We start from the raw sequence: 72089 nt of genomic DNA, 5'->3' as shown, positions 1-72089 counted from the left end.
TTTCTTGATTTTTTAACCAGCTAATGATAAAACAGATTTTCCTCAGTGTCAGCCCACCTATCATGAAGGTCTGCCCAAGGCAAATTCAGTGTGCAAGGCTTTCTCTGCCTTTCTGGGCCTCTGCCTCATCCTGGGCTTTTGCTTGTTATGTTTTTTTGAGTACCCCGTTTAAAGGAATTTTGGCTTACAGGAAGATTTCCCTCTACTGGATGTTTGAACCTGGGTTTTTGTCCTAGAATGTCTTCCTCTATATTTCTTACACTTTCGTCGTCTCAAGCCACTTTTGCATGGAGGGAAAATTTTGGGAGGAGGAGCATGCCAGAGAGAACTTTCCCAAGTCAATTTTTTTCCAGCCAAAATGTACCAGAAACCCAGAAAGGGATGTAGACAGGCTCCAAAGTACTGTGGGGAGAGGATCATGAAGGGTGCCAAGAGCTTCTCGATCACTCCCCAAAGCTGAAGCTTCCTGGCCCACTTCATAAAGGCAGCCCTTCTTCTAACTGCCCCCTACAGTGCTTAGGAATCACTGTGTCCTTAAGTCTCCACTGGTGCTTCCATTATTTAGGGCAGGTTGAAACAATAGCTTCTGTCTGTGGCAGGTTGAAAGAATGTCTGCACTAAGAGCTGTGCTCATAGTGATTCTAATTCACTAATCAAAAGCAGCCCTGATCCATGACTGGCTGTGCCCACACCTGGTCTTGGGGAAGAAGAATTTTATGTCCCTTCCTGTCTCCAGTGACCTAGCCAAGAGTTAGAACCCACAGTGACCTACCATGAGAGAGGAGGATGGGCACTGGGAACCACAATACGGTGGAGGGAGCAATTTACTGTCTTTATCGTAATTTCTTAGTCTCTTCCTCCCATTCTTCCCTGGGTGCTGTATAGCTTTCTTCTGCTCTCCAGAGTTTCAAAATAGTTTTTTCAGACAGTTTACTACCTATTTAATAGTTGTTTTGGTGGAACGACTGAGTCCTGTAACTCCCTACTCCGCAATATTCCCTAATAAAATGTTTTTGAGTAGAATTCTGTTTCTTATGAGATACGTAAATGTATATGAGTCCTATTTAAACAGCAATTCAGTACATATTTATGTCATTTTGGTGCTACACAATCAACATTTTCCAACAATGACCCATTATTTTGAGCAACCATGACCCATTATTTTAAGCAACAATACTCACAAGAAGATAAATTAGTTTTTGCAATCTTCAATTCCCTCTAGTTTTGAATACTAGATCACAAGTATCATTTTATAATGAGAATGGTGCTGAACCCTAAAGTTTATGGTCATTGCACTGCATTTAAGACTAAATAAATAATTCAAATTTCAAAGTAAATAGCATAAATTATCAAGTATTTATTGCAACACAGAATAGAACATATATTCTGGACATTATACAGTACTATTTTTATTTTTCATAAGTCAAAAAGATCAGTGTTGTTTACATATAACAATATACTATCATACTGTAATGCTAACAGAAATGATTAAATAAAAAATGTAAATGCAATCAGGTTCGGAGTCATCTGAAATCTCATCATCTAGGATATAAATTATATGCTTTCCATGGGTGCTAAAACTTAAAAGCCTTTATATTCAGAATACATATGATGGTGAAAGTGTTTTATTTTCCATGATTTCATGAGAATTCAAATCAGAATGTTTCTGAAAGGAAAGAACTGCTTCACACTAGGTCAACCATGATAAAAACCAGTTCCTGCAACTATCTAAAATGCTCATCCATTGCAACTTATTTAAATTGGTCCCACATACCTTTTAAACAGAATGTAATTTGACTGCTTCAGTCTATAAATGGATTAGGTCCTTCATACATAGATGCTTATGTACATATTACATAAAATGTAAAATATCTTGTACATGTTATTTTCAAGAGCCCTTATTGCAATGTTGGAAATGAGTGGGCAATCAGCATGCATCACAAAGTTCATTCCTTAACTTTTTAAACTTCCTCTTGAGAGAATATAGATTTCCATTCCTTTGGTTTTTTGTGTATATAAGCCTCTAATCTGGTGTTATTGATAGTACTGTAACCTGCTGCTCTTTTCCTCTGTGACTATCAGAAATCATAAATATGAAGTAGTTTAAAAGATGGGGCCCATTGATTCTTACGCTCAGTTCATGAAGCTAATATTTCTCACTGCTTTTGAAACACTTGAAAAGATGTTTCAAAAATATTAGCAGGAAAAGTGAGAGAACGATAAATGTGATTCATACAACCTTAAACTTTGAGAAAAATTTAATTTATTTGAATTCTTACTGAGTTTAGCTTATTATAGAAAAATATAAAGGGAGGTAGAGCTTAAGTTTCAAATTTTTAACTCTCTATGAACATATTTGCATCAGCCAAATCCTAGATTCTCAGCATCATTTTATAATGAATGGGAGATATCAATTAAATGAGGAATATGGCTTAGGCACTAATACTAAAAGTAAAATTAATTCTATTTTTCTACCAATCTAATGAAAATGTATTTAAAAGTATGCATGTGTGTGTGTGTGTGTGTGTGTGTGTGTGTGTGTGTGTAAAATAGAAAGAAAGGGAATTCTCATGTGCAGTCTAGCATATATTCACATATCATGCACACAGGTGCACAAATACACACTTCATCCTCTTGTCTTGATCTCTCCCTCCATTCTCCCTGGATATACTTTTTGTAGTAAAGTTAGCTAACATTCATTTTAAGTACCATGTTTCCAGGTTACTTGGCACAATATATCAAGTACAATGTGTATATGTTTTTATGAACATGTGTACTTATATATCTAGAAATGTTATCATATGTAAAACCATATAGTACTTACCATTGAATTTAGTATGAATGCCAAAATTCATATCAAACCTATACTGCCTAATACAAGTTGACCCTTGTCTACACCACCAACCTTACCTTTAAATAACCATCACCCACCCTCTCAACATTCTGGTTAAAATGTCTTGTAATTCTGCAAACATGTTGCATCCTGTTCTCTTCAGGATCATTGCATGTGATACTCCTTCTGTCTGAGACTATTCCTGTGGTCTGTGCTGGAATGATGCCTACTACTCAAGATTTTCTTTTATATGGCTTCATAAAAACCTGTTTCTCCTCTGTGACTGTTATGGCAATTGCTCCAGTCTGCTTTTCTCACTAGCAGCATGGCAGATACCTGAGAGCAGTGACTTGTCACCTCTGTCTTTCATGCATTCCCCAGGGCTATTACAGTGGCCAATGTGTAACTTAAACATGTTAATTGCCTGAATGGTAAAGCACATATGCTTTCAGGTGAAGTGTCCCATGTTTAACTTCTTTACCTCTCATTCATTAGCACTTTAGTATAAATGGAATATTGACTGTTGTTAAACTGTCATGGTATCCATGGTTACAAATAAATATATAATCTCCAATGCCTGTTGGTCCTCTTATTTCTTATTAAACTGTTTTAATGTTCCTGCCATCTAATTGTATATAAATTTTAATATTGTCTCCTAAGGGACTAAATGGGTAGTCTCTAAAAATGGTTTAAGCACATGGACTACAATACCTGTTCATTCAAATTCCTTTTATTAGCCTAGGTGTGTTCAATATCTACATGAATAAAGTGACACCACATGCTCTTGTCTTTGCTTTTCTCTTTGACCAGTTTGGATTCCATGATCCAGAATTATCTTCACCCTTAGGCAACTTCCTAAGGTAAATTTGCTGTCATTGTATTGAATTGAATGTTCAGTTTCACTTGTCCATGTCAGTACATTTCTCTTATTTAATTTGCTCCTTCACTATTTAATATGATATTTATAGCACTTTTTCTTATGGATTGTCTCTGCACCATACTACTATAACCTTGTCTCATCTTCCACTGACCAAATTTTTCCCATCTGATGGTAACACCCTCATCTTCTTGCCACCATCTGTGTCCAGCATATCCATCCATACCAATTATGTGTGGAATAATAACAATAAATGTGTTATTCCCCTCTTTCCTGTATACTTACCTTTCTCTTCACTACTAGTCATTTTATTCAACATTCAATATCAATCATGTGTTGATTTCTCCCATCTTTACGGAAGACAGGAATACCAAAAGCATGATGATTGCAAAATATTGGTAAATTTCCTTCTTTAAAATTGAAAACTTCTGCTCTGCAAAAAACACTTTTTTATACAGTTTTATTGAGATATATTCACATGAGCTACAATCATCCACAGCATACAATCAATTGTTCACAGTACCATCATATAGTTGTGCATTAATCACCACAATCAGTTTTTGAACATTTTCTTTACTCCAAAAAAATAAAAATAAAAGTAAAAATGAAAACCTGAAGAATTTCATTCCCCCATTCTATCCTATTTTTTGTTTAGTTTTTGTCCCCATTTTTCTACTCATCTGTCAATAAACTGGATAAAGGGAGTGTGAGCCACAAAGTTTTCACAATCACACAGTCACATACTATAAGCTATATACACTTTTTAAAATATTTTTATTGAGACTGTTCACGTATCATACAATTATCCAGTGATCCAAAGTGTATAATCAATTGTACCCAGTACCCTTATACAGCTGTGCCTCCATCACCACAATTAATTTTTGTTCAATTTTTAGAACATTTTCATCACTCCAGATAAGAAATAAAGACAAAGAAGAGAAAAAAAAAAAAAAAAGGAAAGGAAACTTAAATCCTCCCATATCCCTAACCACCACCCCCATTGTTGACTTGTAGTATTGGTATAGTACATTTGTTACTGTTTATGAGAGAACATTGAAATACTACTAACTGTAGTATATAGTTTGCAATAGGTTTATTTTTTCCCTATATGCTCCTCTATAATTAACTTCTAGTTGTTTGTCATACATTTGTTCTGGTTCATGGAAGAGATTTCTAATATTTGTACAGTTAATCATGGACATTGCCCACCACAGGATTCGGTTTTATATTTTCCCATCTTTTGACATCCAACTTTCCTTTTGGTGACAAGTCAAAGAAGGGAGAGAGGCAAAAGAAAAAGAAAAAAGAAAGAAGAAAAAACAAAAAACAAAAAATAAAAATAAACAAACAAACAAACAAAAATGACAGCTAGGAAGCAGCAAAAGGAAAGATAAATTTAAATCAAAGTAGAATAAAGAGTCAGACAACACCACCAATGCCAAGTGTCTCACATCCCTCCCCTATCCCCCCATCTGCATTTATCTTGGTATATTGCCTTTGTTACATTAAAGGAAGCATAATACAATGATTCTGTTAATTATAGTCTCTAGTTTATGTTGATTTTATTTTTCCCCCAATGCCTCCCTATTTTTTAACACCCGGCAAGGTTGGCATTTGTTTTGTTCTCCCTTGTGAAAAAACATATTTGTACATTTTATCACAATTGTTGAACACTCTAGGTTTCACTGAGTTACACAGTCCCAGTCTTTATCTTTCCTCTTTTTTTCTAGTGTACCACATGCTCCTAACCTTCCTCTTTCAACCATATTCATAGTCATCTTTGTTCAGTGTACTTACATTGCTGTGCTACCATCTCCCAAAATTGTGTTCCAAACCTCTCACTTCCTCCTTCTCCTATCAGTCTGAAGTGCTCCCTTTAGTATTTCCTGTAGGGCTGGTGTCTTGTTCAGAAAGTATCTCTTTGTCTGTTTGTCAGAGAATATTTTGAACTCTCCCTCATATTTGAAGGACAGTTTGCTGGATATAGGATTCTTGGCTGGTGGTTTTTCTCTCTCAGTATCTTAAATATATCACAACATTTCCTTCTTGCCTCCATGGTTTCTGCTGAGAGACCCACACATAGTCTTATTAAGCTTCCTTCGTACGTGATGGATTGCTTTTCTCTTGCTACTTTCAGAATTCTCTCTTTGTCTTTGATGTTTGATAATCTGACTATCAAGTGTTGTGGCATAGGCCTATTCAGGTCTATTCTGTTTGGGTACACACTGCAATTCTTGGATCTGTAATTTTATGCCTTTCATAAGAGATGGGAAATTTTCATTGATTATTTCCTCTATTATTGCTTCTGCCCCTTTTCCCTTCTCTTCCTCTGAGACACCAATGATACATACATTCTTGTATTTCATTTTGTCCTCAAGTTCCCAGAGATGTTGCTCATATTTTTCCATTCTTCTCTCTATCTGTTCTTTTGTGTGTAGGTTTTTGGGTGCCTTGTTCTCCAGTTCCTAGTTGTTTTTATCTGCCTCTTGAGATCTGCTGTTGTACGTTTCCATTGTGTCTTTCATCTCTTGTGTTGGTCTTTCATTTCCATAAATTCTGCCAGTTGTTTTTTTGAACTTTCAATTTCTGCCTTATGTATGTCCAGTGTTTTCTTTATAACCTTTATCTCATTTGCCATATCTTCTGCAAACTTTTTGAATTGATTTAGCATTAGTTGTTTAAATTCCTTTATCTCAGTTGAAGTGTAAGTTTGTTGCTCCAAATGGGCCATAACCTCTTTTTTCTTAGTGTAGGTTGTAGTTTTCTGTTGTACAGGCATCAGACCTCCTAGGCCACCCCAATCAGGTTTTCTCAGATGAGAACAAGCTCAGGTCACAGAAGGAGGAAATATTTAGTATCAGGTTTCTCTGATGGTGTGTCTTAGAGGATTGACACACCCTGTGCTTTTTTGCCCAGCAGGTGTTGCCTGTCAGCCTGTCACTCCAGACTGGTGTAAGGGGGTGTGGCCCATGGTTCTCCTCCCCCAGGCTCTGGGGCTTGGCTTTGAATGTAAGGCAGGTAGTAGAGCTGGGCTGCTCTTCTTTCCTTTTGGGAAGCTATGCCCCCTATAGAGAGATCATTTGCATATAAATAGATTCTTTGTTTCTCTGACTCTGCTATCTCCACCCTTGTCTGGGTCAGAGTGCTGCAATTTTAAAATGGCTGAGGCTTTCTCTACTGCAAAGCACTGTGAGCTGAAAATGGTTGTGACTTTCTCTACTGAGCCACTCAGGTTGAGAGAGAGAGAAAGGGACAGAAAGCCCCCAGATTCACCCATTGACCATAGATAGCTCCCAATCCTTTGGGCTTCCAATCCTGAGATAGATACATCCCCTGATTCTCCCAAGGTCAGTCATCACCAAAAGCCTCTTTCTGCTTGTTGGGGATTCACTGTCTGTATTGAGCAGTTAACATTAAAACTCCAGTTGGAGCTGGGCTGAGGTATATTCACTTGTTCAGACAGTGCTCCTCTCTAGCATTGTGAGGCTTCTGTGAGGGAGGGGCTCTCGGCTCTCAGCATGGGTCCTCAGTTTTTACTTACAGATTCTAAGCTGTGATCTCAGGCATTCTTCCCAAGTCAGGTTGGTGTATGATGAGTGGACAGTCACGTTTGTCTCCCTGCAGTTATTCCAGGTTATTTACTAATTTTTCTGAAGTTTATGAATTATTCTAGGGGGACTAACTGGCTTCCACTCGTCTCTATGCAGCTATCTTAGCTCTCCTACATATGCTTTTAAGGACTGAAAAGACAAGCCTGAAACTGGGAGAAAATATTTCCAGAATGCATATCTGACAAAGGACTTGTTTGTAAAATATACAAGTATGCATGAAACTTAACAGTAAGAAACCAAACCACCCTATTTAAACTTGGGCAAAAGATCTGAACAGATACCTCACCACAGATGATATGCAGATCATAAATAAGTATATGAAATAATGGTCAACATCATATATTTTTAGGAAATCACATATTAAAACATCTGTGAGATAAAACACAAAGCACTGATAATGCCAAATGCTGGTGAGGAGATAGAGCAGCAAGAACTCATTCATTGATGGTGAGGATCTAAAATGGTCTAGCTACTTTGGAAGACTGGCAGATTATTACAAATCTAAAAACATATTGAAACAGTAATTGCACTCCTAGGCATTTACCCAAATTAGTCGAACACTTATGTCTATAAAAAATCTTTCACAAATACATATATATATATATATATATATATATATATATATAGAGAGAGAGAGAGAGAGAGAGAGAGAGAGCTTTATTCATAATTGCAAAAAAAATTGGAAGCAACCAAGATGTCCTTTGATAGGTGAATGGATAAAAATTAAAATGGTGGTACATCCAGACAATCAATGATTAAAAGAAATGAGCTATCAAGCCACAAAAAGACACAGAACTTTAAATTAATATTGCTAAGTGAAAGAAATTAGTCCAAATGGCTACATACTACGTCTTAATTTCCTAGGACTACCATAACAAAATATCACAAATTGGATGGCTTAAAACAACAAAAATGTATTGTCTCGGAATTCTGGAGAATAGAAGTCCTGAATCATTGGGGTTGGAAGGTCCACACTCACCCTGATATCTGTAAGGAGAAATATGTTCTTTTCTTCTCTCCTGGTTTCTCGTGATGATTGGCAATCCCCGGCATTCCAATCTCTGCTTGTGTCTTCACATGACTGTTTTCTCTCCATGCCTCTCTGTGTATCCTTTCTTCTTCTTACAAGGCCACTAAGCATATTGGAATAGGGCTCAACTTAATCCAGGTTGTCCTCATCTTCAAAGACCCTATTTCTAATGACGATCACATTCACGGAACCAGGGATTGGCATTTGCGGGGACATACATCAACACATAAGCTTGTATGATTCCATCTCTGAATTTTTGGAAAAGCCAAAACACTAGATACAGTATGTCAGTGGTTGCCAGGACTTCAAGAGGAGGGATAAAGGATGAAAACATATCACAGGACATTTTTTAGGGCAGTGAAAGTATTTTGTATGATATTATAATGGTGGATATATGACATTATGCATTTGTCACAACCTATAGAACTATACCACACAAAGAATGAAACAATGTAAATTGCAGACTTTAGTTAACAATAATGTATCAAAATTGGTTTATCAATTGTAACAAATGTGCCTCACTAAAAGATGCCAATAAAAGGTAAAACTAGGGGAGAGGGAAACAAGGGAATTCTCAGTGTTTTCTGTATAATTTTTTTCTGTAAAACTAAGAATGCAGTAAAAATAAAGTCTATTTAAAAAAAAATGAAAAGAAGATTCATTAGGCAGTATATCCTCTTCCACCTCTTTCCCACTGATAACCAAGCTTCAAGTAGAAATTGACTATACCCATAATTTCTATTTCTTCATCTCCTATTCCTCAACCTCTACTTAAAGCTCCATTTAAGCCATTTTTGCAAAGGTTCAAGTGACCTTCATACTTTTAAAATTTAATGGATGTCTTCAGTCCTCAGTTTACATGATCTTTCATCAGCTTTCGAAATATTCACTACTCTTTCCATTTGTTAAATATTCTCCTCTCTGTTGTTCCTCATACCTTTTTTATCCTCTCTTTATCAGCATCCTATTGAAGTCCTTTACATTCTAATGTGTCATTTTACCCAAAGCCTTCACTTATCACTCTATATGGCTTGTCTAGATATTTCTATCTCCTCAGAAGTTGTCAAAAATATTCAATTATGTTTTTTAATATTCATTTTATTGAGATATGTTCACTTATCATGCAGTCATACAAAACAAATCATACATTTGATTGTTCACAGTACCATTACATAGTTGTGCATTCATCACCAAAATTAATCCCTGATACCATCATTACCACACACACAAAAATAACCAGAGTAATAATTAAAGTGAAAAAGAGCAATTCAAGTTAAAAGAACACTGGGCCCCCTTGTCTGTCTGTCTGTTTGTTTGTTTCCTTCCCCCACCTTTCCACTCATCCATCCATAAACTAGACAAAGGGGAGTGTGATCCCCATGGCCTCCCCAATCCCACTGTTCCCCCTCATAAGCCACATTTTTATACAATTGTCTTCAAGAATCATGGGTTCTGGGTTGTAGTTTGATAGTTTCAGGTGTCTACCACCAGCTAACCCAATTCATTAGAACCTAAAAAGGATTGTCTATATTGTGCATAAGAGTGCCCACCAGAGTGACCTCTCGGCTCCTTTTGGAATCTCTCTGCCACTAAAGCTTATTTCATTTCCTTTCACATCCCCCTTTTGGTCAAGATGTTCTCCATCCCATGATGCCGGGTCTACATTCCTCCCCAGGAGTCATATTCCACATTGCCAGGGAGATTCACTACCCTGGGTTTCTGATCCCATGTAGGGGGGAGGGCAGTGATTTCACCCTTCAAGTTGGCTTAGCTAGAGAGAGAGGGCCACATCTGAGCAACAAAGAGGCACTCGGGAAGAGGCTCTTAGGCACAACCATAGGGAGGCCTAGCCTCTCTTTTGCAACAACAGTCTTCCCAAGGGCAAATCCCGTGGTAGAGGGCTCAATCCATCAAACCACCAGTCCACTATGTCTGTGGGCATGTTAGCAACCATCGAGGTAGGGCAGGCCAATACCCCTGCTCCTCAAAGGGGCTCTGCATATTTTTTTCCTTGTTTATTTTTTATTTTTTTTAATTTTTTTTACTAAATCAACTGTATTAAAAATAAAAAATTTAAAACAAAAATTTTAAAAAATGCAATAAAAGAACATTTCAAAGAGACCATAACAAGGGAGTAAGAAAAAGACACCTAACCTAAGATAACTACTTTACTTCCAACATGTTCCTACTCTACCCCAAGAAAGTAACCTAATATAGAAACATTTCTGTGAACTTATTCCTACTATACTCATCAGAAATTAATAGACCATAATCATTCCTGGGCATTCCTAGAACATTAAATTTACCCACGATAGATAATCTGTTCTTCTTGGATTGTTGTTCCCCCTTCCTTATTGCTCTCTATCGCTAGTTCCCCTACATTCTACATTATAAACCATTTTTTTTACATTTCTCAAAGTTCACATTAGTGGTAGCATATAATATTTCTCTTTTTGTGCCTGGCTTATTTCGCTCAGCATTACGTCTTCAAGGTTCATCCATGTCGTCATATGTTTCACAAGATCGTTCCTTCTTACTGCCGTGTAGTATTCCATCGTGTGTATATACCACATTTTATTTATCCACTCATCTGTTGAAGGACATTTGGGTTGTTTCCATCTCTTAGCAATTGTGAATAATGCTGCTATGAACATTGGCGTGCAGATAACTATTCGTGTCACTGCTTTCCGATCTTCCGGGTATATACCGAGAAGTGCGATCGCTGGATCAAAGGGTATCCCTATATCTAGTTTTCTAAGGAACTGCCAGACTGACTTCCAGAGTGGCTGAACCATTATCCAGTCCCACCAACAATGAATAAGAGTTTCAATTTCTCCACACTCCCTCCAGCATTTGTAGTTTCCTGTTTGTTTCATGGCAGCCATTTTAATTGGTGTTAGATGGTATCTCATTGTGGTCTTAATTTGCATCTCTCTAATAGCTAGTGAAGCTGAACATTTTTTCATGTGTTTCTTGGCCATTTGTATTTCCTCTTCAGAGAACTGTCTTTTCATATCTTTTGCCCATTTTATAATTGGGCTGTCTGTACTATTGTCACTGAGTTGTAGGATTTCTTTATATATGCAAGATATCAGTCTTTTGTCAGATACATGGTTTCCAAAATTTTTTCCCATTGGGTTGGCTGCCTCTTTACCTATTTGAGAAATTCCTTTGAGGTACAGAAACTTCTAAGCTTGAGGAGTTCCTATTTATCTATTTTTTCTTTTGTTGCTTGTGTTTTGGTGTAAAGTCTAGGAAGTGTCCACTTAATACAAGGTCTTGAAGATGTTTTCCTACATTATCTTCTAGGAGTTTTATGGTATTTTCTTTTATATTGAGATCTTTGGTCCATTTTGAGTTAATTTTTGTGTAGGGTGTGAGGTAGGGGTCCTCTTTCATTCTTTTGGATATGTATATCCAACTCTCCCAGCCCCATTTGTTGAAAAGACCATTATAACCCAGTTCAGTGACCTTGGAGGCCTTGTCAAAGATCAGTCAGCCATAGATCTGGGGGTCTATCTCTGAATTCTCAATTTGATTCCATTGATCTATATGTCTATCTTTGTGTCAGTACCATGCTGTTTTGACTACTGTGGCTTTATAATAAGCTTCAAAGTCAGGGAGTGTAAGTCCTCCCACTTCGTTTTTCTTTTTTAAAGTGTCTTTAGCAATTTGAGGCATCTTCCCTTTCCAAATAAATTTGATAACTAGCTTTTCCAAGTCTGCAAAGTAGGTTGTTGGAATTTTGATTGGGATTGCATTGAATCTGTAGATGAGTTTGGGTAGAATTGACATCTTAATGACATTTAGCCTTCCTAGCCATGAACATGGAATATTTTTCCATCTTTTAAGGTCCCCTTCTATTTCTTTTAATAGAGTTATGTAGTTTTCTTTGTATAGGTCTTTTACATCTTTGGTTAAGTTTATTCCTCAGTACTTGAGTTTTTTAGTTGCTATTAAAAATGGTATCTTTTTCTTGAGTGTCTCTTCAGTTTGTTCATTTCTAGCATATAGAAACATTACTGACTTATGTGCATTAATCTTGTATCCCACTACTTTGCTAAATTTGTTTATTAGCTCTAGTAGCTGTGTTGTCAATTTCTCGGGGTTTTCCAGATATAAGATCATATCATCTGCAAACATTGACAGTTTTACTTCTTCCTTTCCAATTTGGATGCCTTTTATTTCTTTGTCTTGCTGGATTGCCCTGGCTATCACTTCCAGCACAATGTTGAATAACAGTGGTGATAGCAGGCATCCTTGTCTTGTTCCTGATCTTAGAGGGAAGGCTTTCAGTCTCTCACCATTGAGTACTATGCTGGCTGTGGATTTTCCTTATATGCTCTTTATCATATTGAGGAAGTTTCCTTCAATTCCTATCTTTTAAAGTGTTTTTATCAAAAAGGGATGTCGAATTTTGTCAAAAGCTTTTTCAGCATCTATTGAGATGATCATTTGATTTTTCCCTTTCGAATTGTTAATGTGTTGCAATACATTGATTGACTTTCTTATGTTGAACCATCCTTGCATGCCTGGAATGAACCCCACTTGGTCATAGAGTATGATTTTTTTAATGTGTCTTTGGATTCTATTTGCAAGTATTTTGTTGAGAATTTTTGTGTCTATTTTCATGAGGGAGACTGGTCTGCAGTTTTCCTTTCCTGTAACATCTTTACCTAGTTTTGGTATTAGAGTGATGTTAGCTTCATAAAGTGAGTTAAGTAGTGTTCCATTTTTCAATTTTTTGAAAGAGTTTAAGTATGATAGGTGTCAGTTCTTTTTGGAAAGTTTGGTAGAATTCCCCTGTGAAGCCATCTGGCCCTGGGCATTTATTTGTGGGAAGCTTTTTGATGACTGACTGGATCTCTTTGCTTGTGATTGGTTGGTTGAAGTCTTCTGTTTCTTCTCTGGTCAGTCTAGGTTGTTCATATGTTTCCAGGAAATTGTTCATTTCCTCTACATTATCCAGTTTGTTGCCATACAGTTGTTCATAGTATCCTCTTATAATTTTTTAAATTTCCTCAGGATCTGCAGTAATGTCACCTTTCTCATTCATTATTTTGTTTATATGGGTCTTCTCTCTTTTTGATTTTGTCAGTCTAGCTATGGGCTTGTCAATCTTGTTGATCTTCTCTAAGAACCAACTTTGGTGTTATTTATACTCTCTATTGTTTTTTTGTTCTTTATGTCATTTATTTCTGCTTTAATCCTTGTTATTTCTTTTCTTCTACTTGGTTTAGGATTGGTTTCCTGTTCATTTTCTAGGTTCTCCAGTTGATCCATTAGTTCTTTGATTTTGGCTCTTTCTTTCTTTTTAACATATGCATTTAATTCTTTAAATTTCCCCCTGAGTACCGCTTTTGCTGCATCCCATAGGTTTTGGTATGTTGTGTTCTCATTTTCATTCATCTGTATATATTTAGCAATTTCTCTTGCTATTTCTTCTTTAACCCACTGATTGTTTAGGAGCTTGTTGTTTAACCTCCAGTTATTTGTGAATTTTCTAAGTCTCTGATGGTTATTGACTTCTAATTGTATTCCATTGTGGTCAGAGAATGTGCTTTGAATAATTACAATATTTTTAAATTTATTGAGCCTTGTTTTATGTCCCAGCATATGATTTATTCTGGCGAAAGTTCCATGAGCAGTAGAGAAGTATGTGTATCCTGGTGATTTGGGATGTAATGTCCTGTATATGTCTGTTAAATCTAATTCATTTATCAGATTGTTTAGGTTTTCAATTTCCTTATTGGTCTTCTGTCTGGTTGATCTATCTATAGGAGAGAGTGATGCGTTGAAGTCTCCCACAATTATTGTGGAAACATCAATTGCTTCCTTTTGTTTTGTCAGTGTTTCTCTCATGTAGTTTGTGGCACCTTAATTGGGTGCATAAACATTTATGATTGTTATTTCTTCTTGTTGAATTGCCCCTTTTATTAGTATGTAGTGACCTTCTTTGTCTCTCAAAACATCCCTGCATTTAAAGTCTATTTTATCTGAGATTAATATTGCTACACCTGCTTTCTTTTGGCTGTAGCTTGCATGAAATATTTTTTTCCATCCTTTCACTTTCAGTTTCTTTGTGTCCCTGTGTCTAAGATGAGTCTCTTGTATGCAGCATATTGATGGTTCAGTTTTCTTGATCCATTCTGCGAATCTATATCTTTTAATTGGTGAGTTTAATCCATTTACGTTCAACGTTATAACCATGAAGGCATTTCTTGAATCAGCCATCTTATCCTTTGGTTTATGTTTGTCATATGTATTTTTCCATCTCTCTATTAATATCCTTTAATGTACCCATACCGAATCTCTTTAGCACTGAACCTTTCTCCAAGTCTCTCCCTCCTTTCTTTGTTTCTCTGTCTGTAGGGCTCCCTTGAGTATCTCCAGTAGGGCAGGTCTCTTGTTAGCAAATTCTCTCAGCATTTGTTTGTCTGTGAAAAATTTAAGATCTCCCTCAAATTTCAAGGAGAGCTTTGCTGGATAAAGTATTCTTGGTTGGAAATTTTTATCACTCAGAATTTTAAATATGTCATGCCACCACCTTCTTGCCTCCATGGTGGCTGCTGAATAGTCACTACTTAGCCTTATGCTGTTTCCTTTGTATGTGGTGAATTGCTTTTCTCTTGCTGCTTTCAGAACTTGCTCCTTCTCTTCCATATTTGACAGTCAATTATGTTTTATTGACTCTAAACTGCATATTGCTTTCATGTTTAACATACAAAAAATGATTCATATGGTAATCATTGGCATGTCATAGTCTCATTGAAAATTTTTATTTTCTTTCTGAGGGGTACAAACAATAATAATGAGTATTAGAATATATGGTATCTTAAGTATTAACAGAGAGAGCACTGGTATATGACAGCACATATGGACTCTTCAACTTAATTCCAAACCTGCCTTAAAGCAATAGACACTACATGCAATTTCTTTTCAACATATCTACTTAGCTTTTTCTCAAGCATCTTGCATTAATCATATACAAACAAAGGCTTGGGACACATGTACCAACTCCAGTCTTTGCCTCAATTTTCAGAAACCTGGAAGTCATTTAAATAGCATTTTCCTTAAATCCACATTTGGTCCTTTAGTAAATTCTACCTCCAAATAATTATTAATATAAGTAACATTTATTTAGTGACTAATGTACTAATACTTTGGATTCTTTGAATATATTACCATAATTTAATTAGGGAAAGACAAAGTAAAACTATGAGTTAACATTGGTATTTGAATCATGTCCTCCATAAAGACATATTCAAGTCTTAATTCATGTTCCCATGGGTGTGAACCTATTTGTAAATAAGATCTTTGACCAAGTTATTTTTTAAGGTGTGGAGTCATTTGTGAATAGGAACTTTGAAGGTTCCAAATCAAATAAGGTCGGCCTGGATCCATATGACTGGAGTCCTTATAACAAGGCCATTTGGGCACAGTCAGTCAGAAGAAGCCAGAAGTTAGAAAAAGCCACAGGAGAGACCAAGGAGACAGAATGCTGTATGGTGGAGGCAGAAATACAAGTCAAGTAACCCAAGGATTGCGGCATGCCAGCACCAGAATGATACCGACTCCAGGAGAAAGCATGGCCCATGGAGACCTTGATTTTGGACTTTTAGCCTCCATGACTCTGAGACAATAAATTCCTATTCTTCAAGCCAAACTATTTTGTGGTATTTGCCATAGAAGTCTTGGAAAACTAAGACAGTTAGGGACCACTATCATTCTCCATTTCTCTATGAGTGCACTACTGAAGAGAAAAATTTCCAAGATCACAAGTTAGGCAAGTGTTGAATTAAACACTTTAATCTAGGGTCTGTGTTCTGTTTGTTTTTCTTTTTCTCACATTTTTCTTGCAATTCATCAGCAAACACATTTTAACCATTTTAATTAATTCTATACACTGTATAGAAAGTGATATTTTAAAAAGATAAATTGAATTCTTGATTTATCTTCTATAAATTCTATAATTTGTTTCTATTTAAGATCAAGCCTGGAATCCTTTCTTGATATACAAAGCTCTTCCTTACATGGTCTGTCTCCCTGTTAAGTTAATTACATAGAAACACCGTTTGGTAGGCAGAAAAATGAGTCTTCCAAGATGTCTACTTCCTAATTCCCAAAATCTGTGAATATGTTAGATTACCTGTCAAAGGGAGAATTAAGTTTACAGATGGAATTAGGGTTGTTAATCAGCTGATCTTAAAATGGGGAGATTATCCTGAATTTTCTTGGTGGGCCCAATGTAATCATAAGGATCCTTAAAAATGGGAGAGGGATTTGAAAGAGTGAACCACAGAGATGGCAGTGTGAGAAAGTCTCACCACGGTATTTTTGGTTTTGAAGATGGAGAAATGAGGCCATGAAAGGAGGAAAGTAGGTGGCTCTAGAAGGTGAAAAAGACAGAGAAACGGATTTTCCTATAGTGACTCCACAGAAAACACGGCTGTACAGACACATTGATTTTAGCCCAGTGTGACCCATTTTGGATTTCTGACCTCCATAAATGTAAGATAATACATGTGTGTTAAGCTTGTGGTAATTTCTTACAGCAGCAATGGGAAACTAATATACATGACAATACCTCTTTCAAGCATTCGTTCATTCATTCAACACATGTTCATTTTGCAGTTGCTTTAATTGCAAAGTATATATTAAAGAGACATTATTATCTAAGAAGTACATATTTTTAAGAAAAACATTGCATTTACTTTCAATAGATAATATGAAGTAAAAGGCACTGGTATGCCTATTATAGTAATGATTCTGGCACTTGGGTTAACATTTAAAAATGCATGAGTTGTTATAATTATTTACTCCCTCTTGACTTGTCTCCATGACAAATTTTCTCTTCTGCTAAAAAGCCCCAAGGAAAAAATGAAGCACAGTAGCTTCTGTGTTCTCTGGGAATGTAGAAAGAAGAAAGGAAACGAGTGCTGACAGGATGAGAAATTTAATGATATATGTGTCCATTTGTTTAAAAGAAATAGCATTGTATAACAATGGGTAGTTAAAGTCCTTTAGTTTAGGACTAATAAGTACCTATAGAGTTATCTATATGTTCCTAAATTTTATAAATAAATTCCTTTTATAATTGTTGATTGTTATCTTGAGAGGACAGCATGTTTCATTATTATATAAACTAGAATGGATTCATTTACCTTGGTAATTGAATTAAGCAATTGAAATGGCAAAACTGAAATCTTGCATTTCCTTTTCTTTCTTATTTTCCTTTTAGAATATAATCAGTAGCTAGCACAAAAAATAATTTAATTAAATTGTTTCATATTAAATGATAGCAGCATGAGTATCTTGAGATGGGAAAAAATAAAGTCATTATCTCTAATTTTGTTTCAGACTATAACTTGCAATGTGTAAAACAATTCCATTTCTGCAACAGATAAAATTGAATAAAAACAGTACTAAAATGAATAAAATAAAACTGAGTAATAATAAAAATTATACAATGATTCTCTGATATCTCTGATAAGGAAACTAGGCAGCTATTCCCTATTTTTATAATAGAATATTACATTAATGATGCTATCTATGCTATGCTATGCTAAAGGAAAATAAATGAACTCTACAATATTTTAGATATATAACAAAGAACACTAACTTTAAGGTTAACATATTTTTTACTTCTGCAGTGAGTCAGTCACATTGATATTCAGTAGGAATATTGATAATTTGAATCAAACCGATGATATCACGTAAGTTAAAATGATGAAAACATCATTATAAAGCACCTGTTCTTACCAAACCCAATTCTTACAACTATATATAATATTTTTTTACTTGAAAAATTGTTCTTCATCCTGCATTACAGTTCTTTCACCTACATTTCATAATTATTCTACAACTTAACTATTCTAATTTGTCTAATATTGAGATTAGAATTCCTATTTTATCTTCCCCAGACTAGTCTCTGCCGTCCACACTTCAGGTGCTGGCATAGTAGGAGCACAATAAGTAGTTGTGGTAGTAGTAATAGAAGGGGTTGGAGTATTGAGCACTTTTGATACTTGCCATAATTATTTTTATAATCTACTTTATGCTAATCAATGAGGTTATACATTAATAGCATATACTATGGTACTTATATTACTCACTCTAAATTGCTAAAATTATGAAGAAATGACCACATAGTATGAATAATAGATAAGAGCTATAGTTTGTAGTTAAATAAAATTCTAATGCCTCCTGATATTTCTACTACATGCATACTTGTGCTAAATGCAAAAGCAAACTGAAGTATTTTAGGCAACTGATCTGATTATCATCAAGCCAAATATCTCAGGAATCAGTAAGAAGAGAAATTGAGAACTAAGACCATCATCCATCTGCTTGAAGACCCTTCTGAAGATCCTTATTTCATTACTTAAAAGAATTAGGTGCCTGAGACTCTCCCTCCTCAGCACAGGCTATCTTCTATCTCGTTTATCCTAGAAGAGAAAATTGAAGTTCTCATTTCTCTTGCTCCGAAAGTGGAATATTTTAGGGATAAATTTAAGTTTCTTCTCTAAGACCTGGGATATTAGCCTGATATTAGGATCTCAACATAGGAAGTAGGGGAGATACTATTGCAACATTAGGGGATTTCTTTAAAGAAAATACCGCAATTTAGTTGATGTTATGTCTATGACATCTAAAACTGAGTATGGAATTGTTTTCAGTAAATGTTTACTGAATGACTAAATACATTGGTGCCTACTGTTTCCAGGAGGGATTCTAGGTGATAATGGCATCTCTTTGTTAATAACCCCTTAAACACACTGACACATGTATAAACTCTGGATTATTAATGTATGTCATGATACATTATTGGCTTAAGAAATCAATTTAGTGGGTTCCAGGCCTCATTAAACAAAACAAAACAAAACAAAAAAAGTGGGGTAAAAAAAATTGACAGAAGGCATCCATCCCATGTTTACCTGTTTCCTATAAATTTATTTTAGTTATTCATACTTATGTTTCCTGGGTCATGATATTCCAAGGTAAAAAAAGAAAAATCAAACAGAAATAATAATGACAGAAACAGTACATTCCTGTTTGGGGAAGACACTCATTAATTTCCTCAAATAGTTCCTTCCAATATAAAACGTGATTTAGCATAATATATATTAGCCACCACACACAATACACACTGTCACATATTTCTTGAGTTACAAATATGTGTATGTGCAGATGTGTGGAAAGTATCAATATAAGAAGTAATATTGTACTTGTTTTAATACAACTAGTTTTCTGGTGTTTTATCTAAGGCAAATAACATTTTGATATATATATTTTCCCTTAAGTTTTCCACTTATGCAATTCTATTTTATAAGATTACAAAATAACCAAATGTGACTAGTCTCTGCCGTCACTAAGTTTATGTTCATCCATGAGATGGGTCTTCGAGAGGAATGCTGCTTCATAAATGAAACATCTAATGGCTAGAAGCAAAAGGACCATTACACAGGAAATGATCTAAATAGGGTAGACACTTAAATTGAAGCGGGCTTCAATTATCCTCATTTCATCTATCATAGAGTTTAGCGATTTCATGATTGATGATGCTTTTCATGCTGTAGAATAATTCACAATGACTTTTGTTTCTTTTGAGGTGATCTGGGGAGTTTTCTGTTATTTTATCTCTTTATAACATTTAAAAGGAACTAATAGTTAGTGATTACTAAGCATTTCTGCTTAGTCAAGCACTGCTCTAAGTGAATTAGCTCATTTAATCATCACCTAACCCAATGAGAGTAATTCTGATGTTATAACTCAATTTTCCCATGAAGCAATGAAGTTTAGGTCACATACTTATAAAAATGCAGAGCCTAGGTTTGAACTCAGGTATCTTCAACCACACAGTCCAAAGTTTTCACTACTATTTACTATTGTTTCTATTAGATTAGATCCCCTTATTTGGTAAGTGGTTTTGATGTACATTATACCATTTAATATTCAGAAGAATTCTATGAAGGTAAAAATATCTACTTCCAAAAGAAAAAATGATCATTGATTTGATTATACAAGTACTATTTTTTTTCCACAAAATATCATGGAAATATACATAGGAAAAAAATTTAAAATCACTTGAAATACCACCTAAAGGATACCAATATTAATACTTTATAGCCTCAAGCTCTTCACTGTTTTAAATTAAATAAACATGGTTTTCATTTTTTTGCGATCTTTGTCTTAGACTTTTATATTTCTAGAAGGCCTCCCATGTTTTCATTTATGCAGTGTTCTCTTGAATGTTGTTGAAAACAGTAATTTATATGTTATTTTAATGTTTTAGCAGTAAATCTCTTTCTGAGGTAGCTAGCTAGTTGAAAATTCATAAAATTGGTGTTTTCCCAAATTTTAATATCAAGAGTCTTTACCTCAAAATATTTTCTTCTTCAGAACCCCACCAGCCTTCTGTTTGTTACTTTTAATTAATACATTCTCTTTGGCAGAAATTCTTCCAGATATTCAGTGAATTTTATGGATGCTATAATACTTTGCCAATATTTTACATATTTTTTTATTTCATTAGCCCTTTATTATATTTTTCTGGTCAAGTATGAAGACAAAAGAATGCAAAATATTATAACATATTACATTTGAATCAACTGGTAAAGGTATTTTACATTCCAAAGTTGCCATTTTAGAATGAGTACTGAGAATGTATTTTGCTGAACTCACAAAATAAGGAAAAATTATGTTTATTAAAACTAATCTACTTGATCAAGAACAAAATTTAATTGAAACCTTTTCTGGTATAGAGAGCTACATTAGAATAAAGATTTAAGTAGAGTAACATTATGGAATTGTTTGGTTCCCTCACATTTTTTAAAATGTATTTGTTCCTCTGCTCTTCAGTTAAAGCTGATTATGGGTCTGTTGTAGAGTATATTCTATGCTGTGGGGCATAAAAGGAGATGATGGGTTCCTCCTTACAGCCTTGTAAGGAAGCCATGACTCAGAAATATGAAAAATATGAGAACTCCTCTCAATAAAACAATAGATTAATTATTTGTGTGACTCAGATAATCTTATTATTTTGTAAATATATCTTGCAGAGGAAAAATATATAGAGCCTTTACCAAATAATTACTCTCCTTTTATATTCAACTACAGAGGTATTGCAAAGTCAGAGTTATCTCTGCTCTGTCTTTAATCTCTCTTTTCTGTAGTCTTTGAATACTTTACTGTTTTTGTATTTGCCATTTCATTCATTCATTCATTCAAACAGTATTTGATGTATATTTACTATGCAGTATTAGTTCCAGGGGAAATGCATATTTACAGAACTCTTTAAATAGCTAGTACCAAGTGGACATGGAGAAACGTTAATGAATATCTCACACTGATTAAAGAGGTATCTTCCTTCATAAACAAATTTGAGCTCTACTGATCTACCTTGAATACTGGAAAATGTAATGTAATTTATTTATGAAAGAAAAGATACACACAGAACTCCTAGAGCTCTAGATAAGATAACTTCATCTCCACATTTATGCTTTGAACACTAGGTGTAAAAATCCATTTACTCCTGGAAAGTTCTCCCACACCCCATCCTCCTTTTATAAATAACTTGTAGTTACTAAGATATGCTACGAGAACCTGAGGAACTGCAGCCTAGAGAGGAATGTCCTGGGAGAAAGCCATTTTGAAACCAGAACTTTGGAGAAGATGCCAGCCACATGCCTTCCCAGCTAACAGAGGTCTTAATTAAATCACTGGAGTTCTATAAGAGAGCTCACAGATGGAAGGAGCTCAGAGCAGCTAAGAAAGACTTTTGGAGAGATGCTTGGGAGCTGACAGAGATGCTTAAAGATGCTTGAAGATGTGGACAGAAGGATATTTGGGGATGCTAAGCTAAGAAATGAAAGATGTGAAGCCCAGAGTTTGCCACAGAGAAACTAAGAGAGGACACCCAGATGCTTAGAGAGTTACACCCTGGGAGAAAGAAGCAAGGATGCAAAGGAGCTGAGATAGAGGAGCTGAAACACAACCTGGGACAAGCAGACACCAGCCCCGTGCCTTCCCAGTTGACAGAGGTGTTCTGGAAGTCATCAGCCATTCTTCAGTGAAGGTATCCTCTTTTCTATGCCTTAGTTTGGAAACTTTTATGGCCACAGACCTGTAAATTTGTAACCTAATACATCCCCTTTGTAAAGGCCAATCCATTTCTGGTATTTTGCATAATGGCAGCATTAGCAAACTGGAAAAGTGAGTGACTAATAATTTCACAGCAATGGAATTTCCTCCTTCTAGAAGGAAATACAAGGATTAAGAAAGAATATCCCGCCCTCCTTTAACATTAATTAGACATTTTTCCTTCACAAGTTATTCTTGTTAAGCCTGTCACACAGATAGTGGCATATAGTTTACATAGTAGAAAAGAAAGTAAAGTATGATGTGCAGTGTACATGTATTCTAAACTTAGACTTCTAACTCACTTCATGATGTAATATTGTGTGAGAATTCTTTGAACTTGGTTTCTCATTGCAAAATGAAAATAATACCTGCCTGTTCGGTGGGTTGTTGAAAGATAAAATGAGAAAATGAATCTAGATCTGGTATGAAAATTCTTAATCACTATTCCATAACATGAAGAATATTGAAAAACACTAATTTAAATTTTAGTGGTAAAATGCATTTTGGAGATTGCATTCAAATCTGTAAATAATATTCTCCTTATATACATGATACAAACAAAATTGTCATAGGATGTGCCTATTAAATTAAAAGTTTTCAAAACATCTGTCAGAGATACAGTGTGAGCATTATTAGAACTGCTATATATTTTTTAATTGGAAAATGAAATATTCATAGCTCTAGAGTAAACTTGAAATCTTGTTCATTATCTGAGACATGATTTTTTTGGATATGATTATTCTAGTATTCCATTAAAGTTTCAGGCTAACCAAATGATTGAGCCATACATGTGCATAAACCTAAAGTATATGTAAAGTGGATTATTTGATAAATATATCCCATTGATTTGGTTTCAAGGGATCTGCATACATTTTGTGTTCTTTTTGCTGAATACCTAAGAGGCAGTCATTCAGAAAGAAACATCAAAACATGTGCTTTGAGATAAGAAAACAAATTTTCCAAGTGTTAATTTATGACTTATAATTAGCAGCAGTGCAATTTTCTGAGTGTTCTGTCACACTAATGTTTGATACTCTTCTTAGTTGCTTAAGATCATTAAATATCAATTCAGTGCCTGGACTATGTGCTGTGGGTGAAAAAAAATAAAAAAGGAAGTAGAAAAGAAAAATGTGATCTTTGATACTAATGAAGTTTCTATAGTTAACCATGAAAGAAGAAGAAAGAGGTAAGGGGAAGTCATTAATTGAGCTCCAATTATTTTCTGGAAAACAGGAAAAGCAGTATTTTATCTCCTTTAGTTCTTATGATCAAGCTTAGGAGATGGATACTTTAATCCTCCTTTTACTGATAAGCAAATTCAGTTGAATGGCTCAGATAAAACCTGACCATTGTTGGATATTCAGTAAGGATTTTCCGGAATCAGTTACAAAATATGTACAAGGCAGAAGTGATAGCTACTACTTGTACCACCCTACCATAATATCTCCTAGAATAAAACATTGTATATATATAACATTAGCACTGAAATAAAACACAAAAATGATATTCTGTTTGCTTAAGTAATGGAAGAGCTGCATGTAGTTTTGAAGATTTCACCAAAAAGGGGGATTATTTAATATATAGACAAGATTAAACTACTTAAAGGAAAAAAACGGAGAAGCCATTTAAAAGGCTGTTGCTTCAACCCAGAAGAGATTGGCTCCTAAATGTGTATAGGGCCTTGGCTTTGAATTGTGATCAAGAATGGTAGACAGTTTATGATTTGGTAGCTGAGTGGATATGTGGGGCAACTGGAGTTTTGTGTGAATCAGCAAAATGTATGGTAATATCTTAAACTAATTACTGACTATTTTCCACCAGAGGATTTCAATTTTGAAAAGTGTACTTATTTTGTGAGTTAAGTTCCTTTAGCAAAATCTTAATAATCTAAAGCAGCGAAATTTTTTTCTTCTAGTACAATGACAATTAAAAGCATGGAATTGAGACTCAAACTGCCTTGTTTCAAATATAGGATCCAGGGTTTAACAGCATGAAAATATAGGGAAAACTGTATCTTAAGAGACTAAATTTCATTTTATTCATCTGCATAAATAGTATCTATGGACTACTATTGTGCTACTAGCAATTCTTTTAGAAATTGAAACATATTGCAGTGAACAAGGAGCAAAGATCCTTGCCTTCATTGAGTAAAATTCTAGGGAGATAGAAAATAATCATATATTTACATAAATATATGATGCAATTTCATTTATTGCACAATGATCTGAAGAAAAATAAAACAAGGTAAAGGATTAAGATTGGTAAGGGTATTTTAGAATTTTTGGAGAAGGCTTTTATGACAAAGTGTCACTTGAATCTAAACTAGCAATGAAGGAGAGAGTTCTGGAAGTAAATTTGGGACAGAAAGATTAGCAAGTGTAAATGTCCCAAGTTAGGAAAAAGATTGGAACATTTAAGGAGTAAAAAGATGGGAGGTTTAGACTTAGCAGTATGACAAATGGCACAAAGTGTAGGAAATTCACAGGCCACAGTAAAGAATTTAAATTTCATTCTAAATGTGGTTGGAAGGCTTTGAAATACTTTGAGCTGGGTTACTGCCTAATACAATTTAAATGAAAAAAATGAGGCAAATTTCTTGAGGCATTTAGAGACTATGGACTATAAAGTACCTAGAGCTCAAGCAGGAGACGTGTACATTTTTAAGGTAGTCTACATGAGATATTATGGTGGCTTGGGCTAGGGTAACAGCAGGAGGGGTAGTGAATGATTGAATTCAGAATATACTTTAAAGGTAGCCTTGATAGGGCAGTTTAATAATTTTGTGTTCATTAAATTAGAAAATGAGTATGAAAATTTTATCACACTTTGAGTAACAAAATGCTAGATAACTATAAAAGATTAAAAGAAGCATTAAAATTTAAGAATTGCATCCTCAGATTAATATGGAATTCTCCAGAAATTTCTGCCTAAGAAGATAGTAAATAGGAAGTAGTTATTTTTATTAACCTTAGTTTTATTAATATATTAAAATGAGTAAATTTTAAAAAAACTTTCTCTGTTCCTCAATTTTCCTTTTGTTTTGGTTTCAACACAGAAGTGTCCTGAAACCAATTCAAAATTTTCAGAACTTGCTTATGTAGTATATTTGTGGCTTAAAATGTGAATCAGTTTGCATATAATTTGGTTTTATATTGAATTCTAAGGTGTGTGTGTGTGTGTGTGTGTGTGTGTGTGTGTGTGTGTGTGTATGTTGGCAGTGATGGGCTGAGTTTGAACCCTTGAAATTTTGAAATTTCATGGCATGGTAACAGTAAATCATTATGCAATCAGAAATCTCTTAGAGTCGACCCATATGAGACCAACATTCAAACCTGCCTGTCAAAACTAATGATATATAATTTGTGTAAATCAAAGTGGTAAATTTTAATCAGCAATGGGGAAGTTAATAATCTGGGACCATGTTGTGTAAGATTGATATTGAGTTTGCAGAAAAAAAAAATGAATCTGAGGTTGACAAGCAAAGTTGAAACCAAAGCATTAACACCTGCAGGGTTCTAGTTCAGAATAGTAATCTGGTTGCCAGCTCATCTATCACAGGCCAGAACTCATTTATCAGGAGGAAGACAGCTGTTTTGCTTCCAGAATTGGTGATCTACTCTAAGGCTTACTGGCTTTGCTCAATTTATTAATTAGAAATATGAAAAGCAGTGTTTGGAGGAAGGTGCAACTTATGTTTAAGTCATTGTTTGGTAGAATATTAAGTACCAGGTAAGACATTATAATTATTTGGTACACACATATGATATAGTACAATTTTAAAGATTCCTATATGCTGCATAATCCTCAGAGAAATAAGTGTTTTAAAGAAAATTTTGCTTCCAAGAAACTGTTTACATTTTAACTAGGGAACCTAGGGAATAAAATCAGGCAAAGACCTTTAGCATAGTGCTCCTCAAGCCTTAATATTTTTACTAATCACCTGGGGTTTATGTTAACCTGTAGATTCCAAATCAGGAGGTTTGGGGAAGGACCTGAGATTCTATTGTTCTAACAAGCTTCTGGGTGATGCTGATGCTATTGGCCCATGCAAAACACTTTAACTACCAAGACAACTAAAGAAAATACTGAAGGTCACAAAACTGAAGGCATTCTATTCTTAGGTTGACATGAAAGTTTACTTATATTTCTGCTCAACATTAAACACCTAAAAAATGGGAAAGTAGACAATACATCATGGAAGTGATTAGCAAAGAAGATTATATAGAAAGCTAATCTGCAGATTCATAGTTAGGTCCAACAGAAAAGTGTTCGCAAGAATCTCTCAATGCTTCTCCTCATCCAGTCTGGGGAATCTTTCCTTAGTCTGGGAGAAGGTGGCTTGCTTATCAGGTAACGAAAAACTATGATCCATTCACTGACTCTTTCTCCAGATATCCTTTGCTTTGTTTACTATCTGAATATCTCTTAGGTCATGATTTCCCTGAGGCAATAAATACTGATTTCTTAGTTAATTGAATCTCTAGAAATTAATGAATTTCTTCTTTTACAAAATGAAACAAATAAATTTAAAAAATCAGTATTGGTTAATATTCTAAAAAGTATGATCCTGTTAAATTTGTCATCTTACTAAATCCTTGATTTCTCATGAAGAAAAAATTATTTTGCATTGTTATTCCTTAATACCCTTACCTAAATGCCATAAAGCAGGGCCAATTCTCTGTCCAGAATCAGCATTATGGTGTAGGAAATGTCACAGGAAAAGCATAGTAAGAAGTTGAGAGCAATAACTTCCCAGACTTTATAATTTGAGTGAGTTAAGTCTACACAAGAGCAGAGATTCTTGTCTCTCTTCTTTATCATAGATGAAGGTAATGTTCTGCTTGAGCTGATGTCAGCTTTCAGCAGACATTAAGTAAGGTTGGAGAATGAGTAAGCAAGTTATAAATTCAGTGCAAATTTCTATCCATATCCTCTTCTTCTTCAGTTATCATCCAGTCTCGAGATTCTGCTGTCTGCCACAAGACCGGAAACAGGTACAAATTGAGCCTCAGCTCCTGTAACTGTGCTTTTACTGATTTCTTTCTGTTTTCTTCTCATACCTCTGCTCACTCTTTCTCCCTCAATTCTATCTCTGGACAGAACCAATCACACTGACTGGTTAGGCCATTGAAAGCAACTCTTTATACAAGCAATGTTCACATGGCTCCTAACTATATGGAACAGTTTAATTTGATGCTGGAGAGGCAGTCAGCTGTATTCAATGCATTCTTAATCACTTTAGATTTAATATCTGCAATGTGAAAAGAATATATATTTTTAGATTGTGGGAAAAATTCAGTGAGAAAAATTATCTTGTGCCAAAAAAAATTGTCCTTGTACTATTGAAAAGAATGATGAATTGATTAAAGATTTCTCTGAGTCATTGGCATGAGAATCAACTTTAGTACCATGGCAATGAGCATTTCTTGCTCCAATATCTGATACATTTAATCAGTAATAATAGAACTCAAGTTTCTTCATTTTAAAGAAATTCCATAGGGAATTCTTACACATAGTGCAGTTTAAGATGTACTAAAATAAATTATCTCTTTAATGCAAGGTCTAGACTTCTTTTTTATTGTTGTATCTCAATTATTTGACTCATTCTTGACTCCTGGTAGGTTTATAAATGTATGTTTATTAAATGGATGTACAGTTGAACTTACAGTCCATAGCCTTTGAGAAATGAATATCAGTTTCTTAGAAGAGGTCAGAATCTGGCATGAGCTTCTGTGAGATGCGATGAGAGAATGAGATGACCTCAGTACACGGTGCATTTGTCTCTAGGTCTGTAAGCATTGATGTCACATTGATGTTCTTTTTGCTTTCCATTGTGGTTTCTAAACCATTAAATACCCCCTCCCCGTCTTTAAAAATCCTTTCTACTCTAAGTCTTAAATTATTCAACTATACTTTCCTCTCTGTTTGCTCATTTCTATAGTCTACCAAACCTCTAAGCACCTCCTTCATGAGGACTTTGACATCAAATCTGCCATAAACCAACATACATGATGAATGTCATTTATAGTAAGTAGCTTCTCAGTAATTTCATCTTGTAATTCTCAATTCCTATTTCTTGCTCCATATTTCCCATATGTATTTACTTTCCTTGCTGCTTTCATAGTCCAAGATATCATCAGTGTTTGCCTAAACCTCTGCAGTAGTCACCTTAGACGTTGGTATACCAATCACAATTTTGTTTTGCTCCAGGCCATTCTCCAAAATAATATTTCCCAAGTAAATCTGACTCTTCCATGCCTAAATCCTTCAATTTTTTGTCTTTTCAAAGGAAAAATGTCTAAAAAGACCATTATAAAAATGGCATAAGGGGCCTGCATGGTCTAGCTCTTGCTCACCAATGCAGACTTTTTCATCTTTTGTCTACTCATTCTCTGGACTACAATAAAGATAGCTAAAAAGGATGGAAAAATCAGCTCAGAAAGGCCAATTGCTTCTTTAAAAGATCAGTTTTTTGACATAATAATAACACATCAATTTCAAATACTTTCACATATAGCATGGTAGAGAAAAGAGATTTTGCTTCATAATTAGAAAAACTCAAAACTTGCCAAGAAAAACAAAAACAAAAAAGCCATTTTGAAAATAAATATAGACCATGCCAAATATAAAATGAAGCCAGAAGTCTCCTTTGGAAAGAAAACATTTTTCTTCCCAATATTTTCTCACTTTTTAATGGTTTCCTGAAACTGGTAAGCCTCTCAAATTCAAGGATTGCTGAGTTGTTCTGATTTGGCTTCTCTGGTATCTGTTTTTTCACCACTATTGTCCTTGGATTTATCTTCTTCCTTAATATCTGCTTTTTTTGTCCTTCCTGATTGTCGTCTTCAATTCTAGCTTTCTTTGCTCCTTTTTTATGATCAGCCACATTTCTACGACCTCTTTCTCCTTCGTCCTCAGAATCTGAGAATTCTTCATCACAAGCTGCCTGCTTGTCTGATGCTCGAATGGAAATTCTCTTGTCTGGATCATCTCCATCTTCATCTCCACCGTCTTTATGAACAGCATCTTCTGGAATAGCTTGCATTTGGACACCAGGTGCATGAGGTAATGCACAAATTTTCAAATAAGCACTGTTTTATCTTTTCCAAATATTCAGGATGTTTTTGTTTGTCATATTTGATGGACTAATATGCAGTTTGAAGTCTGGTCCAAAATACTCAAAGTAATCATTATATGGCAACTCATTGGAAATCTCACAATCAAGGGCTACTACAGTCTCATATGTCCAACATCGAGCAATGTTACGGATTACATATCCACCTCCCCCAAGCATCAGTAGGGGTAAGTTGAAAGTTTTTACAACTTCTACACATTTAACATGACCTTTGACTGGTAGATTGAAGCAAGCCATTCTATCTCTGTATAATGGGTCTGCACCACACTATAACACCACAGCACTGGATTGATACATCGCCATCACTTTTGAAAAAATGGGCTTAAATATCTGCCCATAAGACTCATCATCCATACCATCTCTCACTAGGAAATTGACAGAATAGTACTTCCCTTTTCCTGCACGAATAAGCCTCAAGTCTCCAAAGTATTCCCATATTTATGGAATGATACAGTCACTACACAATCTGTTGTATAAAAAGCTTCTTCACCACTGTGACCATGATGGCTATCAATATCAATATATAAGATTCTCTGATGATGCTTTAGTAATTCAATGATGGCAAGCACAATATCATTAACATAACAGAATCCTGATGCTTCTGATTTCTTAGCATGATGTAATCCTTCAGCCCAGTTAACAGCCATATCAGTTTGTTGTCAGTTTAACTTCAAGTACCCAGCAACTGAACCACCAGTTGAGAGCTGACAAAACTCGGAGTCCATCAAACACCGGACAATCCTCCCCAACATTAAATCTCTGTATTTGCTTACTATACTGAGACATGCTGTCTGGTCTTACTGAACGTAGAAATTTGATGTACTCGTCACTGGTATTTTGTCATTTCCTCAGCCGTGGCTAATTTATGGGGCCTATAAATTTCCATTTTTCTGTATAAGTCATAATTCAGCAGCAAGTTCTGGGTGATGCGAATTCTATGAGGTTTCATGGGATGAACCTGTCCATAATAACAATTTCCAATATCATCATCATAGCAATAGCAGACTTTCTTCTTGCTGCCTTCCAGATTGCATGCTGTGGACTCCCCAGCCGCCTCCTGGCGCCAGCTCGCTCCTTCTCCTCCTGCTGCTGCTGCTGCTGCTGCCCCCGCGGTTGAAGCGGGAGAGAGAAGAGCTGAGATGAAGGCGGAGGTGGCAGTCCCCTGGGAAAGGTCAGGTCGGAGGGAGTAGAGGAGGAGACGCGAGGGTGTCTACGGTCCAGGCTGGGGGGTCGAGAGCAGGGAGCTGGGGGCGGCAGCGGCGCCAACTCTCGCAGCACTACATCCTTTGCTCTTAACTCAAATTTCTATTCCTTAGAAGAGTTCCCCTAACCCCTAATTACGTCATGCTCTTATAGAACTGTTTACATTTTTATCGTACATAACACTGTGTAATTTAATAATATCCTTGATTAAGATCCTTGTACTGTAAGCTCAATGGAAGTGGAAGTTACGACTTTACCAAGTGTCTAACATAATTCCTAATACATAAAATGTGCTTATTAAATATTTATTTTAATTAATGAAAAATATTATGCTTTTGAGCCTCAGTTTTCTCATTTATAACACTTAAGAAGTAGCTAGCTCAGAGCTTTCTTATGGTGAATAAATTCACCCAAACACCTATGAAGGTGTCTAAAATTAAGCATTGGCTAAAAGAATGCATTAATTTGCCTTCCTTTCCTTCTTAATACATTGTCCTTTAATGATAGCACATGTAAGATGATATAATGTTAGAATGAAGATCACATTTGGTTTTATTGGAAATTGAATCCACATTTATAGATATTTTCTTCTGAAAGTTAAGTGCTCATAATGTTCTTGTTACTTTGTATGAAGATAGGATTTTTTGTTAATTTTACACTTTTGGAATCTTAATTTTTTTATGAAAAGGATACAGTCTCGGTGGATTTTTCACAAAACAGTCTGCATTAAAATCAAGACCAGAGAGGCATTTTGGAATTTCAGCCTGCCATGAAAATGAATAAACAGCTCTAATGTTTGAGATTCTATAGCTATTAAAGAAATCTCTGAAGATCTTTTTATTTTAGCACAATTCAAACTTTAGAGTTAACAAGAGATGTTTTTATTAATGAACACCCATGAAGTTGAGAAAATATTTTTCGATGTGGTATTTTTATTGTACTATCTAAGGCCTCATAGTGGAAAAGATGGCTTCCTGAGACTAAATCATTCTGCTTAAATTTTTTAGTAGACTATTTTAGAGCAGATTTAGGTTTACAGGAAAAGTGGCACATAAAATACAGGAAGGTTCCCATATAATTCTCACTATCCTACCACACCCACATGAACACATTTTCACCTGTTATTAACATCCTGCGTTAGTGTGGTACATTTGTTACACTCAGAAAACCAATTTTGATATTTTTTTATTAACTAAAGCCTACAGTTTGCATTGGAGTGTGTTCTTTATATTATAGTGTCTATGAGTTGGACAAATGCATAACATCATATATCTCCCATTGCAATATTATGCAGAATAGTTTCCTGGATCTAAAAATGCCCTATGCTCCAGATATTCAGGCTATCACACTACCCCACTGAACCTTTGGCAACCACTGATATTTTTACTGATTCTATAATTTTGCCATTTTCAAAAAGTCATATAGTCAGAATTAGAGTACAAAGCCTTTTCAGATTGGCTTCTTTTACATAGAAACGTGCACTTAAAGTTTCCCCATGTCGTTTTGTGGCTTGATAGCTTATTTCTTTTATCACTGAGTAATGTCTCGTTATAGGAATATACCACATTTGTTTTTCATTCACCAATTGAAAGATATTTTGGCTGCTTCCAATATTTGGCCTGTATGAAGAAAGCTGTTATAAACACTCATGTACAGGTTTTTGTGTGGACAAAAAATTTCAACTCATTTTGGTAAATACTTAGGAGAGCAATTGCTGAATCATATATAATAAACCTAATTTTAGCTTTGTAAAAAACTCCCAACTGACATCCAAAGTTACTGTTCCAAGCTGCATTCCCACCAGCAATGAATAAGAGTTCCTGTTATTCCACCTTTTCCCCAGCATTTGCTGTTTTCAGTGTTTTGGATTTTAGCCATTCTCATAGGTGTTTAGTGGCATCTCATTTCTGTTTTAATTTGCAATTACCTAATGACATACCATACTGAGCATCTTTTAATGTGCTTATTTGCCATATAGATCTTTTCTTTGGTGAGATGTCTGTTCATGTCTTTTGCCTGTCTTTAACTTGAGTTGTTTATTTTCTTATTTTTGACTTTTTTATTTTAATGTATTTTGGATATAAGTCCTTTGTCAGATATTTGTTTTGCAAATATTTTTCCCAATCTGTGTCTTGGCTTTCCATTCTGTAACAGTGTCTTTTGCAGAGCAGAAATTTTTAATTTTAATGACATCCAACTTATCAATTTTTCTTATCAATTTTTCTTTAATGAATCTTGCTTTTGTTGTATCATGACAAACATTGCCAAACCCAAGGTTACAAAGATTTTCTTCCATGTTACCTTCTAGAAGTTTAATAACTTTTTAATTTACGTTTAGGTTTATAGTCCATTTTGAGATATTTTCTGAGAAATGTGTATGGACTGTCTAGATTAATTTTCTTGCATGTGAATGTCCAGTTGTTCCAGCATCATTTGTTAAAACAATTATCCTTTCCATTGAATGACCTTTGCCTCTTTGTCAAACATCCGTTTCTTGGTTCTCTATTCTGTTGCACTAATCCATTTGCTTATTTTTTTCACCAATACCATGCTGTCTTTATCACTGTATCTTTATAGAAAGTCTTAAAGTTGGGTAATATCAGTGTTCTGACATTGTTCTTCTTCTATGTTGTGTTTGTTATTCTGGGTTTTTGCCTTTCTATATAAACTTTAGATTCAGTTTGTTGATCTCCACAAAATAATTTGAAAGGATTTTGACTGTGATTGCACTGAATCTATAGATCAATTTGAAAATAACTGTTATCATAATAATGAACATGAATATCTCTCAATTAATTTAGATCTTTCATTTCTTTCATCTGAGTTTTGTAGTTATTCTCATGTAATACATGCATTTTTTTGTTAGAGTTATACTTAAGTACTTCTAATTTTGGTGCTAATATAAATGGTGTTGTATTTTAATTTCAAATATCAGTTACTCTTGGCTGGTTTATAGGAAAGCAATTAACTTTATATTAAACTTGGTAACAGACGTTATCAACATGGCAATTGAAGATGTCCCTTGGAGAAGTTTCCCCTGAGAAACAACTAACAAAAGGACAAACTCCATTTGCTTGGAACTCTGGAGAAAGACAGAGATTAGAGAATGACCCTACAAATGTAGAATAAAAGAAAAAAGAAGAAAAAAAAAAAAACCAAACCAAACAAAACAAAACAAAACACTGAGAAAAGGTAGGAGATTTACAACCTGGACCTGCCATTCTGGACCTCTCCCCCCTCATTTGGTCCTGTGCAGCTTAAGAGTTACGCAGAAGCAGCATGCTTGGGTCTGTCTTGCCATTGATACTTGCAGCAGCAAATTATGACCCAATGCATATCCAGGCACAGGGATCCAAGTCCACAGACAACATGGGTGGAACACAGGAGGCTGAGGATTGCTACATACAAAAATACGCCCAGGAAATAAAAGAGACCAGACAGAACTGTCAGCAAGAAGTGAACATATGCAACCCAGGCTCTGATTGCTGGCTCATTTAACCAAAAAATGGACCAATTTTGGATTGGCCCCAATTGGCTCCCTTGGGTCAGAATATTCTAGCAGGAAAGTAAATGGAAGCAGAAAAGACTTTCACAAAAAAGTAAAAATAAAATAAAAAATAAAAAGGAGAGGGAAACTGAACTGCTGCAAGGCAGGATGCGTCCAAAACTGAAAAGGATAATGAAAAGGGGGCACTGAGTGAGGGAAAACAGTTAAACGAATCAGAGGAGCTGGGGAGAAAATTCAGCACAAAACAAACTGGAAAGCTTAGGTTCCCAGAGAAGAAACAGACGAAAGGAAGTTTTCTCCTGGAGGTGAAATAGTTGCACGTAAAAGGGTAATCTTGCGTATCCGGGGAAGAATCAAGTGCAGAAGATGTTAGAAAATCTGAATAGTTAAACACAGACTACTCTAAATGTCCAGTATAAGTTGGACCAAATGTTAAGGAAAAGCCCTAACACAAAGCCAATCTACAATAAAACCCTAGGCAAGAGGGAGAAACTGACCTTCAGATTTGGCATATCAAAATAATCAGAAGCCCAGAAATCAGAAAAAGTTGTAAGCCATACCAAGCAACAGGAAGATAAGGCTCATTCAAGGGAACAAATTTTAACTTCAAAGGAGACACAGAATTTGAAACAAATAATCAAAGATGTTCAAACAAATCTGAATCAATTGAAGAAATTGAACAAAAAATATGGTTAGAAATAAACTAATGGTTGATATTGAGCTAAAGGATATCAGGAAGATAAAATGTGAGCAAAGAAGAAGATTTAGAAAGTAGAAAAAGTAGAATAACAAAGTATAGGGAGGAAAGGCAAATAGTGGAGATTAAAAATACACTAGAGACATACAGCAGCAGATTTGAACAGGCAGGAGAAAGAATCAGTGAGACCAATACATAGAGAAAAGAATTAAAAAAATAAGAGCAGTGTCTCAGTGTTTTAGTGACAGCAGGAAGTGTACTAATATGTGTATCATCAGGAGAAGAGAAAAGGAGCAGAGAGAATATTTGAGGAAATAATTGCTGAAAATTTCCCAACTCTTATGAAAGATCTACACATACATATCCAAGAAAGGTAACATACTCCAAATAGAATAAACCTGAATGCACCTATGTCAAGACACATGCCAATAAGAATTTCAAATGCCAAAGATAAAGAGAGAAGTCTGAAAGCAGAAAGAGAAAAGTGATTTGTCATGTACAAGGGATTCTCAATAAAGTTAAATGCTGATTTCCCATCAGAAACCATGGAGATGACAAGGCAGTGGTATGATATCTTTAAGGTACTGAGAATTGGCAGCTGTTATCAAAAGACCTGCCCTACAAGAATTACTAAAGGGAGTTCTACAGGTTGAAAGGATAAGACAGCAGACAGTGAGTTGGATCATTATGAAGAATTGAAGATCAGTAAAGGTAACTAAATTGTAAATGCAAAATCCTATAGTACTGTATCCTCAATATATAACTCTACTCTTTATTTCCTATAAAAGTTGGAATACAATTGAATAAGAAAAATCATATTTCCTGATGGACAGGCAAAATATAAAAGAGGTTATGTGGGACAAAAACAATATAAAGAGGGGAACTGGAAAGATATGGGAGTAAAGAACATGTGTGTTATTTAAGTTAAATTGATATCTTCCAAATTGGTAGGTTATAGAAATAGGTAGTGTAATAAAGACCTCAGGGAAGCCACAAAGAAAGTATCTAAAAAGTGTACAGAAATGGAATGGACAAAGTCAAATACATCACAAAAGATCAACTATACAAAAAAGGAGGCTGCAATAAAGGAAAAAAGATAAAAAGAAGTTATATGGCATATAAAAACTAAAGGACCTAACGGCTGAAGTAAATACTGCTTTTAGAGTAATAACTTGACTGTTAATGCATTAAACTCCCCAATCAAAAGATATAGATTAGCAGAATGAATGAAAAAGCATGACCCAACTATATGTTGTTTATAAGAAACTCACTTTAGCCCCAAACACCCAAACATATTGAAAGTGAAAAGATAGGAAAAGATAATCCATGCAAATAGTAACCAAAAGAGAACTGGAGTAGCTATACTAATATCAGACAAAATAGACTTTAAATCAAAAGCTGCTATAAGAGACAAAGAAGGACACTGTATATTGATAAAAGTGTCACTCCACCAAGAAGAAATAACAATTATAAACATTTGTACACCTAACCACAGGGCCCCAAAATACATGAGGCAAACAGTGGCAAAATTAAAGGGAGAAAATAACCGCCTCTGCAATAATAATAGAAGATTTCAATAAAGCCCTCTCTCCAATAGGTAGAACGTATAGACAGAATATCAACAAGCAAACAAAGAACTTGAACAATATGATACATGAACTAGACTTAATAGACAAATACAGAACATTGCAACCCAAAACAGGATGATATACACATTTCTCGGGTGCACACAGGTCATTCTCCAGATGGACCAAATGCTGGATAACAAAACAATTCTCAATATATTTAAAAAGATTGAAATCATATACCACAATGGAATGAAGCTGACAATCAATAAGAGGCAGAGAACTGGAAAATCTGCAAATATATAGAAGTTAAGTAAAACACTCAAACAATCAGTCAAAGAAGAAACTACAAACAAGATCAGTAAATATCTTGAAATGAATGAAAAAAAAAGAACACAGCATATAAAAACTTATGCTTATATTAAAAAAGAACAGCAAAAATCAAAGACTTAACTGCACACATGGAGGAACTAGCAAAGAATAGGAAATTAAATTCAAAGCAAGCAGAAGGAAATAAAAAAAACACAAATATTAGAGCAGAAATAAATGAAATAGAGAATAAAGAAACAATAGAGGGCATTAATAAAACCAAAACTTATTTCTTTGAAAAGATAATATTGTCAAACCTTCTGCTAGACTGACTGACAAAAAAAGAAAGACACTTAAAAAAAATCAGAAATGAGAGGGAGCATTACTACTGACCCCACAGAAATAAAGAGTATCATAAGAGGATGTTATGAACAATTGTTTGCCAACAAACGAGACAACTGAGACAAAGTGGACGCAGTCCTAGAAACACACCAACAAACTACACTGATTCTAGAAATAAAAAAATCTCAACAAACTAATTACCAGTAAAGAAAATGAATCAGTGATCAAAAACCTCCCAACAAGGAAATTAATACCAGTCCTGCTCAAGTTCATCCAAAATATTGAACATGAGGGAACACTCCCCAACTCATTCTATGGGACCTGCATCACCTAAAACAGGTAAAGATACTACAAGAACTGAAAATTATAGACCAATTTCTCTTATGAATATAGATAAAAAAAATACACAAGATACTAGCAAATTGAATCAGAAAGCACATTAAAAATTATATCCCATGATCAAGTGGAATTTTTCCCAGGTGTTCAGGGGCAGTCTAACATGAAAAATCAATCAGCATAATACCTTACATTAATAAAACAAACAAAAAAAACACACATGATTATCTAAATTGATAAAGACCACACATTCATGGCTGGTGGGAATGTAGTATTGTGCAGCTCCTATGGAAGAGAGTTTGGCAATTCCTTAGAAAGTTAAGTATAGAATTATCATATGACCAGGCAATCCCACTATTACATATATACCCCAAAATTTAAAGCACAGACTCAAACAGATATTTGCACACTGATGTTAATAGCATTATTCATTATTGTAAAAATATGGAAGCAATTCAAGTGCCCGTCAACTGATAAGTGGATAAATAAAATGTGGTGTATATATATATATATATGTATAAAATGCAATATTGTTCAGCAGTAAAAGCAATGAGTTCTCATACATGAAAAACATGGATGAACCTTGAAGACATCATGCTGAGTGAAATAAGGTAGACACAAAAGGACAATTGTATGGTCTCACTGTTATGAAACAATTAGAATAAGCAAACTCATGGAGTCAAAATCTAAATGTTGGTTACCAGGGGCCAGGTTGGGGAACAGGAATGAGGTTTTAATGGGGAAATTACACAGAGTTTCTATTTGGTTTGATTGTAAAGTTGTGGTAATGGATGGTGGTTATGATAGTACACATTGTGAATATAATTAACAGCACTGAAGTACATATGCAAAGTGGTTAAAAGGGGAAATTTTAGGTTGTATATAGGTTACTAGGACAGAAATTAAAAAAAAAAGAAACATGGGAATGTCTAACACAAGCAGTGAACCCAATTGTAAATGATGAATTATGGTTAATTATACAATTATTAAAATGTTCTTTCATGAATTGTAATGGGTGTGCCACACTAGTGCAAGGTGATGATGATGGGGGGAGCACATGAAAACTTTGTATTGTATATGTTTTGTGCATGATTTTCTGTAAGCCTACAACTTCTCTAATTAAAGAAATGATTAAACTTCCAAGCATGAGTTACTGATAAAATGGTGACGCTATTAAAAGAAATTAGGAAATCAAACAAAGGAACAGCTGGTGTGAGGCAAGGTGATGAGATCAGTTCTCTACATGTTAAGCACATAAGTGGCTATATTCAAGGGTGAACTGTTTTGTTTTAGAGCATTTACAAAATAGTAATCTAAGAGTTATTGGAATCTTGTGGTTATAGTGACACTGGCTTAAATTGCCCCTTTGATATTTTGAAAGATGAATGTATAGATTTTGCCTTTATCTGGGGGAAAAATTAAAAATTCAGTCCATTAAAAAAAAACCTGTATCCTGCAACCTTGATAATATTGATTATTAGTTCCAGGAGTTTTTAGTTATATTGAGGGGGATTTACTATGTAGAAAATTGTATCATTTATCAATAAAGATAATTTTATATCTTCCTTCCTAGTTAGGATATATGTTATTTCCTTTTCTTGTCATGTTTCATCACTGGGAGTTTCAGTATTATGTTGAATAATAATGATAAGAGGGGATACCCTTACCTTGTTCCCAAATTTGGGGGAAAACATCTAGTTTCTCACTATTAATCATGATGTTGGCTGCAGGGTTTTTGCAGTTCTTCAAGTTGAGGATATTCCCCTCTATTCCTAGTTGCTCAGAGTTTTTATGATGAATGCAGTCTGGATTTTTCAAATTTTTCTGCATCTATTGATATGATTATAATTTTTTTATTCCTTAGCCCATTTATGTGATTGATCACATTAATTGATTTTTGAATGTTGAACTGGCCTTGACTACCTGGAATAAATCCCACTTTTTAGTAGTCTATATTCTTTTTATACATTGTTGTGTTCAATTTACAAATATTTTGTTGAGGATGTTTCCGTATAAGTTCATGAAAGAACTGTAATTTTCCTTTCTTGTAATGTCTTTGTTTTTGGTATTTGGATAATGCTGCCCACATGAAATTAGTTAGAAAGTGTTTTCTGTGCATCTGTTTTCTGGAGTAAGGTGGAAAAAATTAGTACCATTTCTTCCTTAAATGTTTGGTAGACGTTACCAGTGAAAACATCTGGGCCTGGAATTTTCTGTTTTGGAAGGTGATTATTTGTTGATTACAAGTCTTTAATTGATATGAGCTTATTCAGAGTATGAAGTTCTTGTGTGAGTTGTACCAGACAGTGTCTTTAAAGGAAATTTTCCATTTTGTCTAAGCTATCAGATTTTAGTGCACAGAGTTATTCATCACTATGCCTTTATTATCTTTTTAATGTACATGACATCAGTAGTGATGGCTTCTCTTCATTTCTTGTATTAGTAATTTGTGTCATCTCCCTTTTTTTCTTGGTTAGTCAGGCTAGAAATTTGTTGATTTTATTGATCTTTGCAGAGAACCAGATTTTGTTTTTGTTGATTTTCTCTATTGTTCTCCTTTTTTCAATCTCATTAATTTATGCTCCAATTTTTATTATTGCTTTTCTTCTGAATACTTTGGATTTAATTTGCTGTCCTTGATATCTCTCCATGTGTTTTCTACAATAATTGCATTTTAGCAGCTCAGCTATGTAGACTACATTTCCCGACCCTTTCTTATGTAGTTGTAATTCCATAATATGTGCTAAGGATATGAGCAGAAGTGATATGTCTCACTTCTCTTTCTCATCCTTAACATATATACCCTTGTTAATATTCCCACAGACTAGGAACTGCTGAATACTGGCTTGGAATCTTATACCAACAAACAGAAGCTGAGAGATCAGCAATAAATATCCAAGAAATCTACTACCTATCTTGGGGAATTCCTTAAAAAGAAAATAAAATCATTAGAGAGAAGGAAATGAAAACAATTATGGAAAGATTTCTCTGAGCCAGAGGCTGGTCTGGGTATAGGGGTTAGAAGAGAGAGTAGTTGAGTTGAAAAGACAGTTTTATTCAAGTTCATCATTTAGCCAAGAGTCAATTGGCACATGACTTCTAATCTGCAGTAAGAAAGATTCCCAATATTTTGTGTTAAAATTATACTGTTCTTAAATTTCTACATCCAAGCCATTCAATCACTTATATTTGAGAGAAATGAATATTTTTGTAGGTGTAAAAAAAAATTAATGTTTAGCACTCACCATTATTTCTGTACATAATTACTCAAGGACTTGCTCCAGAAAATTCTACAAAGTTTTGGATTTAAGATGTAATTCAAAAAAGCAGAACAAAAGAACTGACCCAGGGGATTGATAAAATAAAAACTAGGATAGCAGCTATATAGGAGGTCCAGAGAACAATATGGAAAATTCCTGGAAATTAGAAACTTTTGTGAAAAATATTTTATATTGAAATTAGAGTCTGTAAATTCATGACTAAGGATCTTAAAATTTTGCAGTAAGAACATAAAGGTTATTAGAAGCTAGAAAACAAAATTCATAAAAATGAGTCATGGTATATTAAATTGGATTTATCCAAACACGCACACATACACACACATACACAACCTAATCTCCCTTGTTTAGGTAATTCAGGAGAGATAGGAAGAAAAACTGGTGTTCTGAATTTACAATTAGTATTGATGGGTCTATGAGTGAGTAAAAAATATGATAATTTATTAAAGATGAGGTATTCACTTTGTGTTTCTATATTTTTGCCAGAACATGATTGGTTGTTTTACAGGAAATTATGTTGACTGATCAATATTGTAGTCTTTCAATTCTCTTTGATAATTTTTTGATATTTTTCTCCAATGGTAATTATTATTCTTAATTAAAAGATAATGATGTTTTCTTATTTTTATGATACAGAAGTTTACATTTCTCTGTTGAAAACAATTTATTCCTATAAACTACATATACCCTAATAATAATTACTCCTTCTGAAACTTAATTTTTAATTTCAAATTTAGTGGACTCTCTTTGGAACTAATCTTCTTCATCAGTAATTGTTTTGAGTTCAATTGTGTCCACAAAAAAGATGTGTTTGAGTCCTAATCCCTGGTTCTATGAATAACTTAAGATGTGGATTAGAATTCCCCAAATCCAATATAGCTGATGTTTTTAGAAGAAGAGGAAAATTGGGGCACAGGGACAGACAGGCACAAGAAAAGAGTATCAGGTGACTGACAAAGGATCCAGATATTGACATGCTGCAGCTACAAGCCAAGGAATGCCAAGAATTGCCATTGAATCACCAGAAGCTAAGAAGAGGCAAGGAAGGTTTCTCTCCTACAACTTTCAAAAGTAGCATGGTCCTGTTTTAAGTCTTCAATTTAAGACTTCTAACCTCCAGAACTCTGAGACAATAAATTTCTTCTAAGCCACTCAAATTTGTGGTATTTTTTTTTTTTATGGCAGTCCTAGGAAACAAGATAGTAATATTTTTATAAAATATTTATTTTCATTATCTTTTGTTCATTTAAGCAAACTGAAATTTAAGTTTTTATTTTAAAATATTAACTGTAGTTAGATTTGTCTAGAGTTAATATTTTTTTATATATTTTTTCTGTCTGTTCCAAATAGCTTTCCTTGAACATTTACTGTTCTTATAACTAAGAAAAATGTTTATTTAAAAGAGAAATGAAAACTGGGAATGCCAACTAAAGGAGGTTTATCAATATGCTGGAGTTTCTTGTTTTCACATCATCTGGAGTCTCAGAGGTCATTCTGTGATAGGCAGAAATAGTTTAGGAGTCATATGTGGGTTGAACATCATAGTGTCACTCTAAATTTTCATTCTCAAAATGTGAATTTTGTGCCAGATTCTCACTTATGACTCTACTCTAACCACTACCTGAAAAATAGAGATTAAGGTACCTGATGTAGCTAATGTAGTTTCATATGACAAAATCAGTAAAAACAATGAAATGAAGTGTAAAAAATAGCCTCTTGTACTATGAAACACAAGGAAAATTTCCTCTTTCAGTCTTTTTTCTTACTCTGTTTTTGCATTATCATCAGTTTATAGCCCTTGTGCATACCTGAATTTGGCCTTGTTCAGTTGGCCACCGGGTAAGTTTTGGTCTTTGACCCTGGATATAACAGTAAACTTATTGTTTCACACAACTTAAAGCATTAAATAGTGCCAATCCAGCAATTTCAAGATCAACTTGGGCCTGGCATGCAGAAAACTCTGGCTGATAGATTTTCTTAAAGGCAAAAATTATGGGTCACAAGGCCAATTAGATCTGTGAACCCACAGTAATAAAATCTAATGACAAATCATTAAGCAGATTGAATAACTCTACTAATTAATCAAGCAGTCAATGAATAATGATTGAACATATATTACAGACTCTACATGTATCATCAGTAAAAGAAATACAGAAAGTACTGTCAATACCTGACCCTCAATAAGCTTACAGTGCAGTGAAAACACAAAATCATCCCACATGGTAAACTAACAGGTATTAAATATAATTACTTTTAAATGTAGTTCTCATTTGCTGTAATCACCTGAATTCTAGATCTTAATATAATATTTTCCATTTTATTCCTTATGTGGATTTTGACATTTTTAGCATTAATATATTTATCTTATTCAAATGTGAAGTTTATTACTGTAAGCTGCCTCAAGCTCTTTTTTGATAGATGTGAAAATATTGATTAAATCATTGACAAATTGAAACTGCCATAATAACTAAGAGGATTAGAAGATGAGAGGTGATACTTGAAATCTGGTAAGAAACAAGATTTAGTTCTGGAAATGGGGAAGAAAATATAGGTAAGGAAGTGGGATCCCACAGGAAACTGAAGTAGGAGTAATGTTATTAGATAAAGGAAAAGTAACATTGGAGACTAGCAGGATAATTGAGGGCTTTGGGTATCAGGCAGATATATTAAGTTGGACTTGATAGGGAAAAGGTAGAAAATGAAGTTTTATGATTTAGGTATTATATGATAAAATGTGCATGCAAAAAAAAAGAAATTTCACAGAGTTTGGGATGTATTAAATTGAGAAAAGTAAACAATGGAAGCCAATCATAGTTATAAATGTCAATGACAATGTTATATGTAAGAAAATTTTTAACAACTAAATGGTAATGTGTCATATTTCTCAAAAATTATTTTTGCACTAATTCAATAGAATCAATGGTTTAAAGGACAAACTTAAAAAAAAGGAAAGTTTATCAGTTGAATGATACTATTTTGAATAATACAATAATACAAAAATCTGTTTAATTGTTGGTTTGAAGGGAAAATTTGATTATACTCATTTTATCTATGCTAGATTTATACATGGATAATAATAAGAAGCTAATATTTAGTTGTTAAATTTGACATGTGTAGAAAATTTTTATATACTTGGTCTATCATATAGCATAAATGTTACTTTACACAGAAACGTCTTTGCTGGAATGACTAAAAATACAATATTATATTTTAAATATATGCAAATGTGTATATCTTAGTTTTGAAATGAGTACATATCATTTGATTATAAAAATATGACCGTGTTCAAGAAGTTGAGAAAAGCTTTCTGAGTTTACAAATTTTTTTGAGAATGTAATTACTTTTGACACATTTGAATCACCTAATATAAAAAATAAGTAGAAGAGTAGTGCAGGCCAATCATGAATAAATTAGTCTGTTCAGAAAAATAAATATCAGTGATTGAGCTGGGGGAAGAAATAGCAAGAATTGAATCTACTTGCTACTTCTGATCTCTGGCTGGGCAAATCCAACCAGCAGTTAGAAGTCAAGGGAAGCCTTAGTTGTAGCCCATAAAGTTTGGTTTCTTAGGGCAGGATGGCAGAACAGTGGAGAATGGATCATGATGAGCCAATGGAAAGTATTCAACACAGTCATAATTGGTGGCATATGGCTTAATGTAGGTATTGCATTTTTAATGCTTTTGTACAGCAGACAGAGATGTCTGCACATACAGTTTCTCAAATAGCTATGGTTTGAATAATAAACCAACATGATTCATTTTGATATTGCTTTGCAAGTAAAAGATAGAGAAAAAATCAAGATAGTTTCTACGAGATTTGATGAGTGCTTTTGTGGCAGTGCCATGAAGTTCAACCACAGAATTGAGAGTGGCTCAGGTTATCTTGACATTTCTCTTCACTCCAAAGCATCTGTCAATTTTATACCATTTAAGATTATATGATTCTCATTACATAAAATTGCCACATGTTTTGGAGGAAACAGAAAATATTATTCTCTAAGTCACCCACTATTCTTATAGAAATACAATCTATTGGTGCGGTAGTTTTTATTTTCAAGTAGTAGAAATATTCAATTCAACATAATAATTTGTATTTCCTTCATATTGTAAAATATGGATATTATTCGTATTGATTGGCTCTATCTTTGAAATTATAACATATATAAAAACTTCCTGACCTTAAAATTTTTGAGAAGGCCATTACCTTTCCATTTTTATGAGATTAGTCTCTATTGGAGTCTCCTCTACATACATTGACTAGATAATATTAGTATGAAAATATCTTAAAGAGACTCTAAAACTGAACTGTACTCTTAAAAGTTATTTTAATTCTTTATGCCAAAGAAGACCAAATTTCCTGGACTACTATTGATCAGAGAAAGTCCCTCATGAGTATCTCTAGAAGCACTGCATGATTTATCCCCACACACTCAATCTCCCCTCTGTCCCCCACCACTCTGCCACCCCAGCACCTTGACACTCCTTCCTCCAGAGCTCGATGAACTCCCTAGGTACACAGTCTAAGATACTCACTAATGTTCTGCAAAAATATATATTTAAATGTCAGTAATTTGCTAAAGAATAATTATTTCAATAAATGATTTCATCTTTAATTTTATAAAAGTCAAGAAAGTTGCTCTATAAATGCATATTATTAATTTAACCTGTTATAAACCTGATTTTAGTAATTACAGAGATAAAGATAATTAGTAAATGATAATGACTCCAAGAAACTCATGGCCTAGATGTATGCATGTGAATAGATAGCCCATAATGTATCACTTTGTGTGGTTTCATACAGATGTTGTTCAGGAAGCAGACATTGTGCAACTTGCCACTCCTCAAAGGCTTTCCCAATCAGATCCATGTTCCTGGAATATTCTCTTATCTGAAACTCGGACAGTGAGCCTGTGCTCAGCCCAGATTTCTCTTCCATTAAGATGATTCTCTCCTGTCCAGTGACACAATGAATTTATTTGTTTTGCTTAAGCATGTGTGCATGATATGGCATCTGGCCAACCCCAGTATTACAAATGTTCCTGGTGGGAAGGGAGGTCTTTCTACTGCAGCACCAGAGGATTGTATGTAGTCTGTTGCCCTACACTGGCTGCTGAGAGGGACTCACTGGCAATAGGCAAAGGACTTTTGAGACATTTGCTGTTTAGAGAACACAGGGTGATTGGAAGTAGGGCAAGATTCTGAGGGGCTTGTAGACTCAAAGACAGATTGTGGTCACATTGTTTACTGTCTTCAATCCTATTCAAAGGAGAGTAAATTTTGTCTTTCAGTTTACTAAAATCCAATGCAGGTGGCTGAGAGATTTCAATTGGAGTCGAGAGGTCACTCAGGAGGACATTCTTTTGTGCTGTATAGATATTCCTTTTTAGTTTTTAGTGTATTGAATAGATAGAAGGAAATACATGAAACTGTGGAAATGCAACCCAGTAGCCTTGATTCTTGAAGACAACTGCATAACTATGTAGCTTACCTGGTGTGACTGTGTGATTTGTGAAAAACTTGTGGCTCCCACTCCCTTTATCCCATGTATGGACAGATAAGTAGAAAAATGGGGATAAAAACTAAATGAAAAATAGGGTGGAATGAGGGAACAGAATCCTTTGGGTGTTCTTTTTTATTCTTATTTTTATTTTCTTGGAGTAAGAAAATGATCAAAAATTGATTGGGGTGATGAAGGCACAACTATATGATGGTGCTATGAACAGTTGCTTGTACACTGTGGATGATTGTATGGTATGTGAATATACCTCTATAAATATGAGCTTAAAAAAAAACAGAAAACAAAAACAAAAAAACAATGCTGGATGAACATAAAAGCAATTCTGTAATCATGCTTCATGTATTTAAAATTTTAAATTACTATTTTCATTTGTATTTATAGCAATCATAAATAAAAATAGTAATAATGACTATTATAAAGACTACTCTGTCTTAAACACCAAAAAGGTAAGAAAGCATTATTCAAAGAAACATTCAATTTTTAAAATTAATTTTTATTTAACTCAGAACAATTCTAGGATTTTTATTCTATAATTTTCACTCATTTTATTATTCAGACAAATGAATTATCTTACCTGAGTTGCCAGAACTCAAAAGTAGTTGACATAAAAGTTAAATCCATCGCCAGGTGAATCCAAAGTTCTTGCATTATCTTTACGATCAGTGCTTTTTCAACTCTCAAATATGAAAATTGTTCATTGAGACATAAGTTTTACAGTAACTTTCATTGTATTATCATTTGAATTATATGTTGTAGTTTTCTGTCAACTTTACTTTTGCACTGAACTCTTATTCAATATCAATAATTCTTAGAATATTATAAAAATTAAGAAAAGCTATTTTAGGTTTGTTTTCAATTCAAGTTAAAAGTGAGATGACTGAGTTTCTACTGTTATTTTTTTTTTTTTTCAGGGCAACAAAAGAAAAAGAGCTTTAATTTTTCCCAATCTATAATTTTTTACTAGTGAAAGGGAAACCTGTAATGATTTAAACATGATGGAAAAGGATAGTATTTTCAGTCCATCAGGGTGAATTGCACCAACTTGTCCAGGCTGAAATCAAAATTGGCTTTTTTGCTGAGAACACAATGTCTCAAAACAACATTGGGATCCCTAGGCAATATTATCAGATATATTTAGGAAAGTACAAATAAATTACCTTCTCTCCTTGTGGGCTTTATCTGTAAATAAAACTAGTTTTTGTATGAATTATCTAAAGAAGGCAGAACAACAATTACAAACTCACCATCCTGATAACTTATAGGCTAAGGGGATTGAATACTATATTTTATAGGTCAGTGAATCAACCTATTTAAAAACAAAAAGAATCAATTTCAAATTAAAACATGTTGACAGCTATCTTTAAACTGAATATTTTAAAATATAATGTTGACTAGAAACACTCTGCTTTAAGTGGCTTTGCTAGAAAAATGCTTTCATTTGACAATTGAGGTAAATATATGGATCTAGTAAAATTACAAATAAACACAGTTACTGAAAAAATGAACAAAGTGAGAACTGACTAGATTTATCAAACCTAATTCATTGCTGGAAGTTTATAATTTCAACAATGGGCTGCAGGTTGTACACAAGCCAGTCTGGTGCCATGACCACCATCATCAATCCCAGAATGCCCAGGGCATGATGACCAGCATCATAGAGTCAAAGAAAAATGCCAAACTCACCACCATAGATTAAATTTAATTTGAAGCAAGGTGAAAAACTAGCATTGTTTTTACCATCTGGTGCTAGATCTAGTCTTAAGGAGAAACTGATCCCTGTTTAAGAAATACATTGAAAAGTTTTATTGAGACAGAATTTAGATACTTCAAAATTAGTGTTACAAGGAAAAACAAAGACATGACTCAGCAAATCTACCTGACAAATAAATAGAAATTCAGGAAAAATGGAAAGAGCAGAAAAGAATGAAAAGAGACTAAGAGAGGATGGATCCTGTAGAGGAAAATGGCTACTGTAAAATTCCTGATAGTGGGGTGGCTAAAGAATATCAAAGTACAGGATATTCTGTTACTAAAACAATAAGTTTCCCACTTTCTTCAAAAGTTGTTGAAATCTAGAACAATTAGCTATCCATTTGTCTATCCATCCATCCATCCATCTATCCATTATCTATTTTTTTTAATCTATTATATGGAAAACAGTGAGTGAATTATGTGTTTAGGTCTACATAGCACAGTGAGAAGAGATTACAGCAGGTGGTAGCAATAAGAGGTGATACATATGTGAAATTTGGAACAGATAGGAAGCAGTGAAAAATCATAAGACTGTCCTTGTGAATTAATAGATATTTTGGTTAGGATATTAAAGTTCTCTGTAGGAGGAATAAGCTAATTCCACATGTCTTGAAGAACAAAATGAACTGATCTGCTGGATGTACATAATATAATAGTGAATTCAGGATACACACACACACCCACACACACACACACACACATATATATACATGCTATGTTTGTGTTTTCAAATATATATGTAAAATTTCTATAATGTGTACATGCAGGTGCATATCTATCTATCTACATTTACATTTCTGAGAGATTTTGATAATATACAATATTAATCAAAGGTATTTTTGGAATAGTAAATTCTACTTGATTTCAGAGGGAGTAATCAAATTTTTATGATCTGAGATACATGATAAACATTTTCTGTAAAGAATTGGTTAAAAAGAAATAGGTCTTAAAAAAGTAAAAGAATAAGGAGGTAAAAAGTTATAAAGGGTTCCAGGTGCAGTGAAGAGAAATGTGATTTGATAATGACTGTAGAATAGGGATACTGGAAAATAAGGAAAAAGAAGTAAATAGGGACTGGATTTATGCAGGGCCCTTACTGAGAATTTAACTGTGAAATTTACTTATGGACTCATTAGTTTTCATCTGTGGTATTTTAACACATTACAGTGTACAGAAAGAATTTACTAATAGATTTCTAAATGTGGACAATAAAAATCTTTCTATTCTGAAAATTATAAATTTGAATGGGTTTCAATTTAGCCCTTTGATAAGTGCTAGTCACTCCCTTGCATGCTGATATAATTATGTAATAGGTAAAAAAATCAGTTGATTTATATATATCATCATGGATTATACACAGCACACCGATAACCTTCACTAAGAGGTCACAGGCACATTTTATTTATATAAACACTACTTGTCACAGATAATTCCAAACAAAAATGAAAACAACAGTGAAAACTTCTATTTGGGACAAAAGAGAGTCATTGGAGTGTTTCTATAGGGTGTGGAAACTACAGATAATATTTTCATGGGGGTCAATCTTTCAATAGTACGTAAAATGTAAGGAGAAGGAGAATAAAAAGTCCAACAATTATTTTACCTGTTGTAATATTCCAGGTTACTTTGATTACTCTACCTGATCTCCAGTGCTCTTTTCAGCAAAGTGCTATTACAGACTGTCTTTTAACACAATAACAAAGTTAGATATTAACACAACACAAATGAAGGTGCATACGCATACACACATATACACACATGCATATATGTATAGATGCATGCTTATATATGTGGATATATACATAAATTCATATTTGGATTATGAATGATTGCATAAACAGGTATTTTCTTGTATCTGAATTGGAATTAATTATTCAAAGTCCACAACTACATATGATTTTAGGAATATCATACGGTAGGATATTTTCAAAAATTCAATTTAGTCAATAAACATATTGAGAAATTATATGGCACTTTTCAATATATAGAATCATTAGCATGAATGGAAGATCAATACAATTGACAAGCCCACTCCAAAATGTATCCAACCTTTGTCTCCTTTGATGTGGCCTTTAATTACCTCTCCAGATTAATTTTGTGTGTGTGTCAGAATAAATAGGGAAGTTGCTATGGTGGAATATCCAGAAAGCAAATCTTAAACATTGCCTAATAGTTTGGGGATCTAAGCCAAAGAAGAAATAAGGTTGAATTATCTGAATAAAGAAGAGAATGGAGGAGTTGAGCACTAATATTTAAAAGACTGGGGAAGCAAGGAGGCAGCCCTGAACCAAGGGATGTTGACTTCCAGGAGGCTGAACTGTCAGAAGTTGCAAGCTCATTAGCATATGCAGAAAAGTGAACACGTTCAACCTAAGTTCCCAGAAGTTCCCAGGGATGGCTGTGGGGATGCCGGTGATGGTAGACCACAAGAAGCCACCGCAATTGGGACCCCAAAACATCTCCCAGCCTGGCAAGAAATGAGTGGAGGCAACCTAGACACATATTTTTAAATGATCCATTCAGATTTGAGAAATTTCCAAAAACAAATGTGATTATCACTCTCTGAGACCCAGCCCTTTTCTGAGTTTTTAAGGAAACAAAGTTTCTTTATTACTGGGAAAGAAAGCTAGACTTGGAAACTGATCTAAAGCAGGACCACCACAAGTGTTGGTGTGTGTGACAGGGAGTCAAATTTAATTTGATTTTAGACAATAAAATATAATATTACTTGTAGACCAAGTGTATTTTGCAACTGATGACTTTGTGTATTTAAAAAAAACTTACAGAATTTACAAATATGTGACTACAGAAAAAATAATGCATATGTGAAAGTCTCAGAAAGGACATTTTAATTTATAGTTATTTTCAGAATTGGAAAAAAAAAAGCAGAAACAAAGTTAGAATGATGCAGTCTTTCATTTACCATGAATTATGACTTACATAGTCACCACTACAATTATATAATACATAGTGATTTTATATCAATAAAATAACTTACATTCTATATGTCCTTGATTTATTTCTACTCCTTAAACATAAAGGAAGAGCAATGGGCACATTTTTAATGAAAGACTGTTTTTCCCCCAAACTTAAATGCAATAAAAAATAAGAATGCCATAGTATATTTCATTTTCTATTCACTAAAAGAAATGATTTTACTTTTATACAAAAATAATCTATCAAAATGGGAGCCATCAATTAAAAAATGACACTTAGAGCTATGGAGAAGACTATATTTGAGGATCAAAAAAACATGGATGTAGAAAGGAACTATGTTATCCTTGCCTACTAACATTAATTACGAGGCAGTCCCTTGATCTCTGAAGTGATGCTCATGATTATAAGATATAGGCACAAAACAAGTCATAGATTTGCTATTTCCTAAACAGGATGACATTTTAATGAATTCTGCATTTCTAATTAAAAAAAATAAGAACAATTTAGTCTAATGAAATTAGTGAGATTAGTGCTAATATATTTTCTAAGTATTATCACTGTGTTTTGCATGTGGAGACAAGACTATTGAAAGCAATTCAGGGACAGATGCTGAAAATAGAATGTCCTCCTCTCCTGACAATGTTTGCAGAGAAAAGCAATGGCAAGGGAGACAGAATTTCAATTTACTTTGATCCCTGAAATTAATGCCTTTGAAACCAAATTTATGCTGATAAGGCTTTATCTTGTATGAAGGATGCACACTGAATTTCTAATTCCTTTTTTTAAATTTTTTTTCAATACAAAGTTAAGGAGTAGCAGAAGGTAGTACAGTAAAAGATAAAAAGTGGGTTGAGATTGTTTTGTTAACAGTGACTATACAATGTTTTTTTTTTTTTTAGGTAAAGAGACTTTCAGTCTTCACTGTACATTATCACATGATGTTAACTGTAAATAATCTGTGGAAAATAGATTGAGGAAAAAAAAGTCATGGAATGAAAATATATTCTGGCTTTGTTTCAGACTACACTGGGGCAACAGTCATGGAAAAAGGAGGAAATTATTTATGCTGCTAAAAGAACCAGGGAATGTAGGGTTGTTTTCTTTTTTTTTTTTTTTTTCTGTATTCTCTTTTTCATTCTATACCTTCAAATATAAATCCATCATTATTCTGGAAAAGAGAAAGGAATGCTTGGTAATTTGCTCAAGACTGGCAAACAAGGGAGAAATTTTGGTCTTTTCTGTGCTATATGAATCATTTTCATTGGAATTGGACATATCAAATCTATTTTAAATAGCATGACCTCTTGAATGTTTTCTGACAACTTTCCCTTAAAACCTACTTTTACATAAGGAAAGAAAAATCCTGTTCATTCTTTCTTATTGTATAACAATAAAACAAAATATCCTGTGATATTTTGAGAGAAATATTTACTTAAAAACCAAGGATTGATAGAGGATCTAAGAAGGCAGCATAGAGAAGAGTGGAAGCTAGTTAGTCCCTCTAGAACAGCTAATAAACAACCAGGAACAACTAGCAAATCCAGAATAACTGCAGGGAAAGAAACATGACCATCCACTCATTATACACCAACCTGAATTGGGAGGAATGCCCAAGATTGCAGCATAAAATCTGTAAGTAAAAACTGTGGATCCAAACCAGGAGCCTCCTCCCCCCACAGCCCAAGCTGCAAAGTCTTGTGGTGCTAGAGAGACACTCTCTCCCAGCAAGTGAATATACCTCAGCTGAGTTCTAAATGGGATTTTAATTAAGAAGCATGGACAGCTCGCTATGAGCTATGAATCCCCAAAAGCAGACAGAGGCTTTGGCTGATGACTGATGTTGGAGAGCTGGAGGGTGGCCATGGACTGAAGGGGACTTTCTGTCCCTGTTTCTGCTCAGTGGAGAAAGCCTCAGCCATTTTCAGTTCCCAGTGCTCTGATCCAGACAATGGTGTACATTGCACAGGCAGAGTCTATTCAAATGCTAATGACCTCTCCCTAAGAGGGATATCTTCCCTAAGAGGAGAGGGGTGAGGCCCAGCTCTATTATCTGCCTTCCATTCAGAACCAGACCCCAGAACCTGGAGGAAAACAGCCACAGGCCACACCTCCTTATGCCAGTCTGGAGTGACAGGCTGACGGGCACCATCAACAGGGTGTACCAATTTTCTAAGGCATACCCTCAGGGAAACCGGATACTGAATATATCTTCCTTCTGGGACCTGAGCTTGTTCTGGTCTGGGAAAACCTGATTAGGGTAACCAAGGAAACCATGCCTAGACAACAGAAAACTACAACCTACTCCAAGAAGAATGAAGTTATGGCCCAATCAAAGGAACAAACTTACATGTCAACTGAGATACAGGAATTGAAACAACTAATAATAAGTCAATTCAAAAAGTTTAGGGAAGATACGATGAAAGAGATGAACCATATAATGAAAACACTGGGCATACATAAGATAGAAATTGGAAGTTTGAAAGACCAAATGGCAGAATCCATGGAAATGAAAGGCACAACACAAGAGATAAAAGAGACAATGGAAACATACAACAGCAGATCTCAAGAGGCAGAAGAAAACACTCAGGAACTGGAGAACAAGACAACTGAAAGCCTACACACAAAAGAACAGATAGAGGAAAGAATGGAAAAATATGAGCAACATCTCTGGGAACTTAAGGACAAAATGAAAAGCAAGAATGTACATATCATTGGTATCCCAGAAGGAGAAGAGAAGGGAAAAGGGGCAGAAACAATAACAGAGGAAATAATCAACGAAAATTTCCCTTCTCTTATGAAAGACATAAAATTACGATCCAAAAAGTACAGCATATCCCAAACAAAATAGATCTGAATAGGCCTATGCCAAGACACTTAATAATCAGATTATCAAATGTCAAAGATAAAGAGAGAATCCTGAAAGCAGCAACAGAAAAGTGATCCATCACATACAAAGGAAGCTTGATAAGACTATGTGTGGATTTCTCCATAGAAACCATGGAGGCAAGAAGGAAGTGGGGTGATATTTTTAAGATACTGAAAGAGAAAAACCACCAACCAAGAATTCTATATGTGGCAAAACTATCCTTCAGATACGAGGTAGAGTTTAAAATATTCTCTGACAAACAGACAATGACAGTGTTTGTGAGCAAGTTACCTGCTCTAAAGGAAACACTAAAGGAAGCACTGCAGACAGAAAGGAAAAGACAGGAGTAAGAGTTTTGGAAAACAATTTTGGGAGATAGTAGCACAGCAGTGAAGTACACTGAAGAAAGATAACTGTGAGTATGAAAGAGGAAGGTTGGGACCATGTGGGACACCAGAACAAACGATGAAGGATAAAGATGGGGACTTTGCAACTCAGGAAAACCCAGGGTGTTCACTGATTGTAATAAAAGGTACAAATATGTTTTTACATGAGGTAGGACAAATGAATGTCAACATTGCAAAGTGTTAAAAATAGATTGGGGGAAAAATACACTCAATGCAAACTGGAGACGATAATTTATGGAAACATTGTATTATGCTTCCTTTAATATGACAAAGGCAATATACCAAAGCTAACTGCATATGAGGGGGTGAGGAATAGGGGAGGGGTATGGGACTCCTTGCATTGGTGCTGTTGTCTGACTCTATTCTACTTTAGGATAATGCTATCTTTCCTTTTGTTGCTTTCTGGCTGTCAAGTTTTGTTTTTTTGTTTGTTTTTCTCTCTTTCTCCTTTTCCTTTTCTTTTGTCTCTCTGTCGTCTTTGACTCTTCCTCCTTCTTTGTGGAAGAAATGGAGATGTCCTTATACAGATAGTGGTGATGGTGCTGAATACATAAATACATGACTATATAGGGAACCAATGCTTGTTTACTTAGGACAGAAATATGGTGTATGATCAAAACCATCTTAAAAGAAATGGGCTGATGAAGAGAATTTGAGGGCACTATATTAAGTGAAATAAGACAGACATATAAAGGCAAATATTGCAGGGTCTCACTGATATGACCTAATTATAATATGTGAACTCATAGACATGAAATATAAGTTACCAGGATATAGAATGAGGCTAAAGAATGGGGAGTGATTTCTTACTATGAGCAGAATGTTCAACTAGGGTGAACTTAAACATTTGGAAATGGACAGGGGTGATGGTATCATGTTGTGAGAATAACTAATGGTGCTGAAAGGTATGTGAAGGTGGTAGAAAGGGTAAGCTTAGAGTCACATATGTCACCAGATGGAAAGTTTGAGGTTCAAAGATGGGACTGTATAAAACAGTGAATCTTGGGGTGGACAATGTCTGTGATTAACTATACAAATATTAGAAATCTCTCTTATAACTAGAACAAATGTATGACACTATAACTAGAAGTTAATAATAGAGAGGCATATAGGAAAAATATATACCTATTGCAAACTATATACTACAGTTAGTAGTATTTTAACATTCATCAACAGTAACAAATGTACTATATCAAAACTACAAATCAGTAATGGAGAGGGGCATGGTTAGGGGTATGGGAGGTTTTGAGTTTCCTTTTTTTGCCTGTATTTCTTTTCTGGAGTAATGAAAATGTTCAAAAAATTGAAAAAAAAATAATTGTGTTGATGGATGCACAGCTGTATGGTGGTACCATGGGCAATTGATTGTACACTTTGGATCTTTTTTGGTTGTATGGTATGTGAACAACATCTCTCTCTCTCTCTCTCTCTCTCTGTATACACACACACACACACACACACACACACACACATATATATATACGAGGATTAGTTAAGTGTAAAAATTTACAAGATGTTCTAGAAAGTTAAAGTGAAGGACCACTACACAACTTATTACATGACACAGCTAGAACCTTCAAAACCAGATTAGGACAATATAAGAATTTAATATAAGAATTGAAAGTGGTAGGCAATTTTCACTTAAAAACATGCAACATTTTAAAGAAAATATTCAGAATGAATGAATCCAGTAACACGTGCAAATATAATGCATATTTTTGGGCTCATCTCAGAAATGAATGGATAGTGTAACAATCTATGTAATAGTATAACCCAACACATTAGAGATTTAAAGAGGAAAAGACAATTATTTTAAGTGCAGAAAAAAGCAGCTGTTAATATTCAACTTCAAATGGTGGGACTTAGTTGTATTTTTTTCTTTTATTTCCTAGAGATGTTCTAAACTCCTATAGATTTTGCAGTAGTATTTAAGTGAAACTCTGGAATTTGTATTCAAACAGGTTCATGGTTGATTCAGAAGTACTTGCATGTTTTTGGATTGTGGTGGATAGACATTAAAGTGGCCTCCATGTTCCACACCTCTTGATATTCACAATCTTATAGGATATCCTTCCTTTCAATTTGGCTGGGAGCTGTGCTTCTAACCAAGAGAAGATGGCAAAGGAGATGGGGTGTCATTCCTGTAATTACCTTGAATTATATTACATAATATATAGAACTTAACACACTGGCTCTAGAGTCTCCCTCTTTCTCCTTTGCTGAGTTTGAAGAAGCAAACCATATAGTTCTGAGAGGACCTGTGGAGAGGGTGAATTCACAAGGAGCTGCAGGTGGCCTGTGCGAGTTAAGAGCAGCCTCCAACAGAAAGCCAGCAAGAAGCAGGGGCCCTGAGTCTTACAGTTACAAGGAAATGAATTATGTCAGCAACCTAAGGGACCTTGGAAGCAGAACCATCACCAGTTGAGCCTGCAGAAGAAAGCCAAGCCCTGGCCAACATCTTCATTTCTGCCTTGCACTAAACTCTGCTTTTGGTTCTGACGTAAAGAATCTATCACGTAATAAATCTGCATTGCTTTAAGCTGCTAAATTTGTGATAATTTATTAAGGCAACAAGGGAATGCTATTACAGGGACCACTTCTCTACAATGATATGGAGAATGTCTCTTTTTTTTTAATAAGAAATTTTATTTTGAGATAAATTCACACTTACAGGAACAGTTGCAAAAACAGTACAAACCCCATACATAGAACTCCAGCATACCCCGACCCCCCTCCCCCGATACCCCGATAATATTTTAGCAAATATTTATCATAAGCACTCTAAAATTCTTCATTTAGTTCATAAATACAGAGGAGTTAGACATTATATAAAAGAAGGATGTAACCATTCTCTAAGGAAACAGAACCAACAGGAGATATCTGTAAATATGATATTTTATAAAAGTGTCTCACCCATCTGTGAGGGTGCATGAGTCCAAATTCCATAGGTAGGATGCATGAATCCAAATTCCATAGGGCAGGAGGCACAAATCCAAATTCCATAGGGCAGGCAGCAAACTGGCAACTCCATTCAAGAAGACCTTCAACTCCCCGGGACAGTCTGGCTGGCTGAAGAAAAAGTGAAAATTCTCTCTCCTCTCCCTTGAGTTTTCAACTGATTGGGTTAAATCCAGCTGAATTAATCATCTCATTGCAGAAGACACCCCTTCTTGATGTAATCAGCTATTGATACAATCAATTGGCTGATGATTTAATAAACCAGCCTTCTGGTTTATTATTACCAGCCACAAATGTCCCTGCAGTAAGAGTTAGGGCAATGCTTGCTTGACCAGATTGACCAGACACCTGGACACCATCCCTGGCAAAGTTGATACATGAACCTAACCATCACAAATTACAAGTGTTTTTTGTCTCCCTTATTCACTTAAACTTATAATTCTTTCCTGCCTTCATTTTTTCCCCATCTGCCTAAATACCTTGGTTAATTAAAAAAAAGTGTCATCCCACTAACATCCTTTTACCTTTCCTTGTCCACTGATCCTTAGTTCCACCACCATCATTTGCAAAAAATTTTTCCAAATAAACAGATTTTCACTTTTCATTTTCCTTCATAATAAGAAAAATGATACATTTTTTACCAATTAGGGTCATGACTCCTATCTTTATCTGGAATATAAAAATACTTGATAAAATTAAAGGAGAATTAAGCATTTAAGCTTTCATAGTCCTGGAGTTACAGAGGCCAGGTATAAACCATAAGTAACTCTGACATTTGAATAGAAATGAAGATGCTCATCCTGACAAACACTCTTGACTGCATCTCTTCCCCTTCTCTTTGGCTTTAAATCCACAATGTAGAGAATATATAAATCTTATAGCAGTTGCACAAGGGCTTTCCAGTATTTTGGTTTGTTTTCTCTAATGTAACTGGATGTTAGAAAAAAAGGTTTCTTCAGTTTTAGTTTTGGCTGATGACCCAAAGATGATGAGTAGTAAAATGCATGTTCTTTCATTATATCCATGTATCCTAAACCTAAAGACCTACATAGAAAATGCTGAGATTGTGAAACTATTCTTGCCAATGTCAATGTCCTTTCATTTTCAAGCCAGTATGAGAGGATGAGGTTGCAATGTCCAGGAAAGAGGAATTTCCTTTTGCAGAATTGTTAGATTTTGGTGACAATCCTCGTGACCCCCATCCATCTTAATGAGAATATCACTATTCTCCAGAATTCTGCCTTACCTACTTCTCTCTTCAGATTCTTTTCGACAATGGGAAAGAATTGCCATTGATCCCCTTTCTTCCCACATATCTTTGAACATACTAGGCACTTTATGTTGAACACATTATGGACCCAATAAAGTTGCTACTTAGTAAATAAGAGAATTCAGGCCATACATTAAAAAATAGGCTATCATTGTTGCAATGGTTAGGTTTATGTGTCAACTTGGCCAGGTGACGGCTTCTAGTTGTTTGATTAAGCAAGCACTGGCTTGATTTTTACAGTGAGGAAATTTCATGGACTTAAATCATCAGTAAGTTGATTGCATCTTATGGCTGATTACATCAATTGAAGAGATTGCCTTCAACAATGAGAGGCATCTTATCAAGTTAGTTGAAGGCTTTAAAATGAGAAGTGATTTCAGCAGTCAGAAGAGAGAATTTCCATCTCTACTTCAACCAGTCAGCTTCTCCTGGAGAATTCATTGAGGACCTTTATTGGAATTCCTAGTTGCAGCCTGCCCTAAGGAATATGAACTTGTGCATCCCCACAGTCACATGAAAAAATTCTCATAAAGATCTTGTAGTATTTACAGATATCTCTTGTTGATTCTATTTCCCTAGAGAACCCTAACACAATCGCATTTAAAGTTGAAAAGAAAATCTCATAGAACAAAATCATGGAGCCAAAACAGGCAATATGTATCGTTGACTGAAGTTTCATTTTATAGATAAGAATCTTGGCTTAAAAACAACAAAAAAGGGATAAATGACTCACTCAAATTCAATTTAATTAATAATGTAGAATACATGAGAATAACTGTCAGTTAATGGTGATGAATAGACTAAGTTAATTAATAGTTAATGGTGAATAGCTGGTTAGGTAATTAACAGTGTGTAGTAAAGAAAAAATGTATTCTATGGCAGTGTTGCTTCTTCAACACTATACTATTGTGCTATCTAGCTATGATAGTCTGAGAAACAATCTGATACTAATAATTTGAAATATGTATGTGTGATCTTAATTTTCAGCAATCAGAAATTTTTTATCATTGGGATTTATAATTTTCCCAGTGATTAATTATCCAGAACCTGTCCCTGTTTAGCAGCACATACAATGTCATTGTTACTTTTAATATGGTTATAATTTCATGTGTGGGACTAAATTAGGGTCAGTAAATTTTGCCCAACTAAATAAGTCTACCTCTACTCCATAATGTCTGAATAGAACAAATAATTTAGAAGAAGATAGTCTTTTGGTATTATCTTCTGCAACAGATTTAAAGTATGTATTCTGAGCCTAGAAATTTAGTAAAATATTGATAATTACTTTAATATGTGTCAAAAATGTACTGTATAGTGGAAAAGGGAAAATATGAGAATGCCAAATAAGACAATTTTATTTAAAACCATATAATGTGCACATAGAAGATGGAAAATGTAAAGGGGTCAGTTAAAATTATTTCATTATGATCCATCCAATAGGAAAAGATAAGGTTGTCATGTGCTCCCTCTGAGTTGGGATATTTTTGCAACGTCTGCTCCTCATTTGTTTTTACTTTCCCTAGGTCAAGTATATGCTCTTTAATATTTTTGCCATAATTAGCTCCTTAAAAATATTATTCCAGTCTTTCAGGAAAAAAATAAATTGCTTGTCAAATACAGTCAGCACATCACTATGGTTTTATCTTCCCCTCTCAAGCCTATTCACCTTCCACATTGCTTATTCCTGTACTTGTTCAGACTCTAACAACTCTAACACTTTATATATGCTTTCTTGCTATCTATTGTAACTGTCCCTTTTCTACTTAGAAAAATATTTTACCTTTCCATACCTGTCTCAAATGCCACCTCTGTGAACCATCCTTAAAATCACCCTTGCCTCTTCCAGCCTGTTGATTATTCTCTTGTCATTTAGTCTTTATTTATGTTTGATTCACTGGACTCTCAATTCTTGGAAGATAAGAGCCATTCCTTAAAGTTCTTTATATCCCAAGCATCAGATAAATATTATGCCTGAAATATATATTATTCAATTACTTTTTCAAATTTTTTAATTGAGATTGTTCATATACCACACAATTATCCAAAGATCCAAAGTGTATAATCAGTTGCACATGGTACCATTATACAGCTGTGCATCCATCACCAGAATTATTTTTTTTTCAATTTTTAGAACATTTTCATTACTCCAGAAAAGAAATAAAGACATAAAAGGAAACTCAAATCCTGCCATGCCCTTAACCACCTCCCCTCCATTATTGATTCACAATACTGGTATAGTACATTCGTTACTGTTGATGAAAGAATGTTAAAATACTACTAACTATAGTATGTAGTTTGCAATAGGTATATATTTTTCCCTATATGCCCCTCTATTATTAACTTCCAGTTATGGTGTTATACATTTGTTCTAGTTTATGAGAGAGATTTCTAATATTTGTATAGTTAATCACGAACATTGTCCACCGCAAGATTCACTGTTTTATATATTCCCATCTTTTACCCTCCAACTTTTCTTCTGGTGACATACATGACTCTGAGCTTACCCTTTCCACCACATTCACAGACCATTCACCACTGTTACTCTCACAACGTGCTACCATCACATCTGTCCATTTCCAAATGTTTAAATTCACCCTAGTTGAACATCCTGCTCATAATAAGCAACCACTCCCCATTCTTTAGCCTTGTTCTATATCCTGGTAACTTATATTTCATGTCTATGTTTTTACATATCATAACTAGTTCATATCAGTGAGACCCTGCAATATTTGTCCTTATCTGTCTACCTTATTTCACTCAATATAGTGCCCTCAAGCTTTCTTCAACCCATTTTTTAAGATGGTTTTGTTCACATACCATACAGTCTGTCCTAAATAAACAATCGTTGGTTCTCTGTATATTCATGTATTTATGTATTCAACACCATAACCACTATCTACATAAGAAAACCTCCATTTCTTCCAGAAAGAAGGAGGAAGAGTCAAAGAAGGCAGAGAGAGAAAAAAGAAAAAAAGAAAGAGAAAAAAATGACAGGAAGCAACAAAAGGAAAGTTAGCATTAAACTAAAGTAGAATGAAGAGCGAGACAACATCACCAATGCCAAGAGTCCCATATCCCTCCCCTTTGTTTCCCACCCCATATGCATTTAGCTTTGGTTTATTGCCTTTGTTACATTAAAGGAAGCATAATACAATGTTTCTATTAATTATAGTCTCTAGTTTGCATTGATTGTATTTTCTCCCAATCCCACCCTATTTTAACACCTTGCAATGTTGACATTCATTTGTCCTACCTCATGTAAAAACAGATTTGTACCTTTCATCATAATCACTGAGCACCTTAGGTTTCACTGAGTTATACAGTCCCAGTCTTTATCTTTCCTCTTTTGTTCTAGTGTCCCACATGGTCCTAACCTTCCTCTTTCAGCCATGCTCACAGTCATCTTTGTTCAGTGTACTTACATTGCTGTGCTATCTCCCAAAATTATTTTCCAAACCTCTCACTCCTGTCTTTTCCTTTCTGTCTGTAGTTCTCTCACTAGCGTTTCCTGTAGAGCAGGTATCTTGTTCACAAACTCTGTCTTTGTCTGTTGTCAGAGAATATTTTAAGCTCTCCCTCGTATATGAAGGATGATTTTGCCAGATATAGGATTTTTGGTTGGTGATTTTTCTCTTTCAGTTATCTTAGATATATCACACCACTTCCTTCTTGCCTCCATGGTTTCTATTGAGAAATCCACACATAGTCTTATCAAGCTTCCTTTGTATGTGATGGATAACTTTTCTGTTGCTGCTTTAAGGGTTCTCTCTTTATCTTTGATGTCTGACAATCGATTATTAAGTCTCTTGGTGTAGGCCTCTTCAGATCTATTCTGTTTGGGGTAGCTGCACTTCTTGGATCCATAATTTTATGTCTTTTATAAGAGATGGGGAATTTTCATTCATTATTTCCTCTATTATTGCTTCTGTCCCTTTTCCCTTCTCTTCTCCTTCTGGGACACCCATGACATGTACATTCCTGCATTTCATGATTTCATTCAATTCCTGGAGATGTTGCTCATATTTTTCCATTCTTTTTTCAATCTGTTCTTTTTTGTGTAGGCTTTCAGGCTTCTTGTTCTCCAGTTCCTAAGTGTTTTCTTCTGCCTCTTGACATCTGCTGTTGTGTGTCTTTCCTTTGTGTCTTTCATCTCTTGTTGTATGCCTTTCATTTCCATAGATTCTGCCAGTTGTTTTTTGAACTTACAATTTCTACTTGTGTATGCCCAGTGTTTTCATTATATGCTTCATCTATTTTACCATATCTTCCCTAAACTTTTTAAATTGATTTAGTATTAGTTGTTTCAATTCCTGTATCTCAGTTGAAGGGTAAGTTTTTTCCTTTGACTGGACCATAACTTTGTTTTTCTCAGTGTAGGTTGTAGTTTTCTGTTGTCTAGTCTAGGCATCTCTTTTTCCTTGGTTACCCCAATCAGGTTTTTCCAGACCAGAATGGGCTCAGGTCTCAGAAGGAGGGAATAGTATCAGGTTTCCCTGAGAGTGTGTCTTAGAAGATTGATACACCCTGTGAGGCCTCAGGTCACTATGCTTTTCTGCCCAGCAGGTGGTGCCTGTCAGCCTGTCACTCCAGACTGGTGTATGGACTGTTTTCTCCTAGGCTCTGGGTTATCGTTCTGAATGGAAGGTGGGTAGTAGAGCTTGGCACCACCTCTTTCCTCTTAGGGAATTTACACCCCCTGGGGAGATATTATTTGCATTCAAACAGTCTTTCTGACTTTGCTATCTCCATCCTTCTCTGGGTCAGAGAACTGGGAACTGAAAATGGCTGAGGCTTTCTCCACTGAGCTGAAAAAGGGACAGAAAGCCCCTTTTCAGGGCCAATCTGCAGCCACCCTCATTTTCATCAGTCGGCCAGAGAAAGTACCTGGTTCTCTGGGCTCCCCCTCCCTCCCAGAGAGGTCCTCCAGCTCTCCAAGGTCAGTCATCACCAAAAACCTCTGTCTGTTTGTTGGGGATTCATGGCTTGTAGTTAGCAGTCCACAATTGTTAATTAAAACCTCAGTTGGAGCTGGGCTGAGGTATATTCACTTGTTCAGAGAGTGCTGCTCTCTATCACAGTGAGGCTTTGCAGTTGGGTTGATGTGGAGGGAGGGGGCTCCTCACTTGGAGCCGCAGTTTTTACTTACAGATTTTATGCTGTGCTTTCCATCATTCCTCCCAATCCAGGTTGGTGTACAATGTGTGGACAGTCATGTTTGTCCCCCAGCAGTTATTTCAGATTATTTACTAGTTCTTCCCGGTTGTTTATTAGTTGTTCCAGGAGACTAACTGGCTTCCACTCCTCTCTATGCTGCCGTCTTCTTCATTCCCCCCTTTAATTTACTTTTTAACTGAATTAACTTGAAGGCAATTTTATAGCATAAACCACTATCTCAATTAATTGTATATTGGGGTTGGAGTAAAAGTAAAGTGAACTGAAAGATGAACTTAAGAGTAAATTTTACCTAGTAAATTATTTTGGAATAGAAAAGTATATATTCAGATGAGAAAGTGTGGACCATTAATGGAGGAAAAAGGTATGTATTTGTATTATAACTTGGAATTTTACCTTAAATCTTCCAATGTCAGTGCCAGTGAAGCATGTAATACATAATAGAGTGAAGTACTAAGACAATCAACATTGATTTAGACTAAGTATCCTTTATAAATCATAGCATTTTAGAGATGTATGGCACTTCAATAATTATCTGGCTCTGTCAAAAACAAGTATTAGATATAATCTTCTTCAAGAAGAAGAGGAACATTTTCTGCATTATTTTTCTCAATAATTATTGAAAGCATCCATTTCCATGTGTTTTAATGAGCTACAGGAACTATCTATTCCCATTTTTCTTCTCCTAATCATCTGCTCAATAATAAACTCATAATAATCATGTCAATATTATTCTTCATTTTACTAACATCTGTACACTATATTCATATTGATTTATATGAAGTTAAATCATAAATGATGCTTAAGACCAACCTTGTATAAGAGATAATTACTCAGATTAATTAATACTGATATTTTACTTTTATTTTCCTCATGTGTATGCTGCATACCAATTCAGTTCCAAATGATGTGGAATGAAGAATTTATTTTAAAATGTGACATAGCTCACAGTTAGCAACCAAAATATCCAGAGAATTATACCTTTGATTTTTTTTCTTTGAAACATTGTCTTCTTTTTTACAGGAACCTTTAAAAGAATTTTTATTTTCATAAATAATTTAAACAGATGTTGTTAAACTGCACATATGCTTTCAAAGTTAATGAACAAGCAAATCATATCTAACTTTTATTAATACTTCAGTAATAATTGCTTTTATGTCAGAAATCATAAAAAAAATCACTTTCTTGCTTGAGTTCTTCCAAACTGAGCCTTTAAGTAACACAACCTTTTACCTAAGGCAGTGATGACAGAAACAAAATGGGGAGAAAGAAGATGCACATTGACCTTTTCGTAGACAAGTCAGATTTTGGTGTTAATGGGTGCTCAGTGGAGAAATGGAAGAGCTAATTACAATACACAGATGAGTAGAGCCTTCTGTTTGAATCGTATTCAACTAAGGTGACATTTTATATCTGCCTTCAAATTCCAAAGAACATGGCAGGATTTCTTGTTCTACTCTATTACTTTGAAAAAAAAAATTGCTTTCTCTAAATTTTAGATTCCTCATCTGTAAATTAATGGACATGATTATATATACATTACAGGTTGCTATTTATAATGAAAACACCTGTAAAATAACAAGTGTTATGTTTGAAATATTGTGCTAAAATGTCAAATAAGTTTGGTTGTAATAACATAGTCTTGTTTAAAAATTTATTATTTGTTAGATTAAAAAGGTGATGATTCATTTTAAATTAGGCTGAAGTGACCGTCAGATGTCTTAGATTTGGAATACATGAATTTCACCAAAAAAAAAAAAAAAAAAAGAAAAGTAAAACAGCCTCTAAAGCATTATTGAATAATTCATTACCTTTCCATTTGTTACAAAGTAACTTTGGTAACTCTGTTTATGACTTCATACATCTGACATTGTTTCCTGAAGGTATTGGAAACAAGCTTATTAAATGTTACTATTTTTATGTAACTTTTAAATTTCTGTTTGTGTTATTCCTATGGAGAGAGTTATAATTTCATACTGGAATACTTATATGGTCATAGTGGCACTTGTTATACTACAAAATTTTATACATAGTGACATAACCATACCTCTTGGTTACTTGGAAAAACAAGTTGTTCAATTGAATTGAAATCAGTTTGGTAAGAATCGATGATATTCCCAGCTGATTTTGTAACAGAGTACTACCTTTGTTAGGACTATTGAAAAATACAATGGAAAGAGAGGAATTATTGTACAAAAACTGACCTCTGAGGTTCCTTTCAGGTCTTATATTTAAAAATATATATTTAATATTACTCAATGTCAGTAAAATAGTATTAATTGTCTACTATTTGGAAATTATGGACAAAGGATATTTATTTTCATTAAAAATTGGCCATAGTCTTGTACAATGTTAAAATAAATGGCTATTCAAGTACTTGCTCGGAAGTCACAAAAATTATCTCCCTTATGATGCCATTATCTGAGATATAATCTCCCTAAATTAGATTTTAATTCTGAGTCTAGGGAAATTAATTGTTGGTAAGTTACTGATTTTTAACTGTTTCTTTCATATGTCATTATATCAATTTCATGAATATTTTCAGAAAACATTTAGATCAGTTGCATGAGCTACTGGTCAATTAACATGACCTCATCTCATATTTACTCAATATTAATTATTATGAAATCTTCATAAATTTTAAGATGAAGTTTACTTTAGAAACCTGGCATAGTCTAGGTATAATCTTACATGGAAGAAACACAACATGCAAAAATAATTAATAGAAATTTCAACTTATGGAAATTAATATATTTGATATAAACATTAATATAAACAATGATTTAATTGCACTGTGTGAGAACACTTGGATGGCCTAGATATCTTTAGTTATTTTTATGGAGGGGTAACAGCATTATTTATTCCTTGATATTTTGCACAATAAAGGAAGATAATATTAGTTTGATTGCATCATTGTGCTCCTTATTTACTCACATTTTGCTAAAACTTGATACATGAACATATTATGGGCCAGGCACTGAAGTAAGTATTAGATGTCTAGTGGTCCTCAGGTCTTCAGGTGTTCAATTAAAGTAGGGAAAAGAAATATTAAATGACTAAAAACAGCGCACACACATGCATTTATAATTTATGGCAATATTTCAGGGAAAAATATTTTAAGAGCCAAAGTGAGGAGATGTATCTAAAATAGTTGGGGAAAGTCTTTCATAGAAGATGACAAGGAGGCACTGGAATTAACAAAAAGAACCATCCAGGAAAGAATTGGAAAGGGAAAGAGTTATGTGAGACTGCACACTGTTTCCTTTCTTGGCAGAAATAGCAGCATGTGGACAGGTACTGAGGCAGGAAAAAATAATACCTTTAAGAGACTGAAAGAAATCTTTCAAATTTGTAGCTGAGTGGAAACAATGGAACTGGATAAAGCAAGAGAGACAAGCAGGGGCTAATCACCAAAGTCTTTTGAAAACGTGAAGAAAATTGAACAGGTAAAGACAACTGGGAGACTTCAACATATTTTAAGCAGGGTAATTTCAAAATACCAATGGATATTCTGTAGGGAATTGATTAAAGAGGTAGGAGTAGAAGTAGGGAGAGGAGCTGGCAGTAGAAATAGGGTGAAGTGGCTCCAGTAGAGAGTATTTCTAGATATTTCAAATTGATAACAAAGAAAGTCACTGATGATTTAGAGGTTGGGAGTAGGAAGTGTCAAGGCTAAGTTTCAATTTTTGGCTTTGATAGTTTTGACATTTACAGGCATGAGGAAGTAAGAAAGGAAAAAAGTTTTGAGAGAAAAAGCATTACATTTTAGAGATGAGAAATGAAAATGCCTGTGAGAGTTCAAGTGAAATACCAAATAAGAGGTTGATATCAATTATGGAATATAAGAAATAGTTCTATGCTATCTATATAATTTGGGAATAATCAGCATGTAGTTGGTAGTAAACCAACAAAAGGGTATGATCATCCAGAGAAAAACAGACGAGACAGAAGGACTTGAAATCATGTTCCAAAGAGCTCCAGCATTTTGATGGCAAATGAACGAGGAATGTTAATGCAAACCTGACTGCAAAGGAGCAGCTACAAATGTTCCAGAAAATCAGGAGGTAGTGGTGTTACAGGAGGCAAAAGAAAAGTGCATTTTATGAAGTTGAACATGCTTAATAGCCACAATTCTAGAATTTTAACACAGGAGAACCTTAAAGGGGCATTTGATTGAAGGCAGAGAGGATGGAGGTAGGAGACTGTGTTTTTTATAGATTGTTCATTTGCCGTTGCTTGAGAGGGAGGGGATGGAGAATTAAGACCCTTAATTTTAATTATAGTTTATAAGTAAAACTATATAAACGTACATATAGATAATGTAGTTAATGTTAGCATGAATTATTTGGGAATGTAATATATTGCTTAATAGTGATGGCTCTACAACATATAAAAATAACTTTCATAGAATTAAAATAAAATAAATCATAAATAATACTATCATTCATCAATATAATATATAATATCCATATAGAAACACTCAGGCTATGAGAATTGTAGTGCATAGTATCAAACTAATATATGCAGGTTTAGATGGGCTTTGTCTGAGACTGTTAGTTTCCCTCTATCCTCTCTTCCTCAGAGTAAAATTGCTCGGATCATTCAATTCTCTGTCTCTGTTAATGTCTCCTAAATCTGTGTCTTTAGCTCTGTTCTTTCTTCTGAGTTCTAGGCTTTCATTTCTATGTGGACACTTTTCTTATTGAATATTCTTCTACCATTTTTAAAACAGCATTTAAAAATCTGAAATATTTGAACATAGTATAGTTTCTCTTCCTTATTTCTTGTGAACACCAAAGGAACTACATTTCTTATAGTCATACAGGTGCAAAACTTTAGAGAAGTATCTCTCCACTGCATTATTTGTCTAGCAAGTTCTATTATTTTTCCTTTGTAAAATTTCACAGGTTTAACTATTTTTCTATATTTCCGAAATACTACATTTATTGCAATTAATTTTTTCATAACTATTGCATTTTTTCTACCTGTTGGCATGCTTGCAGATCTCCCTCTCAAATATATCTTATGTTAGAGTATTCTTCCTAAATATACCTCTCCATTCTTTTGAATGTCTCATTATTCTTAGAATAATATTCAACCCTTTCCTCTGACATTGAAGGCTATAAATGACCTCCCCAAATAAAGACTCTTAAAATAATCTGCCATTTGCTTATACAAATGCTTCACTCCAGCTAAATTTGTAAACCGTTTTTACACCAAAGAAGTCCCATCCATTCTTTCATTCTCCCCTCAGTGACTCATCTTTTATTGTATGCCTTGTCTCCTTCTTCTCTCCTTCAATTGTTAAGTAAAGAACGACGGAAATCATCTACAGTATAGTGAAGCTTCATTATTTAAATGAGATGTCTATTACTCAAGACTGAAAACTTATGTAAGATTTAAAATTAAATTTGTAAAAAAGTCCTTCACATTATTCAATGCAGAAGTAAATAAATGATTGAATATAGCAATGAGTGTACTCAGTCCTTCAATAGGTTAATAAAAAATATATATTTAATATGCAAGTATAGTGGTTTGAAGCCCAGAAAATTATATTCTTGAAGTTAATCCACTTCTGTGGGTGTGGACCCATTGTAAGTAGGATCTTTTGGTGTGACCCATGTATTTTCAGAATGGGTCTTAATCCTTTTACTGGAGTAATTTATCAGAGAATGAAATTCAGACAAATAGAGATAAAGCTATGGAAGCGAGAATTTGGAAGCAAGGAAACCCAGAAGACAAGGGAGAGTACAGCAAATGCCAACATGTGCCTTGCCATGTGACAGAGGAGACCAGGATCACTGGCAGCCAGTCTTCAGGAAGAAAGCATCATCATGATGATGCTTATATTTGGACATTTTCAAAACTTCAAGACTGTAAGTTTCCATAGTTAAAGCCATGTATTTCATGGTCTCTGCTTAGCAAACTAAAACAGCTTAGCAAATGAAAACAGTGAATAACATACATCCTAATAGGAAAAAATGTGTGTAAGTTGGGGGAAAAAAAAAAAAAAAACCTGAGTCAATGAAAGTAAGTTGGCTTCATCTCCAAAATTATTAGATCTTTTTTGTTCATACTATATGGAATAGGAAAAATAATATATATGAAACTGCTAGAAAGATGATGCAACAACTCTCCTTTTTGATATCAAGAAATATATGAAGAAAAATACTCAGGTAGGCTGAAGTCCTTGTATGAGAAAGAAAAAAAAAGTTAAAATACTACTTTATCTTCAAAGGATAAACATTTAGAAGATATCTATTTGGGTCTGAAAAAATAAATGAAAACTCAAACTTTTCCCTCTCTGAACCAGAGAAAATAAATAAAGATGCTTTCAATCTTAAAGATTAGTAATTTAAAAAAAAAATCTTCTTATAGGCAAAATTGATTCTATAACCCCCAAGAGAGTATAATTTTGCTAAGCTTCAAGCAAAGACAGTCCATTTCTATGTTGAGTTTATGTGAACGAACTTTATTCTCATTTAAGAAACTTTTCTTAAATGCTTTATTTTTTATTTCCAAATACTGACATGTAAAACTTTATGCTCATATAAAATATATTTTAAGATGAATTTCATCTAACACATGAAATATTTAATTTTCATCATATTGTTTTCTCTACTGTAATGTTGATTGCCCTGTAGATAATCTTCCCTGGGCTTGAAGGTTTTTTAAGGAAACACAGTGAAGGTGAACAACACATCGTGCATAAGTGGAGCGCTATCTGACCAAACTTTGTCTATTGACCTTTCCTGCAGGGATGATCACAGTTGATAAACTTACAAACATTTTAAACCATCTTTATAAGGTAGAAGTTGCTTTGAGTGATCAGCAGCAAGTGGAGGAGAGCTGTTTAGAGGTAATAAATGCTGTATGAGGGGACTTTACAATTTGCTAATCTCTTACCAATTCTCTAGCCTATTTCTCATTCGATACTTGCAATATCCCTGGAGGTAGGAATGGTGATTCCTCCTTTATAAGGGAAGAAATTCAAGTCTCTAAAAATGTTATGACTTGCCCAAGGTAACATCAACTGTTAGAGGCAGAGCTGGGAAATGACTTCAGATTTTCTGGTTCTAAGTTTATGCTTCTATAAACAAAGCAATCATGAAAACTTACCTCAATATTGTCAATAATTGCTACTGTCCCCTTGTAGCTTCTCTTTTTGCAGTTTTCAGTTGTCTCCTGTGAAATAAAAACTCCTAACTTAGGTAATGGCTTTACTCAAAAGAATTTTTATAAAAGTGAGGAAAGGGATGCAATAGGAAGAATCTGTGGGCATTACAAAATTTAAGTAGTAAAGGGCTTTCCTTTTGTAAGGTGGAGTAATCAAGGCTAGAAAGAATCAGGTGTTGGTAAGGGGAAAGCGCTAGGGTATTGGGATGAGACAGTAAATTACAGAATGTTCTACAATGAAGCCTATTTTCCATGAGGGCATGGTATGCTGGCTCAGGTGGGTGAAAGTTCAGGGGCCTGCAGGAAGAACAGATACTTAACCAAAGTTTGGTTAATAAGCATTTTGTTCTGACTGATCAGTGGGTGCGCGCACACACACACACACACACACAAATCAGATAATGACTAATTTTGAGGCAAAGATGGGAATTTGAAGGGTCTGTTACTGGCCTTGTCACAGGTGGACAAGGGGCATCCATGACGCTTAATTAAGCCACAAGAGGAAGGATGGCTTCTTGCAGTCAGCCATTTCCAGAACACAGAAAGATGGGGATACCTCTTGACCACTGCTGTTTTCCAGGACCACAGGGCTAGAGTAAAGTTCAACATTGTTCTCTTCTTGCTGCAGACATTTTGTCTGAAAGGAAAATAGATGGAATCCCTGAGATCTTTGGCAGCTTCCCATGACCTCTGGCATCTGAGAGAGAGAGAGTTTCATACTACTTATTGTATCAAAAAAGTGGTGTATCCATTGGTATATCCATCAATAAGATTTTTTAATGCATGATAGGATGAGGTTAGCATTTATTTAACAAAAAGGAAAATAAATTCAGGGAAGTTAAAAAATTCACAAGCATGAATTTATTAATTCAAAACAACTTAGGGTTCATTTAATTTTCCATTGAAACTTCCAAATATAAATATTCCATTGTTTCTATATGTTTTTATTCTTCCTTTGGCAAAAGGAAATTGCTCTCCACTATGGAAATTAAATATGTGCCAAATTTTTGTTAAGCCACTTTAAAACTGTATAATATCATACAAATGTCAAGAATCATTATTACCTGTATTTGGAACATTTACTAAGAAGCATTAACCTGATTCAGCCCATGAAATCACGTGACTTGTCAGTCTGAAATAGTTTAAGCAATGCTCACATATAGAAT

The 72089-nt window shown here is 34.5% G+C and overlaps 1 pseudogene; it reads right to left on the bottom strand.

Annotated features, from left to right (window-relative positions):
* Nucleotides 1-29218: 29218 nt before the first annotated feature.
* On the bottom strand, nt 29219-30749 carry LOC119529293 (annotated as a pseudogene).
* Nucleotides 30750-72089: the final 41340 nt, after the last annotated feature.

This window comes from Choloepus didactylus, chromosome 3 (genome assembly GCF_015220235.1).
Source record: "Choloepus didactylus isolate mChoDid1 chromosome 3, mChoDid1.pri, whole genome shotgun sequence".
Classification (NCBI taxonomy): Eukaryota; Metazoa; Chordata; class Mammalia; order Pilosa; family Megalonychidae; genus Choloepus; species Choloepus didactylus.
Note: the sequence above shows the minus strand (reverse complement) of the source record. Positions and strands in the feature narration are given on the sequence as shown.